The 72,089-nt window shown below is 36.6% G+C and overlaps 1 protein-coding gene across 1 annotated transcript; it reads right to left on the bottom strand.

The window, feature by feature from the left end:
• Positions 1-30,606: 30,606 nt before the first annotated feature.
• LOC114352118 (sodium- and chloride-dependent glycine transporter 1) lies at positions 30,607-57,924 on the bottom strand. Its single transcript, XM_028303588.1, has 12 exons — positions 57,758-57,924; positions 53,529-53,697; positions 50,151-50,429; positions 49,375-49,591; positions 47,707-47,821; positions 47,075-47,254; positions 43,078-43,267; positions 38,594-38,793; positions 37,288-37,419; positions 36,384-36,518; positions 34,189-34,341; positions 30,607-31,489 (listed from the first exon to the last, which is right to left on the bottom strand). The coding sequence occupies exons 1-12, from the start codon at positions 57,785-57,787 to the stop codon at positions 31,340-31,342; spliced, it is 1,950 nt and encodes a 649-aa protein (XP_028159389.1). The 5' UTR covers positions 57,788-57,924; the 3' UTR covers positions 30,607-31,339.
• Positions 57,925-72,089: the final 14,165 nt, after the last annotated feature.

Here is a 72,089-nt window from a genome sequence, read left to right as displayed (position 1 = left end):
GAAACAGTAGACCTGTGGCAAGTAAATATTAACTTATTTGCCATCTCGTCTCTCTCGTCTCGTTTCAGCCGAAAGACGTCCACTGCTGGACAAAGGCCTCCCCAAGGATTTCCACAAAGACCGGTCCTGCGCCGCTCGCATCCAGGGACCTCCCGCGACCTTCACCAGATTGTCAGTCCACCTAGTGGGAGGCCTGCCCACGCTACGTCTTCCGGCTCGTGGTCGCCACTCAAGAACTTTCCTGCCATCAGCTCTACGAGCTATGTGCCTCGCCCACTGCTACTTGATTTTAGTGATTATTTGCCATAGCACCATCGTAATACGTCTTTCCCTTATCTATGATCCATCAGCGTAAACTTCTAGTCTAATGATAATGAGCTCGTCATGTTTGTTCTTTTAATGGACTCTACACTCCAAGTCCAACTCCAAGCTTGGTGTCGGCGGGTTTATTTCAAAACAAAAATGTTAAGGACTTGTACTTTCCATGACATAAGACAATGTCTTGTCAAAAGTCGACGACTTATGTCGGCGGGTTTGGTGTGTAGACTGCGTAATGATAGAGTAGATGGCATTACAATTGTAAATTTCAATGTTCCATACCAATGATGGAACATTGGAATCTCGCAAAAAACGTTTTTATTTTACTCTAATGATTTTCCTGTATCAATCAGTTATGAGATAGTATTCAGCCAACTTCAAGAAAAGTTCTATGTTTGTCTATTTAGGTTTCTTTTTTATATTAATTAATTATTAAAACCATTGTAAATACATAAGCAGGTCATCTGTGCCTTCCCACGCTGTGGTGTTTGCTCAACCTGGTCTGTAATTATTTTAAATCAATAACAATTTGGTGCAGCGTCACGCAAGGGTGCGTGTTGTCGCTCTGAGGTCGGCTTTTTCGAATGAATAGTCCCTTTAAATAATATTTTATATTAATGTAGAAAATAGTGATCGCCATTTTGATTTTGATTTTACTTTTATTTTTTATTGTATTCTGTGAAACATACAGCAATTGATACTCGTAACGAACGAAAAACTAGTTTTGAAACTATAACTGAATGATTTAGATCCAATTTCATAATAAAAATGGTTATACTATTCATTTTGTAACGTTGCGATGCGGCGCAATAACGAGTTTTGAGAGAATATGATTTTTTTTATATAACTTTATAATATTTATTGCGAATTGCTATGATACCAATGTAAAAATATTTCACTACTAAATTGTACGCATAAATAAGAATGCGGTAAGTAGGTACGTTAATAAACACACGAAAATGTATTGAATAGTTATCAAATAATATACATTTGTCAGTCAGTTATTTGGAATGAATTAATGGAATAAATGATTCACAAGTTTATTTATTTTTTAATCTTCGTGAAGTTATCCTTCACGAAGATTAAAATATTTAATAGGTATTTATTAATACCTACTTAATTTTACTGAACAGCTTTAAAAATTACAAATGCCATTTTTCATCCCACGATCAACTTAAATCAACGCAGAACAAGAGCAAAGATTATAAAGTAGGACGAAATGAATTTTGTAGAAAACCGTACAACCAAAACTGTGGTTTGTGGTTGCACTGACCTCGCCCCGCCAGCGATGCAAAATGTGGTTGGTTTGTAAGCAAAAAGTTTACTCCCATCCGACTTTCTCTTTCCTTTGATGCATTATTTTATATTATTTCATCAAAGCACGGAATTAACGCAGACATGAAGCCGGTGGTCTGAGTTTTGCGGGTTAAGAGTTATTTGTAGTTTCTAAAGTTTTGTTTGTAGTTATTGAGAAGGGGTTAGATATTTTATCCAAGTAATGTTTAAAACACCTTTTCATCCATAGGTTTAGCTTAAAGGTATAAATTAGTTTGTTCTAGCTGTGGTTCTAGTGCTTCACACTTGCTGTTTCTATGTTTATTTCGAAACTAGCTTTCCGCCCGCGGCTTCGCCCACATGAAGTTTTGACTGTCACAGAAAAACTTTTTGACACGCGTCCCTAATTCAAAAACCGGGATAAAACTATTATATGTCCTTTCCAGGGACCCAAACTATCTCTATGACGAAATTTTATCAAAATCCGTTCTGTGGTTTAGGCGTGAAAGCGACATAGACAGACAGAAAAACAGAGTTACTTTCGCATTGAAATATTAGTAGGGATGCTGGTAGAAGATTTATAAAAACGGATAAAGAGTTTGTAAATAATTGAGGCATTAAGATAAAATATTTAATGTTGTTTATCATTAAGCGAAATTATTTCATACTTGCACACGTAAACAACGAATATCTCATTAAGTAAATACATGAAGTATCTTTAGTGTTTATTATCGTTTATTTGCATCCATCCATCCACGCATTAAACGCGAAGTGTTATTGTTTATTTACAATTTATCGTTTTAAATCTGTTTACCGTATGATTTATTACTTGGTATTGCAAAAGATTATAAGTGGGGTTGAGGCCTCGTTAATTTTATTCGTGTAATTAAATTCATTGGAGTATTGGATTTTCGCGTATTGGGCCCAATCAAATTGATTGCCTTCATACCCTGGCCCAGTCACGCGTCAACACCAAATTTTATAATCCGTGATTAATTATTGCACGGTAACTTCTCACCACAGTATTTGTAAACATTAAAAATAACTGTGCTTGAACAGCGTGGTTAGCGACGAAACTATTATTGCTGTAACTACTAATTAAAATATTATATGGAAGAATAAGAATAAGTTTCCTTTCTATTCGCGACAAAGTGAACAAACATCCGCACATAGTACCCACTACGACACATCAAGCCAAGGTCTATTTTATGTATGGAATAGGTGCTACTTTACAACAAAAATTCGCAGTCTGATCATACGGACGACTGTACCTTAATAATTCGCAAGACAAGCGAGGAGATACTAACATTTCGGCGCAAAAAATATGTACAAATGTACAAAAGTTCGTGACACCTCAACGCCAGGGAAGATGGATGGCCATAATTTTTTCCCCTTGTAAATAAAATATTACCAGCAAGATAAAGGAAGGAACCCCCACCTTGTTCTAATCCGGCGCTATAAATCTGTGTTCGCGGATCGAGTTAACTGGCACAACAAATGGTGGTGTCTAAAATTTTTTGTATCAACTTTTTTAGTGTCCGCTCTGAGGGCGGGGATTATTTTTTGCTGGAAACTTTTCGCTGCTAATTGATTTGATCGTGGAAGGCTTTTGTTTGACCTTGATAAATGAAAGTGTATTTTATAATATTCAAAATAGTCTCAAGAGTAATCGTGAAATGAAAACGATCGTTTTCGTGTTATTGGTTCGTTAGGTGTATATATTTTTATTGCAACTGCACACTTCACATCTTCCGCACCGTCAATAATGCTCGAGAGTCCAGACGTCTCTAACAATGGATTTCAAAAGATTATAATTATTTTGAAACCTTGACGATAGTGAACAGAGTAAAAAAATCAAACGGCATCTTAGTTTTATGTAAAAGTGCAAAAAAATACAAGAATTATGATTAAAGAAAGAAAGAGAGAGAAAAAGATACATTTATTACAATGGACATCACACAAATACAGGCAATTACATAGACATGACAGTGGCACATAAGAAGAAGGAAAGAAGAAGAAAAAAATTAAATAAAAACAAGAGTAAACTGAGCAGTGCCACCCATTCACCAACAAGATGCCCACTGCAACGGGACCAGCATATGCCGTGGCCCACGGTGACGAAGGCCACAGCGCTGGTTTTCAGTGTGCCCCATGCCGAGTGAGGATCACGGACCATTGGTAAAATAAATAAAATAGGAAGCTGCATAATATTTTCTAAACATACATAAATAGTAATATTAGTGCACAGATAAATACAAAAGGCGGGAAATCGGTAAGGATGAAAGACTACGAAAAGAATACTAATATGACAAACACACACTATATCTTTGGCATTCGCAGGAAATTGCCGCGCTATGTTTGGACAAACTCATCTATTTTTGCAAGTAGGCTTTAAAAAATACTTTTAGTCGTCCCAGTATTAACCCTGCCACTGCTTCACAACACAAGAGATATTGATTGTTCAAACAATTTATTCCTACACCCTTTTCTAAGCAAAGCCGTAGGCAAGCGACTATCCCTATGTTAGACAAGACTCGCCGCGAATAATGGCCAACCCCGGCCCGGCTAGATTGGCTGTCGTTCTGCTTAGTCAGCCGGTACCCACAACTGCATGTTAGATCTAGCCAGGTAACTTTAATTATACCTGTAGTATGGTAAGCAACGATTTTAGGGTATATTGTTCTGAAACAATATTATCTTAGCTTGATTTTCCGCTGTCTGTACTTATTTTTATCTGAATGATAGGTAGCATCTTACGTCGTAATGGTGGGATTGTACATTATGATGTAGATGATGATTAAGATTATGATCTTGTATTACTTTTTTCCACTTTATTATTGTGACTGGATTGAAAACCCAATGCAGATAGTGTGAATCAAAAATATGGTAAGCACAGTAAACAAAATACTCACATTAATATAAAATACTGCTATGCAGGAAATTAAACAAAAGTGGAAACATAACGGGCATCGAAATGAACAGACCAGGGGTGGGCCAACTTTTTCGATAAGGGTCTATAATTACGTCAACGAAATTATAGAACACTAATTGTGAATCCAGCCAACAAAGAGGTACCAATACCATAGCAATCCCAAATAGTAATTTTCACGAACGAAACGAGCTCGAACATACAAAGTCCGCACTTTACCCTGCTTTAGACAATTGAAATTATTTCTTTGTATGGACTGTCGCTGCACACACAACAGCGAAATTTACGAGTACTCTCAAGCACAATGCACGTTATTTATCGTTTCATTCTCGATTGTGTTTTCATCTCGGCACTCGTGATATGGGAGTAGGATTACCCCATCGAACGCATAGATCTTAATGTCTTAATGCCTGATGAATGAAGCCTGCTGTGGCACGTCTTCGCTAATAACAATATTTATTTGTTTAGCATCAACATGGGATCCCGCTAAGCTTTCTTGTACGGAGCTGTCAGTCTCCCTTGTTTGTCGGAATAATATTGTGTTACGGTGACCCAGATACTCGCGACTTCGGTATACGCAACATAATCTATTTTGGTGGGTATTAACAATTTTGATGAAACAAATTAAATTATACTTGGCAGGGCAAATATGATACATGCCGTTTATAGCCATTAGGTAAATAAGGAGACTTATCGAGGACCATATTTGAGCGTTTGAAACTACCTAAAACAAAAATGTTTTTTTGTTAATGTAGGTTCACACATAACTATCAAGGCAAAAGGTAGACGACCCAGAATACGAAATGACACTTAAAACTCAAATCAAACTTAAACATAGCTTAAATACGATCGAAGTTCAATTTATTCGATTTAGAGGTTTGGAATTCTTGAAGTGTTTGGTCATTAAGTAGTATCATTGCATAAAGGTACGGACCAATTATATTATCTTACTACTGGACAATGGTGATATTACGAAGGGAAGGAAGGGAAGGGAAGCGAGAGCTATGGAGATCAAAGTCAGAGAATTATATAACTGTGAATGAGTCCTTTTTACTATCCGTTCGCTTTATGTTTGCCGCTGGCGATATGACGTCACTCGAAGGGAAGCGCCTATAACTTTAAACAAACTATATTTAAAATATTTTTTATAAAAATTGTGTATTTGTGTAAAATAAGACACATTAATTGCGTTTAATCGCTAACTAAATGCGTTTAATCGCGGTTGGGAGAGGGGACGCGCGTTCCACGGACCGGCAAACTTAGCGCGAACGGGTAGTAAACTTTGATCTTATAACACACATCTTAATTTGTGTCAACTCTCTTATTAATAATTCAAAGTCCACAAACCAGTTCGAAGTATACTTATTTCCTAATTTCTTTATGGATCGCGAACTACGCTATGAAAGCACAAGGGACGGTTTAGGGGAGAGCCGACACGCAACTTGCTAGTGTGACCACAATTTATGGCCGTTCTGGGACTCAGAGGTAAAAGTGAGCATTTCCAATTTTTTCAATTAAAATACGAAAGGTGGATTAAAATTTGTCTGTGTTAGAAATGGATGTAGGTTATTCAATTTAGAAAGTACTGTGTGAATATAATAAAAGGTACAAATGTGCGCTACCTAACTTTATCGTCGATAATTCAGAAAATTTCAGAGCATTTTCAATGATTAATCTACGATAAGGTAGGAGATATTTTTTCTTTCCCTCTATAAAATATGAAGTCGACTTTAAGAAGAAACATAGCTTAAACATTTTTTTATTTCACCTACCTAAACTAATAACTTTAGGTAGGTATCTATGTTAATTAATATCCTGATAAACTTAGCCTCAAATTGATGGTCGCCCTACATTAGTTGCGGCAAGGCTTGATTGATCTGGATGACACAGCAGTACGGAAGCCGAGCATACAAATCACAATTATATGCGTACCTACACATTACGCAATTAAGGCTTTATGAAACACCACGTCATGATGAAAGAAACAAAGCAATTCAAGGTTATGTGGCACATTGAGAAATGTTTGTGTAGAGAAACAATTGTTTTGTTAACTTAACTTAGTATTTTTATGCAGAACTAGGCAGGTATTTGACCGCGATCACGCCTGGTGAAGTGTTAAGCAGTCTAGGATGGTATACCTAGTCAACGTCAAAAAGTTCGTGACACGTCTTTGTTTCAATTGGAATAATGATGTGTAATCAACTTATTGATCACTTTCAGCGTTAACTGCCCTGTTAGTGCTTATTCATTTTTGCCTTGAATAAGTCCAGATTATAGAAAGACAGCAGCAGGTAGTGTCATCAAATTTGCTTTTTGGAAATCAATATCCTTTAACATCATAATCACATACAGATAATGATATTTAATTTTGATGTCACATTTTGTAACTGTTAGGTACTCCATTAAATAATAAATCTTAGATTCAAGCAGATGTAAACTTATTAAATTAAATTCCGCGGATTTGCTCGTCTGTAGATAATTATTCTTTGACGTAGTTACATTTTAACAAAAATAATAATTTATTTTGTCTGTCTGGTAGTACGTGACCTTATCACAGCTGCAACTAATTATAATTACATTATTTATCATAAAGCCAAAACTATTACAACGTCAAAGTTATTTTATTTCAAACGGGGGCAATGAAATAACTGTAAAAAGAAAGGGTAGTTACTCGTATTTTAAACGTACTAAGGCTCAGTTGCACCACCTAACTTTAACGGTAACTATGACGATAACCGGTGCATTTTGTATGGAGTTTGACAGATTTTTACGTTTGTTAAGGTTAAAGTAAGATGGTGCAACCCAGCCTAAGTCGTAAATCTGAAGCACGTGGAACTGAAATAGGGACATCTGGGGAGATTGTAAAAGTGTTTTAACTGTGACGAAATTTAATGAAAAAGCTTTGGATTAACTTTTTTTTGTGTAAAAATACACGTTTTTAATTTAAAAACGGACTCTAAATGCGAATTTTCCAGGTTGGTTTCGTTAAAGTATTTTTCAAAGAGTTTTTGTAACACAAATAACTCACAATTCTCGTTAACCCCTTCAGCTAAATTTTGTGTTAGAAGTGGGTTCACCAAAATACTTTGAAATCCAGCTGGAGATCGTACTACCAATTCTGGAATGGAAGCTGTTGGGATAGTGTCATTCTTACAGTATAAGTAACAAGCAGTACAGTTTAATAATATTAGCATTGAGCATAACTATTTCATTAAAGCAAGATGTTTCCACATTCAATTTCAGTAAAAAAACATTCAAAATATTCGGTAAGGGTTAGATCAAACATGCCTCGTCATATAATGCAAATCTAACTTTTCACACAATCATGAGAACTCACAATACTTCAATACTCTCCGCTCCCGCTTCTCCATACAAAACAAACAGTAATTCCAGAGGTGCGTTAATAGTAAAATAAAAAAGCACAATAAAAAGCCGACGACGCTATTATTCTCGCGGCACGCAATATTTTTTGTCAAGTAATAATTCTATTCAGAGGCGTTTATTACAATTTACATAGACGCACAATCGCCCTTACCGCAACGGGTTAGGGTCGACAATATAGAGCACATTCGGTAGGGGGTGTTAAATCGGTCAGTTGTCACGTGACTTTTGACGTGCCGTGCGTGATATTTGAGATATACAATTATCGGAAACAATTGGTTTTTAAACGAACCCCGTGACGATGGAAATGCAGTAACTGTTAGATTCAAACTGTATGACACACACTATCCAACAGAAAAATATGGAGGATTTTTGGGCAACAAGAAAAACGTTGTCCATGACTTTTTAACTCGTTTTCAATCAAATAAACTATGTAGTTTGAATCTCACAAGACATATAAATACTTTAACTGTCTTCAAATAAACAAGTTGCATCAAACTCGTTCACGTAAATCGAGAAAATGTGATATGAGTGCACTCAATCGTCGTAGCTCGTAGCATAAGCTGTAGCAGGTGGTCGTAGTCCGTAGCGCCTCGTAGCATCAGTAGTCGTAACATTTCGAAGTACTAAAATTCAAATGTACTTCCACAGTACATTTAAATTTGCTTTGAAATTCAATGCTTCTCTCTTCGCTTGCTTGATTTGCACCAATAATAATATTTGCTGTTACAAGTTGGTGGGTATGAAATGTAGAGTCTAAGGCTGAGTTGCACCAGCTTACTTTAACTTTGACAAACGTCAAAAATCTGTCAAACTCCATACAAAAAGCACCGGTCATTGTTATTGTTACGGTTAAAATAAGGTGGTGCAAGTCAGCCTCCTCCTCAGCTTTCTACTTTTTATGTAAGCGTATTTTCGTATGGTATGATAGATAAACGATGTTTTTGTAAAGCTAAAATGTGTTATGTAATAACACCATTCGCAGCAACAATCCGTAAACGAACTAAAGTCGCTGACATAGCCCGACGGATCAGCAAGCTGAAGTGGCAGTGGGCAGGGCACATAGTACGCAGAACTGACGGCCGATGGGGCAGCAAGGTTCTGGAACGGAGGCCACGTACCGGAAAACGCAGCGTGGGACGTCCACCCACAAGGTGGACCGACGACCTGATAAAGGTAGCAGGAAGGCGCTGGATGCAGGCCGCTACCAACCGTGCGATGTGGAAGTCATTGGGGGAGGCCTATGTTCAGCAGTGGACGTCCTGTGGCTGAAATGATGATGATGATGAATAACACCATTTATTTTCGAATCTCATCCGGAAGGCATGCTGGGTTTGTGACCAATGGGTCTAGAGTTCTAGACAAAGTGCTCATTATAATCGCAAACCAGTCGAAAAATGGTCGTAAGGCCTTTTTTGTATGGAGTTTTGACGGATTCGATTTTTGATTCAATCAAAAAGTGCAATTTGTCTAGTGGGTTGGTAGTTCTATTAAGCCACTATGAGCGATTCAGAACATGCTTCTATCTTTTATGTTATTACGAAAACAGAGCTTTCTCATTGGTCAATAACCTTATAATAAATCTAAACAGAGACAAAATATAACACAATCTACACATCGTAACAGACCAGTCTTTAAAGAAGTTTGCCGAACATCCCAGCCGTGTGTATCGCATCATACTGCGATAACCCCAGTAATGTGCTTTGATATTAAACCGCCCCTTTTAATACCTCACACAGATGCTGTTCCTTTTTTGATTGGATTCTTTATTCGCTCGCTTATTACAGCAGTCAGTAATGGCCTATATAAACAAAAAATGTCACTAAAATATTATTTGAGTTGAGGTCTCGTTAAAAGCTTAATTGGTTTTGTTTTTGTGAAATTGAGTTAGGATTTTACAGTTACATTTATTGGAATTGAAAAGAGACACGTTTTTTACTGAACTGACACGATAGATTGTTAAATTAATTTCAATTTATTGTAACGAACAGCTTTGCAAGTTTGTGCATTGTTTTTTTAAAACTCAACGTCATCATAGTACAAAAATATAAGAATAAGAACTTAATAAAACTTAGCCTGGATACATTTGGATTCACTTACAAAAATTAAGATTAGTGTGTGAAGGTAAAATTATTAATACCTAAACCACAGCCTAAACTAAGTAAAATTGTTTGCCTGTGTCTTAAGTATTTTTATTAAAAGTAGGTAGGTAGTGCATACTAAACAAATATGTCTAAAATGTAAAATATGTCTGTAATTAATCAAACTCTTAAATGGTTTATTAATTAAAAATTTGTTGTAATTAATTTCAGATCTTTATTGTCTGTTTGTATTTGTTATTTTGTCTTTATTATTTGTATATGTCATTGTTTATGGAATAAATGACTATGAGTATGGCTATCAAAAGTTATACTTAACTCCAAAACATAAATCTCTCGTACTCAAAGCAACCAGACTCAAAAATAAATCATATCAAGAAGTAGCAAATCCCTTATCATCACGCGAAGGCTTGATGTCAGACGTCACTTGTCACTCAGAATTATCTCCCTCGAGCTGACCTCCCATCTGATAAATGAGTCCGTGACTCCTCCGACTGAGTTACGTGTGAGGGCTTTGCAGCAGGGATGTTATGGATATCCGTAACCGTAACCGAAACTTTCGGATATCTGAAATAAAAAAATATCCGTAACCGTAACCATAACCGATATTAAAGTTTCGGATGTAGGCAGTTTAAATTGTTTTTTGTAAAGCATTGTATGTAAATTTTGATTTTTTTATTACTTTTTATTCGATGTGTGCGGCCATGAATGAACCTTGTTGGATAACTATTGCAAATGGCATTCTAAAGCATAGATATCCGTAACCGTAACCGAAACTTTCTGATAAATACGAAATAAAAATATATCCGTAACCGTAACCGAAACCGGTATAATATTATTCCTATATCCGTAACCGTATCCATGACCGAAACTACATACATATCCATAACATCCCTACTCTGCAGTGCCATTATTTATATGCTTGCCTTCTATTTACGTGTTGAATATTTTATTGCAGGAGAAATTACACGCAATTATTACACTTTCCGCTTCAAAGCTTTAGTGAGACGTGTATTAGAAATATTTTTTTATTTAGGTGCATATAAATAAATTAGTGTAACATTTTCCACCTCTAAGAGCTAAATAACATGATGCACCGCAAAAAATTTCGCCACAGATATTTCTATGTAAAAACGACACAGCAACACCGCTCCGGCGTAACACCACGGCATCGCCGCCGCAACGCATCATGTTTTGGCTCTTATTGTTACATTTTCCGCTTCAAAATTACTTAAATGAGACAAATATTGATTGCACATACACACATTGTATACACTTTCCACTTTTTTAGGTACATTTATATAGACTACATTTAGTTCTATAGACTATAATCCGGGTATTTTTAAGGCGAGAGTGAATAGGCACTTACAGGGCAGATATGTACCATCCTAGACTGCATCCCACTTAACACCAGGTACGACTGTGGTTAAATACCTGCCTTATTATGCATAAAAAATATTTTTTTACTGCCATAAACTTATCTTTCTTGAAAATGAGGTGTTAAGTCTAGTTATAGTTAACATTCTAGGTATAGTTGTTGCGTGAGCTTTACATGTGTGTTCGTTTTTTTAAAGTTTTGATAGACATTAAACTATCGTTATGTGCATGTACACGTACACACACAAGTAAAGCACACTCGCCTTCGGGAGTTGCAAGATCTATTATAACTAACTAAGCTCTACGAAACAGGTGCTCGCAAAGGACGGAGCAAACCTTTGATCGCTTCAATCAGACTCCGATTTAGCCCGGATTGGATTACGCCACTACACTGTTAGTTTAGGCATTTGGAACGACGTCTTTATTCATTAGTGTGTAGGGTGTGTATTCTAATGATTACAAAAGGATTTAATCATAGAGAAACTTAAATAATAGGAAATAAGAAGTTTTGGCAAAACGATAATCGCACGTCTTCGTTAGAGTGAAAATCGTTTGAATATTTTTCATAGATGCTATGCTTCTATTGGTCAATAGCCTGGTAGCCTGTAAACACTAGTTCCTGAGATTAGCGCGTTCAAACAAACTTTGAATAGAAGTATAAAAATGACTAGCTGTAGCCGTGATTGCGTACGTGTGTACATTTTTCATTGATGCTATGCTCAATTATTATGGCCTGTATGTACCTAACACAAAAATATTTTTTCAAATCAGACCTTTTCAAGGCGAGAGTGAATAGGCACTTACAGGGCAGATATGTACCATCCTAGACTGCATCCCACCTAACATCAGGTGCAATTGAGGTCAAATACCTGCCTTGTTGTTTTGCATTAAAAAAAACCAATAGTTCCTGAGATTAGCGCATTCAAACAAACAAACTCTCCAGCTTTATATTATTAGTATAGATAAACTTGCTCCATCTTCTGCCGCTTCATCAAAGCGATGCACGCGCTTCAAAGCAAGTCGTTTATCACGGACGCGCTTCGGGACAGCTATGCGGTACGACACTCCGTCCAATACACTCCGGATTATTATATACGTTGCAAGGAAAGTCGACGCAAAATGTTTTCGGTTTTTGTGTGAAACAACTAAATTACGTCACCCAAGTGAATAAGTTGTTTATGAGTTTAATATAATAGTTACTCTGTACTCTTGTTAGTTGCAACAACTGAAGTTATAGCCCGTGCTGTAATAGGTTATGAGCCTTCTACACTTGTGATATTGGCTAAAGAGACTAATGCCATGTATTCATTAGGCAACATTTGTTTACAAACTGTTCATAAACAATGTTTCATAATGTTTCATCATCTCTCGCCGCAGATCGTTTACAGTTGGTTCTGTAAGGTATCATGAAGTTCCATGTGGCCTTTGCGTTTTGTTGACACTTTCGCATTTATGTTATTAGTAGTGGTAATTTATTAAGTATCTGTAGGGTACGTACATTGCATGTTCATTTTATTAAACTAGGATAACGGTGTTGACTGTCCAATTAGTCTGTATATTTATTGAACTATCTTAAGAAAAAATATGTATTGTTCAATTGTTTGTTTTCCTAAATAAATTAAAAAAAAATAAAAAAAAAAATCTCTGTAAACAGTTTATAAACTGTCCATAAAGCATAGGTGATGAAACATTGTTTATGATACATGTTGCCGTGCTCCCCGCTATGAGTGGAGAGCAAATGTGGACGGCCAAATTTCAGAAACCTGTGTTAATGTTAGACTTGTTTCACACTAGTCATAAACAGTTTATCAACAAATGTTGCCTAATGAATACATGGTTTTAGGCTGAGGAGTATGAAGTTTGACAGATTTTGACGTTTGTCAAAGTTAAAGTAAGATGGTGCAACCCATCCTAACTTATGAGCTTAAAATCTTATATCTACTCCTATATGCTCAATTGTGTCCCATTTAGCTGGAACACAGATTTTTTTATGTGGCAGCTGGATTGATTAACAGCCTACAGTGATTAACCAAACAAACATCAAATACATAAATTGTAATGTGCGTCCAATTTGAAATTCATATTCAAATTTTTTATTGCAAACTTTGTTTGTTTACAAACTTTTTAGTCAAAAGATGTATATACAGCTTGTTGTTTTCGTATAATATCGTAAGTAATAAATATCTAAAATTATTTAAAGCGCAAGGTGCCGGTTGGCAAAAATCAGAAAGATTATTCCCTCGGGAAATCGCTGTATTTTAAAATTTTCACTTTCATTTTTCTTTTGTAATAATAACGTATTCTGCAAAAACAAACTACACAAAAAGTTGTTTATGATAACACTAGCACTATAGAATACGGATTCGCTACTCATAAAATATATTCTTCTCAACTTCGAATATTATTTCCCCGTAATTCGTACAGTACCTATTTATTAACAAAAACCATCGAATTCCAAGAAAAAAGCAACAGTATCAAAACAATAACATCTTTGATACAATATTACCTACTTACTACGAGTATATTTATTTCAAAAAGGTTGTTATTACCTTGAAAGAACATTAAAACTTTTTAGATCTTTCACAATTGATTGCTCGGTTGACAATTTTCATTTTTCACTGCAAGTAAATAATATTGATGGCGGGAGTGCCCAACGAATCTATGCTCCTATTCTGTAAAATGATCGTTATATTTCTGACTCCTTCTTCTTAGTAGTGACAGAGAGAGACAGATAGAATCGAAAATGGGAAGTTTGGTAGCATAGGACCTCAGAGGAGGAAGAGGAAGTTTCTCCAGCTGTCATCGTGTCAGTTCTGTCCATTTATCACTGGGAGAATGAAAGCTATGGATTTTTGAGATTTAGAAATTTTATAGCTCTTATTTTTGTTACGAGTTTACTTTGATGGATGTAATTTATGATGCTCGGGAGAATGGGATGCGGCTTGTCAGTCAGAAACGATTGTAAAAGTATATAAATAGATTCACTTTGTTTACAGTCGTTTGCGCAAGAGTATCTAATCCTTATCGCCTTGTAACAAAAGTACAAAACCCAACTTTTGGCAACATAATAATATTATTATACACTATTGTTATTCTGTGCCTATACTTACTACTTGATCACACAAAGTACATAGTTGTAGTAAATAAAACATATAATTATAGCAGCAGCACAACCAATTTACTTCGATGGTACCTACCTATGCTGGTAGCTACTCAATCTGACTCACTTAAGTATAATGCAATATATTCCATAAGTAACTCAGTTTAATCTTTGTTGCGTTACAGATATTACGTTACAGGATTATACAAAAAGGCGTTTATAACTATAAAGACAACCACATTAAAATTTACTACGGCCTCTAGTCCTTTTCTTTCTCATTTTTAGATAACTCTAAGACAACCTTAACAGTCTTTATCTTTCATTTTAAGACCTGTACTTTAAAATTGAACAAAGTCAATTAGTATTATCAGCGAGTGCAACTGGTGAAACTTATTGGATTAAAGGTTCTTTCTTTGGATGCATCTTTAATTAAACTTTAAGCCGACGGATCGTGGAGGAATCTATTGGGAGCAAAAACATGCAGCTGCTTTTTGAGATGGAGAAGGTACTTTCAATAGTAAAAATGCTATCAAGATGTAAAAAATATGGAAAGAAAGAAGGAAATGTATTTTAGTTTTCATTAAATTAGGGAAGAATAGATATTTGAAGTCAAGTTCCACAAAATGACTAGGAACAATTCTGTACCCCCAGTGAAAACGGAGTTAAGTCGAAAATGGTGATTTTTGGGAAATCGCATTTGAAGTTAAAAAAAATCCTGCTTCGTCGCTATTAGAGATAACTTGGTGAAATATTTTTTAGGTGAACGGTAATGTTAGATATAATTAGGCAGTGTGCCAGTTTGGGAAATATAGCATGTAGTTTTTTCGTAATTAAATAAAAACCCAGTTATATCGCCATGCACGGCAACTTAACATTCGTGTAAAGTGATGTAATGGGACATAAATCANCTATGCGTCGTAGAAACATACCGATTAGATACAAAAATAGCTAATTTTTCAGAGATTCACATTATGTTATAAAGTCAATTTTGATCTAAGTCGAGTTAGATCCCTTTTCACTGGGGGTACAGAATTCAGGGCACAGTTTTCAGTAAGTTCCTATCTCAGGAACGAGAGAATATTCTTAAGAAGTAAATAACATTATTATATTACTTCAATTAAGACCAAATAAATAAAAATCCTAGATCAGATTAGATTCGATTACATCTAATAACAACAACATATTGGAATAATAATTTTAACTGGATATGACGACTATGTATTTTTTGTTTATGTGACAGGAGGCAAACGAGCAGACGGATCACCTGAATGGTAAGTTATTACCGTCGCCCATAGACATCCGTCCTTACGGATAACATGCCCAGCCGGTTGCCATCAAACACTTCGTGATAGTATTGTATTTATTTTCGAAAAGAAGAAGATAAATAAATAAATAAATAATGTATTGCCACATCCATTTTTCGTAGCTCTTCGCACATCGGACAGTAGCGCAAGCTCTTGGATAAAGTCAGCCTTCTGGACTCATTTAACTTGTTACTCGTTGCCCATTCATTTCGTGGCTTTCAGATCCCCCAGTTATGATCAAGCCTCGACTTATTTGGCTTAATTGGCCTTTGTTAATTAATTAAGGTTTCCATCTTTTCTTGCGACAGGCTAAGGCAGGCATAAGCTTTGCGAGAAAATTGTTTGTGAATTATAATTTATCAATTTGTATCTTATTTAGATTGCGGGTAAATTATCACACATAATTTAAAACATTACTTAAAACAACGTAAAATTAACTTTTACAAGAGTAAAAACTTAAAGGTGAGTATACTATGCAATGTAACATTCTTACGAATGGTACAATACAGGTAAAATGAACAAGGTTTGGTTTGTGAAAGGGTGAACACTAGAACATTATAAAGAGCGGCTCGTTGTTTTGTTACAAGTAAATGTCTATACTCACCTTTAGAATAAAGCATATAATTTTTAATACTCTGGTACCTACATTATAGCGTACATATACATCCTGCCAATATTCTACCATATTAAATGCGAAATTTATTTTATTTTAATAAAAAGTTATTATGTGACTATTTTGGTAGCGCATTTTCTTACATAACTTTTCAATTCCTATCATTGGAGGTCCGAAAATATTTCTCATACAATTTGATACCATAATGATCATTCTTCATAAAAAATTTAAAACCTACTGATTTAAAAACATAATCATTGATATTCATAATATCACTAATCATACACTTAGTTTTTACTAATATTTGTTTTCATATATTTATTTATACTAATGATCGAAACTCATAATCATTCGAATAAATAACTATAATATTCATAAATGTGATGTATCCTAATATTTGTTTTCATAAATTTATTACTCATAAGTGTATTTATCCATATTATTGAAAATCATGATGTCTATATTCGTATTAAATCGTATTTTAACATTAAATTAATTTGAAATGGTCCAAAACAGGCAATATTTTGTGCCACAAAACTAACGTGACAGAAACGAATCGCTGCAAAACCGACTCCACGTAGTCTTGTCTGCCCTACCCCTAGAGTGTAATTTAAAAGCCGGAGGCGCGGAGGGAGGGCAGCCCTCGCCCGCTGTAACGAGGCTCAGGCGCCCGGGTGAGCTGGAGCGGCTGAGGCTGGTCGCCGAGGCGCCGAAGGCGCCGATGGCGATCCAAAAAGCCGAAGCTGCGGAAGCAAGCGTGGGTGCCTGAGCCTCGTTACGCAAGGGCGGAAGGGCTGCACATCCCGCAGCGCCGGAGACGAGGAGATACCAATGCATGCTGCATGCTTGCTTTCATGCTGCATGCTCTGCATGCTTATCTACTCTATTAAATTATATATGATTTTTTTAAAGATACGAGTATGTCTGTTATAAAGTAAATTATTCTGAACAACAACATTATGAGTTGAAGTATGTTCTTAGTAACAACATTATTAATTAAAACAATATGATCAATGAATGTTATGAAGAAAAAAGATCTGAAAATAAAAATTATGTATTTTAAATGTTTCTTGGTAGTAACAGTATTGATAAAAAAATTATGATTACTAACTGTTATGAGCTCCGATGGTAGTAATAAAAATGTATGAATAAAAAAAGTATGAAAAATAAAATTATGAAGAGAGATTATTATGAACACAAATCGGTAGTAAGACAAAGAATAGGATTTAGAATTTTATGTGAGCCAATATAGTACCGACTATTTTACATATTTGTTGGATTTTAGAATGGCTCAATTTCCTTTATGATTTCATATAAAGACTCATTAATATTAGACTGATGGACCCAATAAAACCTACGGTGGAACACTGAACGTTGGAATACAACTCTCTTTAGTATTTTTTCCTTTAATGAGACTTTTTACGACTCCAATCAATGTTAACTCAATTTATTGCCTAAAAATATTACTCTTCATAGCTTAAACAGTTATTTTCATAACCGAATTTTGAAATTTATGTGCAATTTATGTTTGAAATATAACTTCACGAACGCTGTAAAACGCGATAATATGGTTTTAACGCAGTTAATTCTTTATGATGATGAAATTTCAGGATTAACGACATATTAGATATAATGTTGATTGTGTTACAATTCAAATGGATATTGAATACGGGTGATAAGATCACAAAACTTTTGACAATTTATTCAATTTTTAAAATAAGGTTCCACTTTTATGTGTGTGATTCATAATTATTTTATGTGTGAATGACCTCCAGTCTGCAGCATAACATAATAAGCAAAAAGTTAATAATAATATTCTTTTTTTATGCTTTGCCAAAATGCACTATGAAAGAGCCATGCGAAACACAATAGCAGTATAAAGCCAAATACGAATATTCTGACGCAAATTTTTACAACCACACGATAGAAAATGTGCTAACACTGTTATTTTGTTTCACTAGAAACACTACTACCTACTAAGGTACCTACTGAATATGTTGCCTCCACGGTATACGATGTTATCAATTTTGCACCTATTCATGCAGAGAATTAGATTTAATATCGCACATCTTCATCATTCTTCACTCTAAACTACAGCTGAAATAAATGACCCGTAGCTTATCTGGTCTGTAGTAATTAAATAAAACAAGGTGCCGACCGATTTATGGATCCCTGGGGTGCCATCCTGGTGGTTTATGCTGCCCATTTTCTGTAACCCTATTCACAAACGTATTTCAAACACAATAGAGTTCAGTTCTAAAAAATACTGTTACATTGGCCTCTGTCTTGATATTAAGCTTAGCACTGTGTATTTTGTGTCCAACAAATAGAAATAAATGGAGAAATTTGTTTAAAGTGAAGGCGGTATATTAATCGTTAACAAAGCGGAGTCTTTCTTGTTTTTTTTTCATTCGTTAAAACGGGATTTTCATAAGCGACATGATTCTTACAATTTATTTTCCTCAGATTAACTAGAGCTATTGCTGTAATTATCATCTTAGGCTGAGTTGCACCACCTAACTTTAACAGTAACTAAAACGATAACCGATGTTTTTTGTATGGAGTTTGACAGATTTTTTACGGTTGTCAAAGTTAAGGTAAGTAATTGTAATAGAGAGATTATGCTAGAAATTATAAGTCTAAAGTACCTACCTACTGTCCACTGAAGAACAATATCTAAGAAGTGTTTTACAAAATAAAACACTCATTTTCTGATCACAGGATTATTTTAATTTTTCCAACGAAATATAAAATAAATACCCATTTAAGTGGCTTTTAGAGTAGGCGCACACCGTTGATTTTTATTTGGCCGATAGTTGGGCCCGATTTTATTTTGTATGAAGAATCGGCCAAATCGAATCGGCGTAGTGTGCGCACTCCCATACATGCCCATACTGATCAACTGCCCGACTAAACTATCGGCCGACGAAAAATCAACGGTGTGCGCCTATTCTTATAACTACATATTAGTCTAGCTATCAATTTACTCGCTGAAAGTGTTCTAGGTGGTCTGAATAAGTATTACTATAGTTTACCTACAACAGTTTTCAATTACGTGCCAAGTAATGACGTGTTTGTGACACGATATTTTATCAATGGTGTCACGTGTTTGCTTTCCCATGCCTGATGGTGTAAAAATTGGATAAATTGATAACTGCCTTGTTATGCACAAAAAAAACTAAAGTGGAATGTTAGAAATAAATTGATTTGATACCAGTAAAAAATCTTTAAAAAACGCGTAAATCAATTTTATTATTAACCTTTAACCGACGAGGTGCGGTCTCACAGACCGCTCCGGTTTTTGAAATTTCTGGATTGCAATGTTCTACTTACTCCCGTGTTCCGAGCGTCTCAGTACCTTCGAGTTTAGTTGCCCAAACGCCATTACAGGTAGTGGTTACATCGACGAGGGCAGTTTTAATAAGATATTTAGATTTAAAGTTCAACAGCGGTCTGTGGGACCGCACGTCGCAGACTACGTGACATTTTTGTACCATACTGAAATTGGCGTTTTTGTTTTAGACGACTAATTTTTCGTAAAAATGATGGATCCTGGGGCACCACAACCTAGGAAAAGACATTTCCTAATGATATATTGATATTTGAACATAATATTATGTAAAAGATGGTAGTCTGTAAAAAAATACCGCGAAACGGGTGGTAAAGCAAACAGTGACATGTATTCTAGGCTCTGACATGCCAAATCAGCCTGATGTCATTGCACCAGCTGCAAAAAAGACGTACATTTTAGTCCACCTAAATTGAAAACGAAATCATCTTACAGGTGCTACCTATGCATTCCGAAAATGCTTGTCATGTGGTAAAAAAAATGTCCTGATTTTGCCTGATGTTTACCCTACGTCAATTTTTTTGTGCATGTAATTTACGTGTCATTTATTTTTATTTTATTCATTATGTTCACTATATTTAGGAAGGAGTATAGTTTTTCTTGCTTTGATTAAAATTTACAAGTTATATAGGTATTATTGAGCTCTAGTGTAATTTCAATGAAGTTAAGGGTCAAAAAAGTTTAAGCCATATTTAAATAAAAAATATACATTGATTCCTCGCAAATTATACGTATGTTTATTTGTAATACTATAATGTTCTCAAAAAATATAAAACCAATATACTTTTATACAAAAAAACATTACTTTTTGAGTAAACAGTATAGCGGTCCCACAGACCGCACGTCGCAGACGGCGTGACAAAAAAATCACGTCGTCGGTTAAAGGTTAAACAAGAATCTAGATAAAAGAGAAAATTGTTTCGTATTGTTTCAATACGAATAATTTTAGTAACAAAAAACAATACATTCACCAAACAAAAATGCTCGACTTTATCGACTTGTAATTTTAATGCTAAAAATGAAACACCGATTTTACTTACACAAAAAATTACGTGCAACTTAGGCGACGTTTTGTAACAAATTGACTTCAATATCAGTAACTACTGCCTTTAGCGTGTACCATAATATAGGTTAGATATAAAAAACCCATCCTAACAGGTTGTTTATTATTACATCATTTATGTTTTGAAGTCGCTATGAAAATGATGAGATGCCTGATGATGATGAATAATAAGTAATTATTTCAACCCTCTCCAACTTTAGAAGATTATAAATACAAAGTAGACCTACTGCATTTCTTCCGTAAACGTTTTGGCGTACGCTCTACATTTTGGCCTGGCATTTTGCCTACAATTCAGAGCTATCTTCTAACGTGGTTGCTTGAGTGTCTGTGAAAACGAAAGTGCATATAATATTGATGATCATGGCGAGCGGAATGCTCGTTCGCTGTTAAGATTAAAAGGATAATTTTCAGTTTAATGCCTTTTACAATGTTTAGTTTGTTTTATTGTTTTGTAGTACAATTTCATCAGTTATAGACATCCCTCAGACTAGTACAGACTTTTTGTCAGCCGATATTTGGTAGAGCTGTTAATCAGTTCGTTCATTCGTTTCAGCCGAACGTCCACTGCTGGACGAAGGCCTCCCCCAAAGATTTCTACAAAGACCGGTCCTGCGCCGCTCGCATCCAGGCACCTCCCGCGACCTTCACCAGATCGTCGGTCCACCTAGTGTTAATCAGTATGAACAAGTATTATTAAAAGTAGGTATACTCATTACACCGCTTTGGTATCGACCGATTCCTCATACAAATTATATGCCTTCCAAATAACCGGGCGATAAAAAGTCTGTTCAGGCGCTCAAAGTTCGTTTGGAAGGTTTATCTTTACCTACATCTTTTTATGTAAAAACAAGTATAAAATTCGCACGTACTTCCAAAAAGGCAATACGAACAGTGTTGAACAAAATCCGCTCAACCTGTCCCAAAACTTATTGGCGTACAACTGAATGGATTGAATCTATCGGATTAACTACATTTTGATTAAACTTTAGCACTGAACGTAGTCCGATATAGAGTTCGGATTCATTGGCTAAATACATCGCAGCTGCCTTTGCCAGATTTGTACAAATGGCCATCTCTATTTCAGGTCCGGAATTAATGATTGCATTGTAGTAGTTAAGCACGCAAGGCTTTAAATGATTGAGGAAATTAATTATTTACACAAAAATAAAATGATGGATTAGCAAGCTGAAGTGGCAATGGGCAGAGCACATAGTACGCAGAACTGACGGCCGATGGGGCAGCAAGATTCTGGAATGGAGGCCGCGTACCGGAAAACGCAGCGTGGGACGTCCACCTACAAGGTGGACCGACGACATCGTAAAGGTAGCAGGGAAGCGCTGGATGCAGGCCGCTACCAATCGATCAACATGGAAAGCATTGGGGGAAGCCTATGTTCAGCAGTGGACGTCCTATGGCTGAAATGATGATGATGATGATGATGATGATGATGAAGAAGAAAATGACGTTACCTATACTGCACTGCCTTGCAAAACTAAATACCTACAAAACTTTCATGTAGTAGTTTGATATTAAAATTAAAAAACGTTGTACAGCAATTTTTTTCAGCTTTCTTAGTCACGTTGAGTTGAGACCCGTGTGTCTCTATTTTAGTTGAAATGGAACGTGGAAGTTAAAAAAATGGTTAGTGCGGTAGTCCTCATTAAAGTAAAAAACTCACATTTGGAAATTGAGATGCTATGCTCGTAGATGCTAAACCAAAATAGATTTTATTCAGCCTTATTTTTTAAGTTTAAGTAAAAACTCCAATATAATGACGGCCGTTTGGTGTAGTGGTTCAGAACGGACTTCTATGCCGAGAGGTCCCGGGTTCGATTCCCGGCCGGGCAGAAATTGAAATGATGAATTTTAATTTCTGTGACGGGTCTGGGTGTTTTCTGTGTATAATATGTATGTATTTACAAAAAAAAAAAAAGTATATAAGTATGTTTATCCCGTCGTCTAGTACCCATAGTACAAGCTTTGCTTAGTTTGGGACTAGAGGCGCAGTGTAAAATGTCCAAGGATATTTATTTATTTATATTTATTTATAAAATTCTCCAGCGTCAAATTGTTAAACGAATTCTTTCTACAAAGTAAAAAAACCAAGTAAAGGCTATAAGAAATTTACAAGAAAGGCAGTACGTGGCAGCTAGTTTTACAAAGACGTTGAATAAGTTTTCAGCAGGTGCGAGAAATAAACATAGTGCAAGAATGTAGAGTAACCCTAGTTTTTATTATATTCAGAAGTTATATAAAATTCATGCTGCATAATGTTACTGTAGTGCCTTAAAGCTGCAGTGAAGATCGCGTCGGCGATTGTAATCACTGCGTGTGCATAGACCAATGACAGGACGCGTTGATATCAACTCATCACTACAAATCATAATATACGACACTAGCGGCCGCCCGCGACTTCGTACGCGTGGATCACGTTTTACCCCCTTAGGGGTGGAGTTTCGTAAAATCCTTTCTTAGCGGATGCCTACGTCATAACATCTACCTGCATGTCTTTTAGCCCGATCCGTCCAGTGGTTTGGGATGTGCGTTGATAGATCACTATGTCAGTCAGTCCACTGACTGACTGACAGCTATATTTATTTAGATATAGGTAAGCCAGACAAAGATGCGTGTCGTGATAAAATCTTATCGATGATTTTAGGCGACAAACGTATGGGCTAAAATGGCGCAATAAATGCTTATCGCGGCGCGCACCGATCGCCATCGCCATCGTGCACGCAGGCTGCTTGCGTTGGTTTGGCGAACCTTTACTTTGACTTCGCGTCATGTTCATGTAAAAGGAGTGATCCTAGTGTTTTCTTCTGCACTAAGCAATAAGGTAGGCGTTAACTTGTTCCAAACTCAGGATTGTTTATTTTTTAATCTTTCTCAGCTCACCTTACTGGTTCTGTAATTTTGCAAATTGTACTCGTGATTTTGTTCTCGCGAATAGATTGGCACAAATATTCCACGAAGTTCATATTGCCAATATAACTATCAAATTGGTTTTGTTAATTGGTATTTCAGTATTTAATAAGCCATTTGAGCTTTGCTTTGACTCACGGTGTTAAATTTCAAAACGCAATAAATGAGTATAAACGAGTATAAAGCTAATATAAAGGCATCTTATTTAGTTGTAATAGTGCTATTGCTATATGCTAAATTATAGGTAGTCTGGTGTACCGTGTAGTCTATACCAAAAAATGTATTGTAAATTGCAATCCCATCAAAAACAATACTTGTCAAAAAAAACAAGTCTCGCAACTCAGTTGTTCTACGGTAAAAAGTTGTGAGATCCATGTAATACCAAGTTCAGGCCAGGAAATCTTTAACGTTTTACATAAATTATTGACTTGGCCATCGCACTAAATAATTTAATTTACACGTGTTTTCATGCGATGGCCAAGTCAATATATTTATGTAAAACGTTAAGAGCGTTTACGCCGTTTGGCGCAAAAACAGTACTTTTTCAACTCGTTACAATCATTAACCAGTAATACTACAAATATATTATAGGCATAAATAGTTAGGCAATTTCGTCGTCTNAGAGAAGCTATTTTGTGGAAGTGAGAGATCAGACAATGCAAGAAAGAGGCCTACCGAGTGAGTAAGCGAGAGAGCCTGATGGTTTTCGCTACGGTATTGCCTTTTTGGCGAAAATTTCATTTTCATTTTCTTAATTACGAAACAGATTAATTAGTTGATTTGAACTAATTGACATGATGTTGCTAACATTAATTCTGACTCTCTTTGACGTCGCTAACATTGAACGATTATTTTTTTGTTGAATAGGTATTATCAAAAGGGTGGTTTCATGCGAATTTGAAGAAAATATTTCATCCCCAAGGGTTTGCGTATAAAATGTTTGCGTATAAAAAAGTTCATCTCCAATTGGAAAATTGGATCAGTTGGCAATATTTTTAATTTTTAGTTTTTTTTTTGTGTTCACGCATTTGAAGTCGGTTTTATTTTTATAAAAAGTTAATTATTCTGATTAATTTCATTGCGGGTCTTGTCATTAGACCCGTTTAACTTTCCCCGGGGACAAACTTGACCTTCACTGATTAGGTTTTTATTGGTGGTCAAGCTGTAGATCCTGGTTACACAGGAGTTTCAACGGTGGGAACGGGAGGTGGGAATAGGCTCATTCTCCCATATTTTTAAAAGTCAATGAGATGGTATCAGTGGTAAAAAACAAACTTATTTTGTCTATACGACAATTATTATAGACCAATTCCAAAGAAACTGTCGTCAAGTTTTGTATTTTGGACCTCTGCTTATTATAAAATCGTCGCAATTATAACATGAGAGCGTGAGAAAGAACGTGAATCGTCAGGAATCATTGATTCAAAGTAATATTGAATAGTAAAGTTTATTTAGATTCAGCAGTTACAAGAATGAAATTAATTCTTATAATATTTTAAAAACACATTAAACTATTTTAGTGCCCGTATTCACAAAAGATGCTTGCTTAAGTGAAGTAGCAAATCGAACGCACAGCGTTGAATAGATCTATGTGATTGGTTAACACCCTGTGCGTTCACGCGCACTTTGAGACTTCATAGTAATTTTTGTGAATACAGGCGTGAGTTTACTTCAACTTTTAAATCTTTCCCCTGAGTACCTCCCTGACAAGTTGAGTGAAGATAATAAAAAGATTGGACAAGGATCCCAGAGGATGCTTCGAGTCGTTCTGTTGTATTAAATCCACATTAATTTGGTCCAATTTAAGAAAGATTAAGCTGGATTTGAGTGAGTCTAGCAACGGAATTACGGATCTTGGCGATAACCTCAAAATGATTTCATTGGAAAAATAAACAAATAATAATAGGAACCGTGGGACTAAGATTTTTGAAAGAGAAAAGTAAGAACTGGCTGGTAAAAAAATGTTGCCGACAAAACCGACTTTTATTGATTTTATTTTTCCTTTTTTTTATTTTCATTTGTTTTTGGAACCTAGGATTAAAGCTCATGTTGTTTTATATTGAAAAAAAAAAACGCTATGTTACGTTATTTAGCATTAAAGTTTGATTATTTTGTAAGTGTAGATACCTACGATTGATGAAAAATATTTTATAGTGATCACAAAAACAATAAGGTAACTATCACCTACCTTTGTGTGTCTCGGCAAACTACGCGTACGCCTGCTCGATGGATCGAGGCTTCAGAAACAGTCGTCCAGTAGTGAAACGCCATTGGCTGAAATGATGATATCTTTGTGACTATATAGAAATAAATATTACAGTTTTACGAAACATTTGATTTCTTAAATAATGAGTCAAAATATTATTTCTTTGTGTTATTGGTTACTCAAATACTGGTCAAATACGTAGAAGGTAGATGTGAAAAATCTAATAATCAATATGAATGAATTACCTGTTTGCGCCATTTTTTTTAGCTATAGACGAATCTTTGTGATTAATGAAAAAATCATTGCAGCAGTTGTAGTCAAAGTAATTTTTATCAAGAGAAACACATGAAACATTATCTTAGGATTTTTTTTCAAGCCTTGTCAAGTTTGGGAGGCCATCTTGTTCTACCATTAATCTTAATGGCAGTAAACGTGTTTTGAACTCCTTGGACCAATAAATAAAAACTCTAATCCACTCAAAATCCCATTCCGAGGTTAATCTCGCAAGTCAAAGATTAACTCAATTACAATTCCATCGTAAAACAGATTTTCTGAATCCAACGGTTCAACAAAAATACTGATGACAGGATGACAGGACGATAAAATGTTGCCGACGTTAAAAATAAAGTTATAGTGTCTTACGTCTCTAAACCGTCCCACCCGTGACATTGACAGGGGGCGCCACGTTGGAAGACACTGAAATGTTCCGATCTTTGCCATTTGACGTTTCAAAATTGTTCAGCTATATCAGTGGGTCTAGACAAAGTGCAAATTATAATCGCAAACCAGTCGAAAAGTGGTCGAAAAGCCCCTTTTTTGTATGGAGTTTTGACGGATTCGATTTTCGATTCGATCAAAAAGTGCGTTTTGTCTAGGGAGGCAGATATCATAATTATGCTCATGCTCAAATAGGACTATTTTTATTTTTTGCGTCCATTTTAGGAAAGTACGTTTATTAAAAAATAAATAATTTTAAGCACCAAATAGATCACTATTTTTCATTTTTTTTATCTACCTACTTGGCAGTTAATCGTGTTCCTATGTAAATCACATATTGAAAAAAAAAATGAAATCCACTCAAAATCCCATTCCAAGATTAATTGTCTCGACGGTCAAAGATTAACTAAATTTCAGCTCGATTGTCTAGCGCAGGGCGCGGGCGCAGTTATTGCAATCGTAAAACAGGTTTTAACGGAGCAAGTTCAGCGGTACGTACCCGCGACAGACTTATTGGAGCGGGCTGCTGAACCCAACTAAGGATGCGGCTCAAACTACAAGAACAGGCAAGTTTATGCCAGAAGGAAAAATGTTGCCAATATTAAAAATAAAGTATTAGGCTTCAAAGTAATTTGCCTAAGTTGGAATTGTTTTTTTAAGACCTGCGCATTAAAGTTAAGAATTGAGGATGCGTTACCAGTTATAACACAAAAAAAAACACTGGTCCGGTTTGCCAATCAATAAATCAATTTGTCCCTTTGATCATTATCTTTGCCAAACCATATGACCAGCGAGCGATGGGGCAGCAAGGTACTGTGGAGGCCGCGTACCGGAAAACGCAGCGTAGGACGTCTACCCAAGGTGGACCGACGAATATCATAAAGGTAGCAGGAAGGCGCTGGACGCAGGCCGCTACCAACCGGGCTGCATGGAAAGCATTGGGGGAGGCCTATGTTCAGTAGTGGACGTCCTATGGCTGAGATAATGATGATGACCAGCGAGGGGAGTCTAAGCTAAATCTTCCGTTCGCCTCATTTACATTTGTGTGGAGCGTGATCCTGCACTAGAGATTAAATGGCTTGTCAATGAAGACAAAAGTTGGCCTGATGATGATTATTATTATTTTAAAACTGAAAGTTAATCTACCTTTTCTTCAGCTATCCTCTTCTTCCTTGCACCACAGTCGAGTGCGTTTGACTGTCGCCACTTCGAAAGCGCACTGTTCTCGGAGTTTTCTTTATTTATACTTTATAGAACTTCTCAACTTCCTATATTTGAGTGACTTGTCGTGTACTCTCGGGGCCGGATTCTTATATTGTATCGACTAGTTGTGAATGATTTTGGAAACTTTTGCTGCTGAATTTTTGGCTGTCGATGTTTAAGTTATAGATCCAGTATTCTTGTAGGAAATTTAACTTATCTACTCGCATATAAAAGTAAGAATTTGTGAGGTTGTGCGTACGAGTATTTCAGTAGTTTTGAAGAAAAGAAGTTTGAGAAAGTACGAAATATGTACATTCTGAACAGATACAATATTTTTCAAGTTGAGCAATAAGACACAAAGTAATGAGTAAAACTATAAATTGTGATTGTGCAAGAATAATTATGACCAGCAGTGGACATCCCATGGCTAAAATGATGATGATGAAGGGTCCACTTTTATTAAAATCCAATGAAGTTCTACTGAAAGTAAAATTTGAAATGGTAAGAAGCATGTAAAAGGTGCAAAATTTATGAAGTGAATAGCTGTCGTCAACCACACTTCTTGTATCGGAGAACATTTCGAAAGAGCAAAGTAATTAACCTATTTACAGATACTGAAGTACTCGTGTCCGCGTATCTAGGGCACGAAGACACAGTGGAAATGTGTTCAGTATACAAAGTCCGTGCAGAAATAATTTTAGGGATCTTCTTAAACAAATCATCGCCATTTTTACTGAAAAATAGCACCTCCAGCACCTGTTATAACTCCTTAAGATATAACAGTCAAACGTACATTCGGGACCATACTCAATTGTAAGTCACATCTTTGTTTCTTGATGTTCAATCGTAATAAACGATATTTTCCATGCTATACAAGAGTTAAATAAACAGATTAAATACTAATTTATATGTTTTATATGTCATTACAAACGATAGCATATAAGGTATCTCTGGTAGGCCTTATGTAGTTATTTATGTATTGTACTACTTTGCAACAAAAATGATTTAAAGACATCTTTACACATGCTATCACCTGTACACAGATAATGTTGTTTCAATCACAATCTCTTCGTCGAATTTCTGTAATTTTGTCGCTATAACTGAAATTATATGCCTTGATCATACGTACCGAGCAAACACACACAGGGCGAGACAGTGCTCTCGGCCGAGTACTCGGTGTGTATGAACATTACGCCGAGTGCTCGGCCGAGCGCTCGAGTATGTGACTCGCTCACCCAACTGTCTCGACCGAGTAAACATTTTACTGTCTCGCCCGTTTACTCGGTACGTGTGATCAAGGCTTGTATTAGTGAAGATTCTGTATCCGATTCTGCTGTATGACTACAGGGTCAAATAACTTGAGTAGACTTGTCAACGTCTAGTAGCTCGTTCAAGCATGTGTAGCAATGTACTTGTATAGGAATTTCCAAACATGATACATTTTTGATTAGATACTTACTTATCTAATGATTCATGCTGATTTTGTGCTCATAAAATAATGACAAAACTGTTATAAAATTTTCTCTTTTTTCATGTAATAATAATCCCATCAAAAACAATACTTGTCAAAAAAACCAAGTCTCGCAACTCAGTTGTTCTACGGTAAAAAGTTGTGAGATCCATGTAATACCAAGTCCAGGCCAGGAAATCTTTAACGTTTTACATAAATTATTGACTTGGCCATCGCACTAAATAATTTAATTTACACGTGTTTTCATGCGATGGCCAAGTCAATATATTTATGTAAAACGTTAAAGATTTCCTGGCCTGGACTTGGTATTACATGGATCTCACAACTTTTTACCGTAGAACAACTGAGTTGCGAGACTTGGTTTTTTTGACAAGTATTGTTTTTGATGGGATCTCATTTCTTTTTGTATTTTGTAGACAGCAGTTATGTATCTAGAAAACTGGACCGAAATTGAAAAATTTTACTCGACTTGGCGGTTGCACTACCGTGCCCCCAAATATTTTAGTTTTTCCTTGATTCATACACCAAACACTACTTATATTCCAAATTTGAAGCTTCTAGGTCTGCTAGAAGTGCCTTAGAATTTTGATGATCGGTGAGTCAGTGAGTGAGTCAGTGAGTCAGTGAGTCAGTCAGTGAGTGACAAAATTAAGTAACTTTGACCCGTTATAATTCTTAAACTACTGGTTCAAATTGAATGAAATTTTAAATATACCGTGTCTTTACAATGCCTGCATAGCTAATGAAAATTCAGCCTTCTAGTTTTATCCACAACGAAGTTACAGGCGGTCGAAAATGGCCTGAATTGCTTCGAGAAAAGGATGGTACGGCCGTGCCGCTTTTTTGCTCGACTTGGTGGGGGCACTGCCGTGCCCCCAGATTTATTTTTACTTAACAATTTCAATTACTTTATCCGGCATATATTCTTTGGTTAACTGAAAGTTAATTAATAATCAAATCTTTATATATATAAAAGAAAGTCGTGTTAGTTACTCCACTTATAACTCAAGAACGGCTGAACCGATTTAGCTGAAAATTGTTAGGGAGGTAGTTTAGAGCCAGGAGAAGGACATAGGATACTTTTCATCCCGTTCGAAATTAAAAAAAAAAAGTCTGCTTATTTATTGCCATTAAGGCGGAACAAAGTTCGCCGGGTCAGCTAGTAGGTAATAAAGACACAATAAAGGTTTTGAATTTAGATATGACATAAACACATAATGTGTGATACAAGTAGGTAGAAGTCGAAAGACAAACGATTTAAGATTGTATCATTTATATTTTATATCATTATCACTATTTAATAGGTACATAGATACAGCTCGTAATCAAAATATTAATCTTAAGAATATTATCAGATTTACGCTTAGTTAAAAAAATACCTGACTATTATAATAATTATTATTAGTAATGTCTAAAGTCCATAATCATAATTATTTATTGTCGTCCTCCCGATACGGGATTCATAAGTTTTGATATGACTAAGTTTACTTTTAAGTACAATATTAAAGTATATCGCCCGTTTTCACAAACATTACTATGAGGTCTCACAGTGTGAGGACACACAAATCAATCACAGAGCTCTATTCAACGCTGTGCGTTCGATTTGCTGCATCACTTAAGCAAGCATCGTTTGTGATTACGGGCGTATCTATAGCATAGGTATAAGTTGTAAAATTCTGTAAATAAATACGGATATAATTTTTATAAAGAATTTCTATTGGTTAGCTGTGATGCATATTGTCATGTCGCAATTGTTTTCTTTTCGAGGTCAAAGAAGTAACAATATTGTTCTTACAAAAAAGTAAAAAAAAATCTAATTACTTTCTACACATCAATTTGTCATATAAGTAAGTAGCAATTCATATACTACGATTAATGTTTTTTTTTTGTTATTTAGGTTCTTTAATAAATTGTAGCCTGACATTAATTTTGCTAGTCAATTATTGTCAAACATAATTACGTATAATAATTAATAATATTAATAAATAATCTAATAATTATTCTTACTTAGTTTATCTAGCTACCATATTATCATTAACATAATCTAAGTTGTTTTGTGAACTGTCGAGACCAGATTCTAAGGATTCAGATCCAGAATTATTGAGTAGTTTTTTGTTTGCCGGCTTCCAGTCCTCCGTTGTAGTGAAAAGTTCCTTTCCTCTCTGGAATAAACAATTTAAAAATTAGAAAAAATTGTATATGAATGAGATTATATTTATCATTTTAAAGACTAAAACTTTTTTCTTATCTCTGACATGTGTTTTGTGTACGCCAATATTATTATTATGTTTATGTATCTAGGTGTATGTATATTATATTAATATGTATTCTTGTTATTTATTTTATCTAATGCTATGTAAGTATATTAATTAAACGTCATATTTATTGCACCGCCTTAGTCTCTCTACTCGACCTGTGGTTGACTGGCAGATAATGCCACCTGGCATTAAGTCCGCCACTGTACAATTGTATGTGCAAAAGCGTAAATGAATAAAAAAAATATTATAGGTATAGCCCATAACCACAGAATAAGTAATAGTACAGGTATAGTTCCAAAATACTGGACTGTCCTGTCGATGACATTGACAGTGGGGCGCCACCGTCAATACCGGATCGCTGGTTCAGATTTTTGCCATGTTGGAAACCATATAGTTGAACGATGGTAGCGCCCCCCTGTCATTGAGTTTGGCGGGACAGTTCAGCGTGGGTCATCTATACCATAACTCAGTCAGTATGGGAGCGGTACGGGAGGGTGTCTTTTGTTACGTCAAATGTCAGCGAAACTTCAGATTTGTATGCTCTGTCACGTCATTATTATGTCAAAATTACTCTTCCCGTGCCATTCCCATACTTCCAGGCACTGAATGAGTCTTGAGTACTGTTTTATGGAAAAAGTTTTGACTATTATCTAAAAAAAATTGCAAATTCGTAAAATAAATAAATATTTAGTATCATCATCATCTCAGCCATAGGACGTCCACTGAACATAGGCCTCCCCCAATATTTAGTGTACACATTAATAATTTTCCTGTAAACCTCTATAGGGCACATAGCTCGTAGAAACGATGGCCGTTGGGGCAGGAAAGTTCTCGAGTGGAGACCACGGGCTGAAAGACGTAGCGTGGGCAGGTCTCCTACTAGGTGGACCGACGATCTGGTAAAGGTCGCGGGAAGAGCCTGGATGCGGGCAGCGCAGGACCGTTCATTGTGGAAAACCTTGGGGGAGGCCTTTGTCCAGCAGTGGACGTCATTTGGCTGAAACGAACGAACGAACGATACCTCTATTGGGTATATTATAAATTCCTGTGTTAACTGGGCTTACCATAATAGTCCAGCGGTCGATGGGGATCGAAATATAATCTAATCGACAGTCTGACTGACCACTGAGCCACCAAGGAGTTGCTAGCCATTGGGCTACATATTACTATTAATAACGCCTCCATTGTTGTGATTTAATAATAGCATTTATTTTTTAAGAGAATGTTCGTTTTAAACGATAGTAATCAGTACAATAAATAGCTCGTGTACGGCTCATGACAGACAATGGTGACTGAGTTTGGCGGCGCTTCTTCTCAGCATTTGACAAATGTTTGTCTTGAAGCGCTGATAGGGCAAAAAAAAAGAGATATGGCTCCTTAAGAGCATTTGACGATCTGTAAGTTCTAATTTAAATAGTCTACTCTATACAAACAAAGATAATAATTATTGATTTAGATTGTTTTGAATTTATGTAATTCTCCAAAAATATTTTTTTTACATAATTACATACTTTGTGGCACCTTGTGTGTGAAAGAGATGCGTGATATAGGTTTCAGGAAACCCTTATTTTAGGTTACCAGTGCTCCACCCCCAGGTCGATTACGTAGCTTCAGTGGTTGTGCTAAATAATATAAATAATTTAAGACTAGAGAAGATCGTTTGTCCCATTGTTTTCTTAATTTCATCGCAATAACGGAACTCCTCAGTACCCCACCATTGACCAAACCACCTGAACGTCATTCGTTGACGCGAGTGGTCCTCGACTCAAGCGCTCTTGACCAACAAATGGTACTCAAAAATCAAGATAATACCAAGTGACCCTTACAGTGGTATTGTGTACCACTCTCGGTCCCATTTTCCCATTGCTGGATCCAATTATTCAGATTTGATCCGTCTGAGGGGATTTTTGTTTAACTCCAATGAAGGCTCGTGAATATTATTATATCAAAGATTCGGCTTCCGGTTTTAGATAAAGTAACTGTGTATTATTTTTCCTAATCCTACATTTAATAATTTTCTTTTGAAATAAATAAATTGGATTTTTATAATTAATAACAAACATTTAATTAAAAAATAGACCGACGTCGATGAGGAAAAGATACTGGCTGCACTTTCTCAGTGAGTTTCTAAAATACTTCAAGGTTGAAGCAAGAAAATTGAAAACTACCTAGTACATTACAGTAAAGTTTAAAATTATTTTATTCGGGTATGATTATTGCAATTCAAAGCTCGAATTAGAATTTATGTAATTTTTTGGGTTCGTTCGTTCGTTCGTTTCAGCCAAATGACAAAGGCCTCCTCCAAGGCTTTCCACAATGCACGGTCCTGCGCTGCCCGCATCCAGGCTCTTCCCGCGACCTTTACGAGATCGTCGGTCCACCTAGTAGGAGGCCTGCCCACGCTACGTCTTCCAGCCCGTGGTCGCCACTCGAGTTTTTGGGTAATTTATTTTAATTTTTTGTCAAAAAACACAGCATTTAACAGGTGATTTACCACAGTTTTGTATTAAAAGTGACCTTATTCTGTGCATGTGAGCGTATGTGTCTATGTCTTATTAAAGTAAGGTTCGATTACAAGTAAAGGTCATAATAATAACACTTACATATCCATGGTAAAAGGCCCAGCCCACTCCCACTGGGAAGAAGATCAAGGTCGATATGCCCACTACCCAGCCAAGCAGGTCAGCAAACAGTGGGAACACGTAGTCGTCCACCGCTGGTGTCGTCCAGTTGATGAGAATGAAGATCAGAATTGCCTGTGTAAAAAAATAACTAATTAGTGAAGACAAGTCTTTGCGTTTACCTGAACGCGACCAATCGGATGATTTTCTTGACTCTCCAAAAAGGCCTAAAACCAGTTTCTAGTGAAGAATTAAGCTACCTACCCTATTTTCTTCAGATTTTTGTGATAGCTAGTAGTATCCCATTCTCATTACTTTTTGAACTCCCCTCGTATAAGTCTAAAACAAACCACAGACCTCAAACTGCTGTAGCCGTAAACTGCAAGTGACACAACACTAGTGATTTCCATTATAAGCCCCCGTGACCATTTTTTGAGTAAGACTTTAAGAGAAGGGGAAATGGCTGAATATCAGCGCTTTAGGAATAGGTACTCATTATCAGTTCCTTCCAACTTTTACCTGTATCATTTCTTAATCTGTTATATAAGTACCATTTTGTAGTTTTAAAGCAATACCTTACGTTTATTATTGCAGATATCTATGGAATTGATTCCACAAATCTAAGGTTTATACTAAAAGTTACAGTCTCACAATAAACCTAGCAACAAAATAAACAAGACTGAACAAATAACAAAAGCATCTGTGCTTTTATGAAGTGAAAATTGCCAAGTAAAAGTACGGCGAATATCTGGAATGCTACGTCTGTTAAAACTACAAAATAATGCAGTGAAATTTTCAGTTTTCAGACTTTCTTTTCATTTATTTTTCTCACAAAACTTTCAGCTGTCTTCAAAAACAAAACTAGAGATAAGGTCGCCTAAAATGTGCCATAGGCCACAGTTCCAGCTACCCATTTCCACTTTTTCTTTCGCTCTCATCAAAATGTTAATTCTTTGCGATAGAACAAGACGACATGACCGAAAATGGATAGCTGGAACTAAATCCCACTGTGCGTTATAATGTTTTGTAATATTTTTAAAATAATTTTTAGTTTGTTTGGCGTCAAAGAGAGTCAAAGAGTTTCTTATTCTACACCACAAGTTTTAAAGGGTAAGCTGTAAATTATACCGTCTCCGCTACTATAAATTCTGTGCTACCAAGATCTACAGCTTGATTACCTCTAAAATCCAGCCAGATAAAATGGGACAGCTTCGTGGAAAATACAGGTATAAATATTTAATGTTACTACTAGTTACTGCTACTGACATATTAAATTTTATATGACGTCAATTGATACCGATTTTGGCGATATGTGATTGATGATCTTTAATTATTCCACGCAATACAATACAAGATAAATATGATCAGTTTTTATCTATTTACATCAATCTTATACATTTTTGTCGCGATATGACCTAAATTGCTTACAAATTAATACTACCTATAATAATAATAATAATAAATATCTTTGGACAATCTCACACAGCGCCATCTAGCCCCAAAGTAAGCAATTAATATGCTTGTGTTATGGGTGCTAGCTTAACGGATATACTACTTATATACTTTTTTTTTTATAATTACATACATATTATACATAGTAACACCCAGACCCGTCACAGAAATTAAAATTCATCATTTCAATTTTTGCCCCGCCGGGAATCGAACCCGGGACCTCTCGGCATAGTAGTCCGTTCTGAACCACTACACCAAACGGCCGTCAAAATATATAATATCTCAGCCGTAGTAGAGTCACTGTACTCGTAATCATCATCATTTTAGCATCTTCCTGTGAAAATTTCTAGGTCACCTGTCCACCTCCATTCTAATCATCACTATAAAGTATACTAGAACGTGAACTTCTAAGATCACCATTCTTTGTACTTCTTCTTTGGTGCTCAAAACATAAAAAGTAAAATCAAGGCCAGCAAGGTTCTGGAGTGAAATGTACCGGAAAGCGCAGCGTAAGACGTCCACCTACAAGGCGGACTGACGACGTCACAAATGTGTAGAATGGATGCTGCCTAGACAGGCGACCTCACAAAGGTAAAAGGAACGCGTTGTTGGATGGATGCTACCAAGACCGGTCATTATGGAAATCATTGGGGGAGGCTTATGTTCAGCTGTGGACGTCCTATGACTGACATTTAATGATGGTGATGAAAATAAATCATACTTACCACACTGGCAATAGGCAAGATGACGGTCCACACCGCCTTCCAGTAGAAACGCAGGAAAGGGTTGAATTTCATTTTCATGTCGGCCAAATCGTCCATGGCCCGGTTGATTCCGTAGCTCCACGATACTGCAGTGCACTATTTGTCAGAGGATCGGTAATTAATATGGATCCGGCGGACAATCCGAAATGCAGGCACGGCCGCGGATTTGCTATAGTTAAAGGTTGGGGTTTGATCTGAACTGAAGTATATTTTGGTGCAGATAACTTACAAAGGGAAAACGATAAACCAAGAAAAAGTTATAAAGAAACACCAACAAAAAAGTTATAAATGTATTTTTATTCGGGAAGAAATACTGAGTTCTCATCTGGTGAGATCCAAATCAAGAGCTTCCCGTTGTGTATAAAAAAATATGCAAAGTAATTAAACGCCCCATTAAAACGCAACATTAAAACATTCATAATTTTATTCATGTTTTAACTGTACCAAAATATGCGTTAATAAAAATTCAATATTAAGTGTTTGTAAATAATATGCATTTTGGTCAAAGATAAATTAACAAGAGCGTTGGGTAGGTTCGAGGCCGATAAAAAAGAGTTGTAGGTATTTGATTCTAAATTCCATTGTTTTCAGTGCTCTATATTTATGAAAACTTTTTATTTTTTAAACAAATATTAACATTTCTACAACATTTTTATAGTGAAATATTGACATAACAATAGCAATAAAAGGGAGTCAATGCTTTCGATGTTTTCTGAATCTTTGAAGAAATGTTTTCCATTTTGTAAATCAATTCTGACTCAACTATTCAATTTTTCCAACTTTTTTTGGGATCGAATTATTTAAAATTACAAGACGACGTATTTTTACGTACATAATAAGTAAATAATGAAGAAATCTGTGTTACCTGTGCAACTCCAATGAGCAGAATAGCCCACGAAGCGGTATTCCACTCCAGTAGAGTGAACAAGTATATCCCACCGCTGAAGCACATGGGAATACCGAGAATAAAGCAGCAGAAACAAGTGAACGCTGTGACCTGTAAAGAAAAGTTTCCATTAGCTATCTAATTTTAAAGACTTACAGCTTACGGTTGTAAATAAAACATGCTCTTGACAAAAACTAAAATGAGCAACAACACGATAAGAAAAACAATTGAACATCAGCTAGCTGTTCATGTCGAAGACAAAACAAGTAAACATCAGAAAACAAGTAAATTCACAATGAATGAAGACCGTTCGTTGATTGCAATTAAAACTTATTTTAAAAACTTATGAATGGTAAACTAACTTATGAAAATAGTAGCTAAAGAAACTTGCCACACTTATCACAGGTATAATAGGTAGGTATAGGTACATGAACGGCCAATGTAAGTGTTTATTGTGTAAAAAATGCCTCATTTCCTATTAATCACTTTGTCCATAACATATTACAGTACCTTTAATGAACATAGGGTAGGTATCAATACTTTTAATATTTATTAGGTTTTTGATGAGTTTACTAATGCCTGTGTGTCGATAATGCTGATAACATTTTTGTTATTACTCAGGTGGGTACGTGAATCATGTTTTTAACGTACCCAATAGAAAGACACGCTTCAGTTTAGACAAAAGCTAGCATTAGTAGCAGCCGTTAGGGGAAAAAGTTCTTGATTATGATGTGGCATTCAGATGTGAACAGACCTCCCACTAAATGGCCTGACGAATTAGGGAAGGAATGTACTTAGATGGGGGCAGCGCAGGACCGGTTGTTCTAGAAATCCTTGTGAGAGGCCTTTGTCCAGCAGAAACTGTCATTTGGCTGAAACGAATCCAAACAGCACGGGACTTACAGCTTGACCTTCAATGAAACCCTACCAATGAAGGTTGAGTAGTCCCGGGGGATAATCTTTTCTTAAAGGTTTTAAACCTTTGTTTGTCACCTGTCATCCGCTTTGCAATGGAGGGAAGTCGAATCTTAATTTCGAACTCCTCCTATGTTCTTCTGATTAATTTCGTTGCGGGTCCAATGACAGTTTAACTTTCCCCCGGGACAAACTTGACATTCATTGGTTGGGTTTTTGTGGCGGTCAAGCTGTAGATCCTGGCTACACAGGAGTTGCAGTGGTGGGAACAAGAGGTGGGAATATCCCGTAGTCCCGGGGGATATCTATCTGTCTTGGAATTCTTCCCGATAATCGAAGGAGCAGTAAAAATCCAATTTATAATCCTCACCCTCCAATAATTCTTCCGTAGATGCGGCCACTGGTCAACAATGGCTGTGTTTATGGCCTCAATGCCAGCGAACTGGCATCCAATACCGAGGATAAACAGCATGATGAAGAAGAGAATGGACCACATCTGGGGTATTGGCATCTGCAGCAGCGCTTCGGGGTACACGATGAATGCCAGACCTGGACCTTGTTGAGCCACGTCTGGGGACAAAAATGATAGATTTATACATATAAAATATAAAAAAGCCTGTCAAATTCCTTTAAAGAGGCCGTTTTGTATAAATAAATGAAACACGTGATATGAAAGTAAACATTTAATTTTGAACAATTGTCTTAAAATTTTCAAGCAGTGGACGTAGTTTGGCCGAAACAAAAACGAACAAAACAGCTTTTGTCTTTTTGGATGGTCTAGAAAAGATCACTTCTTAGCAATAAAGCCGCCGAAATTGTGCCGTTTCGGTTTGGTGTTTATTTTATGTGTCTGTTTTGGTATAAAGCATATAGGGTAAACCGACAGTCATTGGACGCTGCCAGTCATTGGACAAAACAACCCTTGAATTTTCTTAAAATAAATATTCCTTTAAAAAAAACGCCTTTTTATCTCCATCAGTCGGAATCTCTCAGTTGTAGAAATATAAATGCTATTTTTAATTCAGTAAATAACTGTCCAATGACTGGCAGTTTACCCTATTCTACGAGTATTCATCTACATTAGTAAGTACGCGATATAAATTAAAATCCATTAATTTGTGCAAAAAATCTGAAAAAGACCGAAAACATGCAATCCCCTGGCACCAGACCAATATAACTTTCCTAGTAGCAGCTATCTAAAATCCTTAAATGCCGATACTAAAACCAGATAACGAATACACCGAACGTTAAACTTTTATTTATGAAGTGAGATGAATTCGGTACAAATTGATCGGCGCATAACTACGATTCCCATATGATTTGTACTGCAGTACGTCTGTTTGAATTCCGCTAGCGAGATAATGGATTGATTGAACAATAAATATTACAGCGGCGGTGTTCGCAAACGTTATGAGATTGGCTGCCGTGTGCGAAAGAATCGAATAATCCCGGTATTAATCGGGATATCGAATGATCACGATATTGCGATCCGAGTGTATATTTTTTATGAAGGCATTAGATAGGCCTTTGATATTGCTGGAATTTTAGGCAAGTAAGCATAGTTGTATCAAATAACGGCTAATACGTTAATGTAATATTCGCGTGTGAAAGATGAGCATCTTCTGATTTTCTTCACTAAGTTTAAGATCACAATCTTTAGAAGTTCTTTTTATATAACTAACAGGAATTTAGTAAAACTTGGAGGAGGAACATAAATTATTAGGTATGCATGAAAAATTTTGTGGATTAGGTAGGTGTATTAATTGTTGCTGTGATACCCAAAGGCTTATAAAAGTGAAGTCCATCGCCTAATGGTATTTTTTAAAAGACATCAAAGTCTTCGCAAGAAACTTTTTTTTTTTTCAGGACAAGGCAGGTATTTGACCGCAATCGTACCTGGTGTTAAGGAAGATGCAGTCTAGGATGGTACATATCTGCCCTGTAAGTGCCTATTCACTCTCGCCTTGAAAACTATGTGCGTGTAAGTTTAATTAATTATTGTATCAAGCAGCTTAACATAATTATATTAATTGTTGTATCAGCAGCTTAATTATCCAATATCAAATCGATTGCAGTGGTATGTGCTGGTCTCATTACCGTCGAATAGATGACCAATTAAGTAAGCCGCAACTTGGCAAGCGCGGCAAAATAATATCATCAGCGTAAATAAGTGGGAAGATGATATGCCATCTTGTCACTTGTTCTTTTTTATCGTAACGAGTATCATAGACATAGGCAGGCTACATAGCTCTTAAAACTGATGGCTATTAAGGAGAAAATTTGTAGAGTGGTGACCACGCACTAGAGGATGTAGGCAGGCCTCCCACTCTTTGGACGGGCGATCTGGTCATGGTCGAGGGAAGGGAGGGAAGGTTTGTGGAAATCGGTGGGTAAAGCCTTCATCCAACAATAGACGTCCTTTGGTTGAAGCGAATGCACTCTTTCATGTAAAAACACTAATGTATTCCGTGCTTTTAAGCGATTTTGTGAAAAATGTATTGGCAGGTAGCTAATAGCTTAAAAAATAGGTCTAGGATCTTTTCTTCAAGGTTACCAAACCTTTGTTTGTCACCTGTCATCCGCTTTGCAATGGAGGGAAGTCGAACCTTGACTTCGAACTCCTCTTGCGGGTCCAATGACAGTTCAACTTTGCCCTGGGACAAACTTGACCTTCACTGGTTGGGTTTTTATTGGCGTTCAAGCTGTAGATCCTGGCTACACAGGAGTTGCAGCGGTGGGAACGAGGGGTGAGAATAGTCCCATATGTATTTTGATAAAAATACTTATTACCTATAGTCACGTGTACGATCGACTCTCTATATCAGAGTCTGGAGTTTATCACAATTATTTACTGTCATAGATAATCGTTGATCCGTGATAGGGCATAATGAAGCCTCCAGTGTCGAGTTATTATGTTGGAATATTGGTAATCTTCCTGATATTCGTATCAAACGCGACTGGAGATAGACAGATCAGAAAATTTATTTCATACAGTATCATAGGCAGACAGTGAGTGATGTATAAATAAACATCTATAAGCAATGAAGATAGTTTCATAGACTGTCGAGTAACTTATTTATTAGTAATCTGTCGTTCTGTTTTCTTCGTTCGTTCGTTCGTTTCAGCCAAATGACGTCCACTGCTGGACAAAGGCCTCCCCCAAGGTTTTCCACAATGAACGGTCCTGCGCTGCCCGCATCCAGGCTCTTCCCGCGACCTTTACCAGATCGTCGGTCCACCTAGTAGGAGGCCTGCCCACGCTTCGTCCTCTAGTCCGTGGTCGCCACTCGAGAACTTTTCTGCCCTAACGGCCATAGTCTCTACGAGCTATATTTATTTATTTAAACTATACCACACATAGAAACAATGCACTGTGGCGGACTTAATGCCGGATGGCATTCTCTGCCAGTCAACCACGGGTCATGCAGAAAGAGTAAGGCGGTGCAAAAAATTTACATTTAGGATAATATGCCCCGCCCATTGCCACTTGATTTTAGCAATTCTGCGAGCTATGTCGGTTACTTAGTTCTCCTGTGAATTTCATTATTTCTGATTCGATCACGCAGAGAAACTCCGGGCATAGCCGGCTCTGTTTTCTTACACAACATTATGTATGGTAGGCATAAGTAGCCTACATTTTGTTGTATATTTTCCCACACACATAGTTTCCCAAACAAAGCGAGAAAGAATCGCAACAGCAAACCTTTGGGGCGCATTTACACAAACCGAGTGGGCATTGCAAACATGTTTGAACGTGGTAGTTTATTCAGCAGCGCGAACAACACCACGTTTAGGGTCGATTTACATCTTTCATGATATTGGTAAGATCTACAGAATTAATATTTTGAGACAGAAAATTTGGTTTGGGAATGATTTCTAGTTCAAGAGACGACAGTGTCGAAGTGAATATAGATCCGCAACGTCTAACACCCGGTGAAAGTCTGTGCCGAAATACGCGTGTGTCTTGATTCCAGCTTAGGCATCCTCTTACTTTGTGGACTTACGATCTGGAGTGTCGCGGGAACATCTGGATGGGAGTAACGTAAGACGTTGTGGAAAGTTTTGGGGGAGGCATTTGATAGAATCGAATTAGGCTATCCTCAAAGATAACCAATATAACCAAAAATACATAAAACCATTCGTGTTAATTAAACCATTTGTAACTCAAGAGCGGCTAGACAAATTTTGGTATGTAGGTAGCTGACACCCCGGATTAACATCGGCTACTCAAAAAAGGAGGTTAATGATTTCGCAGGTCGCGACGTATTATGTACCATCTCGGTACGAAGTTCGCCGGGCAGTTATAGCTTTTGGCCTAGTGTGGACCGGCCCTTCCCCAGCAGCCGAGTGCGCCCGCGGCTGTGTGCTCTTACTCCGTAGATTAATCAACTCGACTGGACCAAGCCGCTGTTCGTTAATAAGCGATCGAGTTCCTTGTTGCACGCCTATTGTACTCAAACACATCACTGGCATGGATTTGCTTGCGTAAATTTGTGCATGTGCAAGGAAATGTGTATTAATTTGGTCGCTACAATTAAGCCTGGTTAATTAAAAGGTATATTAAAGACAATAACTATCGAAGTTCTTGCAGTTCTTACTCGAGGTGTGATTTTGAAACGCGTGTGACGTTTGTTAACAAAAGTCAAAAGTCTCTAAAATTCCAGACAAAAACACTGGTGGTGGTGTAACTGAGGCTAAGCCTTATGTGCTGCCCACTTTACTTAACATGGCGTTCTAAAAATGAGAAAGATGACTAATATGTTAACGATGAAAACAATGATGATGATAATGACGATAAAAATGGTGATTTTGATGATGATGTCAATGATGAAAAGGAAGAAGAAAAAGACTTACCATCAACACTAACTCCCATCTGCTGCGCTTGGAACCCAAGCACAGAAAAGACCGCGAAGCCAGCATATATCGACGTCCCGAAGTTAGCGAATGACACAAACACCGCGTCAAAATGGCAGTTGTTGGTGAATTTGTTGTATGAAGCCAGCGTGATGAGGGAGCCGCAGGCCACTCCAAACGAGTAGAAGATCTGGAGACAAGAATAAGCATTTAAAAAGATTGACGGATTGGCCAATTTAGTCGACAATAGCACAACGGTGTAGGTCAAATTGTCCGATCCGAGATCCGGGTAACGCTCGTTTGAATCCCGCCACCGCTGGACTATATTGTGGTCAAACCATACGCATATGCACTCAAGCTTATTAATGTAATAATATACGTAGCGTGTACAGCGACAACCCAGGATAGACTGTCCTGGTGCCTCAGAACAAGAAGAGCTGATCCCAATATTGGTAAAAAGGGTTAGAGCATAGAAAAAGAAGATACGTAACGTGTAGAGTGTGATTAGTTAGGCCCAGAACAGACGGTGAAACGCAACTGCAACGAAACTGCAACTTTGTGATGATTCTGATGAATGGAATTGAAACTGAAAGTAAATTGAAACTGAGAGTTTCAAACTGGTTGCGTCATGTATTGTGTGGTCTCTCAACGGACGCTATGGCAGAAACTTAGATGCAACTCAAAAGTAACTAGCAGTTGCAGTTTCGTTGCAGTTGCGTTTCACCGTCTGTTTTGTGCCTTAGAGTCTAGTAGCGTCTAGAATTATAATCATGGCTATACTTTTTACAACGCGAGCCATGATGGTCTCGTGTTGCCAACATTTTACATGTAAATGTTTTTGGTGCGATAATTAAGCTCGTCCCATAATTAAGGGCCTATCGTCGTCATTTGTTTTATAATTTGCGTCACCAATCGTCATCATGCACTTTTCCACGAATTAATCTTATTCTGTTCAATCAGAATCAGTAATGTAATGGAAAATGATATGGAATATTAATTTTGTGCCCAATTTACTGTCAGTTAATTTCTGAGACTTGTGAGTGAAGGCTCAACATTTTTATGCAGGTTTAATGAACACAATGACTGATAACCAAATACTGATAGCACCCGTATATTGCTTGCTGTAATTATTTCATATATTGAATTCATTTTTCGTGCAGCAACGTGATTAATCACAAAGTATTTTTTAAACATGAACATAATAATATTGAAAATGTAATTTGGGTTTAACAATTAGCGATGTTGTTTAACATAGTAAATATCCTACATGAACCACCACTTCAACTCATTTCATCTTGTTGACTACATTTCTACGAATAATATTATAAACACACATTCTGGGAAACATCTATTTGTTTCTATGTAGATTAATTTACTTTAGAACAACTTAACTTATTCTTATGAATGAATTTTATTTAAAACTTGTTGCTTTTTGCTTATCATGAACCAATGATTGGAACAAAATTGAGCAGATAATTTTTATTTTTAGTCCGTTTAATGATTCTTTAGAAACATCTCCAACTTAATCTGCCTTTGAAGTTTCACCAAAGAATATTTTCACGGTTAATTTATTTCCAATAAAAACTTCCAAGAAGTTAGCAATAAATGGTGTATCATAAACTTGTAGATTCTAATGGGGCAGATAAACGCACTGATCTGAGATAATTTTATTAATCACTTCAGAAGACTGCTATAACAGTACAGAAACTGTGGCAGTAGTGTCACTCTATCCAATAACAAATATGACAATTTTCTCTACAACGTTTTTGGCTGATTTTATGGTATTAATTTATGGGAAATTAGAGTAAAATCTTAATATCTTACTTATAATATTATAAATGCGAGTTTGGATGTCTGGATGTTTGTTACTCTTTCACGCAAAAACTACTGAACGGATTTTGATGAAACTTTACAGTATTATTGTTTAAAGCCCAGAATAACATATAGGCTATAATTTATGACGATCTGTGACAAACGAAATTTAACGCGGGTGAAGTCGCGGGAAAAGCTATATTAGACAAAATATTAGAATAGACCTTTACTTTATTTTGAACATCATCGCTCACAACATAGTTCTCGTTTATAGATAATTTGTATAGTCACGTATGTATCTTCCAAAGTAATTTTCTAAACTCAAGCAGGAAAAAGTTCTAGTTAAATATTATTTACTCTTGCATCGCAAAGGGACTTCATAAAATGTAAGCCGTATGAGCTTATCACTCATGTACGTACATACTTGTATTTCAAATATTAAACAAGTTAGAGCCAAATCACACGATGCATTGGGGCGCTGCACCGCAAAAATTTCGCCGTATCGCACGACGCGGCCACACCCCTCGTGTGCCCGCTACAGATAAATTTCTATGTAAGATGACGCAGCGACACGACGTGTGCTTTGGCTCTAAGTACCTACTTCTGGTACGGTTTATTTACTTTTGTATCAAGGTTCTCTCTTGTGCTCATACTTAAATGGATAGATGTGGGAAACTACTGCTCTTCTACGTACACTGCGGTGCTTATTTATTTAGACACGATCGGAGACAAGATTGTTTCGGCGGGTCAATCTATCTCGATAGATTGATGGCTGTTTTACGGATGTTCCAAGTTAATTAAGTTACGTCTTTATTTTTAAAAGATTTATGGTTTGGCCAGAATTAAAACTTTATTTGGAGAGAAGCTCTAGCTCAAAATAAGGACTAAAGAGAATTTTTACTTATGAAGGGCAAACGTTACATACCTAAAAAATAGAAAAATATTTTTTTTTAACCATTGGATTGTTTTTATCCAATTCGCAAGTTCTTACACGTTATTAAGAACAGTCAGAGTCAAAAACTACGTGACACTCAAGTAGCCAAAAAGTTCGCAACACGTGTCGTCTTTGTTACAATTTTATTGGAATAACGTTGTATTATCAACTTTTTGACTACTTTGGATGTCACGAATTATTTAACGCTGACTGAAATATGCCTTATGTATTTAGTGCTAAGTACGATGATTTTTAATTCGAAATTATTTTGTATTTTCATAAAAAGCAGCGACTTTTACGAGTAAAACCAACCGGCAAGGCCCAGAACATACGATGAAACGCAACTGCAACGAAACTGCAACTGCTAGTTACTTTTGAGTTGCATCTAAGTTTCTGCCATAGCGTCCGTTGAGATACCACACATGATGCGACCAGTTTGAAACTTTCAGTTTCAGTTTCATTCATCAGAATTATCAGAAAGTTGAAGTTTCGTTGCAGTTGCGTTTCACCGTCTGTTCTGGGCCTAACAACTCGCGCAGTAGCTGCAACAAACAGACTAAGAAACTTTTATCGCAATAATCTAGGTCTTCCTCTCCGTTGGGATTCTCTAATCAAATGTACGCTTTCAATATTTTCCAAAGATGCAAGATTCAAGATAAAAACAACCTCATTCTCGTGGAATAATCAAAGATCTAGACTTTTTCAAAATAACTTTATAATAGGCAGATTCATTCAAGTGTGCAAGATAGCTCAGTCTGAAGATCTTTGTCAAAGATGATTCAAGAACTTTATTGATTTTTGATTTGTTATCAGACAAAACTGCATTATTGTTTTTTTATCGCGACATCGAGATTTGTAAATAGGTAGGATAATAATCTGATTTCTTAAAACACATGGTGTACTATGCTTTTTTCGATTAGTTGAAATTAGATCCCAGTTTTATAAGAACCAAACGGCAAACTTGCGAATGAGCTGCTTCTACAATAACGGGTGTTAAAAACATATCAGAAAGCCGCAAGTACCAAGAATTTTCCACTTGACGATTGTATTTTTCAGGAGTAATGAGGAAACTTTTGGTTATGGAAATAGTTCAATCATCTGTGGTTGTGCCTTTAAATAAATAAATGAATACCTATTTAAAGTAAGGGAAATAAAAAAAATGTCGCGGAAAATATTAATACAATTCTACTACACTGAGCCCACATCATATGAGCCTATCTCGCACTAAGCTGATTTTAGAACTTAGCCTACCTGTGAAGCAGCGTCACCCCACACTTGGGCACTGAGCAGCGTCTCCCAAGTCGGGGACAGGTAGAACAGGATCCCTTCCGAAGCCCCCTCCAGCGTCACTCCTCGGATGAGCAGCGCTGTCAGCATAACGTATGGAAACAACGCAGTAAAGTACACCACTTTCCCCGCGGATTTCACACCCTGTGAACAAAAAGGGATGATCCTCATTTGTTTAAAAAGATATTGCCACACAAGAGGTGATATTCATTTTTTTAAAACTGTTCGATATTGTTGTAGAGGTGATCGCCATTTGTTTCAATGGTTCCATAATGATGACTACACAAGAGGTGATCTTCAATTGTTTAAAACGGTTCGATATTGCTTGACAAGAGGTGATCGTAATTTTTTAAATATTGGTTTCATTTATGGTTCTGATTGCTATTGAAACTACTTTCTGAGGTCTATTACGAGATTTTTAGGATACTGGCACGTCGTGACAGAAACAAAGAAAGGATTTTGTTTTCAGTTCAAGTGTTTTCAGTTTAAGTTCACTTATTTATTTCGCTACTTGTGCCGTATAATAGACAAAGACACAAGTAGGCCTACCTACTTTGACAAGTGTACCTACATAACTTTTAGAAATAAATACTCACTTTGATGACGCAGAAGAACGCAATCAGCCACGAAAGGAACAGTGTGCCAACCAAGTGCCACTGAATAGTTCCCCAGTTGGACCAGGTAGCGTCACCCTTGCCAAGGACGCGTTCGCTGCAAGAAAGTCCATCATCGTCATCAGTAGCCTAATTCACGTATTTTGACAGTCAAGATCTCGCTGACGTTCAGAAGTCGTCCCATTGAAAAACAGTTCTAAATCCGTATTCACAAGGGTCCTTTTTAATAGAACGATTACTCGATAAGATCGCAACTCAGCGATTTATTGTCATTGAAGTTTTGTTACGTCGTCCCATTGAAAAACCGTTCTAAATCCGTATTCACAAGGGTCATTTTGATAGAACGATTACTCGATAGATCGCAATTCAGTATTTTGTTGTCGTTGAAGTTTTGTTACGTGAATAAGGCTACAGGTCATTTTAGTCTCTATTGCAGGCGCACGATTGAATGAGGATTTGCTCTAGATTGCCCACGCTAGTAAGGCTGGGGAAACCGGGTTTTCGCTTAAAGTCCCCGGGTCACCTTTTACGACATCTACGGGAAGAGTGGGGTGGTCTTAATATTCTACTCTGCTAGAACCACACCCCCGTTTTACATACGACCTAGTTGTACGTATGTGCGATGGCGGTCCTACTGTTTTCTACTGATCGCCATCGTCATCGCACACGCAGGGTGCACGCTTTGGTTTGGCCGAACCTAAGCCTAAGCGCAGACCACCAACTTTTAGTTGGCCGATAGTTAGGCCCGATTCTAATTTGTATGAAGAATCGGCCGATAACAAATCGGTGTAACGCGCGCACTTTCATACATCTCCATACTGATCAACAGCCCGATCCAACTATCGGCCAACTAAAAATCGGTAGTCTGCGCCTAAGCTAAGTGCTATAGTACTTAGCTAATACCCTCGTCCTTATATAGCCAATCAAAACTCTGTAGATATCATTTTTATTATTTTATTTTATTTTATTTATTACGGTATATCATTACGGAAATATGCGTCATCGCAAGATTTTAAACGAAATATGTCATAATCCAGTCTCAACTGATAACCAAATACCCACACCTCCTGTATTTGCAACCGTATTAAGTTATAAACTGCGCGTGTCCGTTTGGGCGTATACCTCTTATCATTTGTCTTAAATTCCACTGAATACCTACGAGATATGAACTGATAAATTGAATTTTCATTAAAACGTTCGTGCCTGATAATGGAAAGGTTAGTGCTATCAGTATTAGCTAAGAAATTGAAATCGAGATAAAACTGGAGTGCAATGCGAAATGGGTATTATTTTATAAGATCTTCTTTCTGTTTGACAGTATCATTACAATCTTAATTCCACTTTACAAACTGTCAACATACCGATTTTTGTACAACTTAGTAACAGAAGATACTTTGCCGATATGTTCACTAATATTCATGAGCTTATAATTTAAGTAATTCTTAACTCTATAAAAACAGCAAGTCTTTAATGGCGTCCGTTATTAACCCCTGACCTGCGAAAAAGAGGTGTGATATCGCGAACGCGAAAATGTAAGTACATAAAAATTGTTTTGGGTGAACTCAATACAAAGAAAACAAAACATAAAAGATTTTTACATAATGAAACTGTTGAGTTTAGTTATTTAAGTATCAAAAAATTGTTACTTACTTGAAATACTGTTCCGACGCCAGAATCCTAGTGACGTTTGTGTACCACGGGATCTCGACATTCCCTTCGAGGCAGTGCGTCGCGTTGAAAGGCTGGGACCCAGTTTGGAGGCAAATCTGCCCGATTGCGGTACAATTCCCTCTGTAGTACGTCTCGACGTGGTAACCGGTGAGGTTCTGCGCCCTGCAGTCCCTGTCGTATGCTCCGCTGTAGCAATCTAGAGATAAATATTTAGTAGGATATTTTATTGATTTATTTATATTCAATAAGGTTTCCACAACATTCAATCAATGAGGGTTTTCGCGATTGAAAAATCCGCCAGATGGCATACGTAGACGCGAGGTCCAAATGCTGCGTGGTTGGTGGATTTTGACATATCTGTCAATGTCATGTCAAAAATAACCAATCATGCAGCATTTGGACCTCGCGTATTGCCATCTGGCGGATTTTTCAATCGCGAAAACCCTCATTCGCAGGAAAAATGACACATAAGCCAAATTAGAAACACATTGGAGTATTAAAACATGCTAATAACTTAACAAATACAAAAAATAACAAATTTAATTTATGATAGAGTCAATTTAAAATCCAATGAAAAGGGATGAGAAAAATACTACCTTTCAAGCAAAACAAAAAAGATTTGATAAGTAGGGCTCAATATAGCATGGGGTTAGGGAGTGTGTGCCAAATCCATATAGGTACATCTGGTAAATGAGAGACTCATCCTGATGGATTAGATACAAAATGAGCTTATAATAATGAATAATGATACTTACATAAATCATTGAAGTCGTTTTCACACGATCCCCAATCCAGGCTCCCAGCGATGGACACGATGGTATAATACAAAGTCCACGCTATGATGATCATGTAGTATATCGAGATGATGGTGATGACAACCAGGGTGCAGTATCCAAGTCCACTGAAGAAGGGAGCAATGGACTGGAAGGCCTTTAACGGTCCCAGTCCACTGTACTGTCCGATGTATAATTCCAAGTAGAAAATTGGAAGACCGATCAGGAATATCATCAATAAAAACACCAGGATGAAAGCACCTGAAACAAAATTTCATAGTAGAGTAATAACTCTAACTATCCTTAAAATAATGAATGAGAATGCTCAAAAACTTCTTCGTTTATTCTTATTCAATTCAGTTTATACTAAAAAAAATATTTCATGTGACGGCACTTTTTTGTATTTATAAACCTAACTAAGCATAATAATCCACTATTCAATTTGCAAGTGAGAGGAATTGGCGATCAAGATGTAGATCCTGGCTACACAGGAGTTGTAGCGATGGGAACGAGAGGTGGGAATAGTCCCGTACCTAAGTGAGAGGAAAAATTCACTAGACGCTTGACAATTTTATTAATATTGAGTACATCATCAAGGCCATAAGTATTATATCTTAAGCCCCACATCGAATATCATCTGATAATGTTATTTTAATATTAAGAAGATTATCTATGAGGAAAATTCGATTTGATAATACGCCTTTTAGTATCAAACGGTTTCTTTTCATTATGAATTTGAAAGGTTTTTGCCGGAATACCACCAAATCTGTTGCTAGTGAAGTTTATCTATTAATAATATTGTACAATATCATTAGGTATTATTCATTCATTTTTGATAATAAAAATACAATTTTGTTTAATACGCAAGAGATAGGTTCACAAGGCAGTTTACAATGGACCACCAGCAACAAACATTATCATAATCGCAATGCTTTCACGTTCCTTACTGAGTCAAAGTCAAAGTCAAAATTTCTTTATTTGTATAGATAGACTATTCAAATAGTAACTGACAAATCGCCTCTACGTGTTTCATAATCTTTTTACCCTACCAGCGCTCCGTGACCAACATTTGGCAAGTGCTGAGAAGAAGCGCCGCCGCGCCGCAACAAACTCAGTCACCACTGTCTGCCGGTTCATAATCAAAACTGCATAATCAAACTGCACTGTTAAACAAAGCAAATGCAGTACCTAGCCAAAAACGGTCAGTTTTTTTAGTTGTGTTTAAAGACAAGTGAACACCAGCCTAAAAAGTATAGTTTAAATTTGTCATGTCTGACCTTCTTTATGGTTGCTTAGCAACATGCGATTTCATTGTTATGACATAGTCATGTAAATAAACATTCGATATTTATCAAGTATATTATTTTATGTAATAAATTGGCGACAGGATGCCGAATTCAAATAAAAACTACACCAGAGTGCGAGCTGCACTACGAGGAACCCTTACACGAACAGAAAATTACTTGAACGTACAGGAAAATTTATGTAACGAAGAGATTGAATCACGACTACAGTCATTGGAAAATACATTACAAAAATTTCTAGAAACACAAGAAGAAATAGAATCTCAAGTGGACGAAGAATTGTTAGAACAGGAAATTCAACAAATGNTTAAAGAAATTCTTCCATTACTGTTACGGTCGAAAGTTTACACTGATTACTGATCACAAACCATTAACTTCGATTTTTCACCCGAACCAAACCTTGCCAGCCCTCAGCACCATGAGATTGTTTCATTATGCACATTTTTTATCTGGATTCGATTACAATATTGAATACCGAACTTCAAAGAATAACTCCAATGCAGATTACCTATCCAGATTTCCTGTAGAAAATGTTAAAGAAAATTCAATAGACCAGCATTGTGCGTACCAAATACAGCAAATTAACACACTGGAGATAGGGCCGCAAGTCATCGCTCGAGAAACTGCTAAAGATAATGAACTTAAGCCTATACTAGAAGCGCTAAAGTCAGGACGATCTCTGAAACATTATGGGTACAATGATAATGAACTTACTCTACAAAATGATTGCATTTTAAAAGGAAGTAGGGTATTTATTCCAAAAAACTTACACATGCAGATACTAAACGAATTACATGCGGGCCATATTGGTATTCTGAAAATGAAGTTACTAGCTCGTAGTTATGTTTATTGGAAGAACATAGACAAAGACATAGAAAATAAGGTCAAATCTTGCAGAGCATGTCGTTTAGAACAGAATCAACCAACTCGAGCTCCTATTCATCACTGGGAAGAACCAAACGGTCCATGGCAAAGAGTTCATATTGACTTCGCAGGTCCATCAAATGGACACTATCTATTCATTATCGTTGACGCATTTTCAAAATGGGTTGAAATTATCCCAACAAAAACCACTACAAGTTCATGGTGCATAAAAAAATTAAATGAATTATTTGTTACTTTCGGAATGCCTCATATATTAGTTTCAGACAACGGCCGCCAATTCACATCAACAGAATTTGAAAATTTTATGACAGAATGCGGAATAACGCACCGAAAAACCGCACCATACCACCCAGCGACCAACGGCCAAGCTGAAAGGTTCGTACAGACCATCAAGAGAGCACTGCGTGCAATGACGGGGGAGAGAGGCGACTTAATGGATAAACTCTTAGTGATTAAATACCGACTGAGGCGTACCCCTGGCGCTAGTGGACACTCAGCTTACGAGCTCATGTTTGGCCGAGAAGTAAGGACTAGACTTCATACTATGCTCAAAACCCCATCAACCTCTCCATCGAGAACTAATGACACATTGGCCTCACATACAAGACATTTTGTTTGTGGAGACAGAGTGCAGGCTAGACTTTACGGAAGCTCCGCTCAGAAGTGGACATTTGCCACAGTGGTACAGCGCCTGGGCAAGCTGCACTATGTCGTGCGTACGGACGGCGGTCTGACCTGGACACGCCATCTAGACCAGCTGCTGCCGGCGCCACTGGTGCCAGCAGTGCTGCAGCCAGGAATCGCGGCGGAAGCGTGTCATATCTGACCTTCTTTATGGTTGCTTAGCAACATGCGATTTCATTGTTATGACATATGACATAAATAAACATTCGATATTTATCAAGTATATTATTTTATGTAATAAAATTCTTTGATTATTTCGCTTTCTTTTTTGTACTTCGCTCCTTAAAGCAATACGTAGCAGAAGCAAAAGTTATCGCAACTAACCTCCTCCACTTCTTAACACAGGTAATCTTCAAACGTTTCCAGCCCCACAGCATATCCTAAGCAGGCGAGTATAAACTGGGTTTCCCCACTTGGCTCGCTCAGGCGTGTATAGAGGATAAAGTTTTTACCACCTAGGGAGGGAAATAAAGGCTATACCACTTACCTCCTCCACTCCTATAACACAGGTACGGGAATCTCCAAACATTTCCCAGCCCCACAGCATACCCTAGACAAGCGAGTATGAACTCCAGTGGGCTTCCCCACTTGGCTCGCTCGGGCGTTTCGCCATCTTGTTTTTCTGTTCCGACTGGCGTACTGCCATTTTTGTCTGGCTGCAACAAAACATGTTTTTATTATACAAAATGTAAGTAAAACAAATTATGAATCATCTACCTTATCAATATAGAGAGTGATGGAAGTTAATGGAATCAAAATTCAATCATTATGTTGCCACGGAGTGACACGGTGATTTAATAACATGGTGGTTTGAATGTGTATACTCTACAATGTAGAATATACTCTGAAGTAGGTTATACCACAGAATAATAAATTCCTGTTGGAATAATTTTACTTTATTCAAGAAATGTTATCATCATTTCTACCAAATATTCCTAAACCCAAATTGGATTCATTTGTATGAATGGTCACGTACAAGAAAACTACCAAAGCTAAGTAACTACTGATAGTACAAACTAAAGCACATCAATAACTGTAGCATCTTATGCAGTTCTAATAAGTGTTATTTTCCAACAAAATGTAGAGTCTGTTGAGCTATTGACTATAGTGAGATTACCTGCGAATCCACCGAATCGAAAATTCCCAGAAGCATCTGATTAAATCAGATTTGGAGTAAACCTTTAATTCCATTAGCTCCAGCACACATCAAGCCAATAGCAGTCAAATATACAGGGTGATAAATCCATCTATTACATAAAGTTGTTTTGATGGAACAGAATAACATTTTTATTTTCGTTTGAAATCTAAATTGCAAAAACAGCAGATATTTTTACAGTAAACTAATGTATGAAAATCCGGATGTGAATAATAAAATATCAACTTTATAAAATGACATCAAAAGGGAGATGAAAAACTTGGAGAGCTGTACTGATTTCACTGATTTATTTAAAAACCAATTAACTTTGGTAGCAACACGAATTTAATGTGTAACGATAACACCAATATTATTTTAACTCAATATTTGTTTTTGTAAAATAATCCAGGCTTTTCAAGGCGAGAGTGAATAGGCACTTACAGGGCAGATAATTATATTCCATCTTAGACTGCATCCCAGTTAACACCAGATGCGATTACGGTCAAATACCTGCCTTATCATGTTTAAAAAAAACTGTTTTCGGTTTCAGACCAAGGCAAATCTTTATTTTTATAATTGACATCCAGTTAGTTGACTTACCAAGCTAATCTTTGCGGCATCTTAAAATAAATGGTAGTAGTAAGCCTAGCCGCCAACTACAGGCCTTTCGTCGGCCGATTATTGAGTCGGGCTGTTAATCAGCAGTATGGAAATGTATGAATGAAAGTGTGCACATAACACCGATTTGGTATCGGCTGATTCTTCATACAAATTAAAATCGATCTCAACTATCGTCCAACTAAAAGTTGGTGGTCTGCGCCTAAGCTAAAATGTTATTTATTTTTACAACAAAAATGTGTACTCAACATATTATCCCATACACAAGTCCCAATAACTAATTAACAAGTTTCAAAATCAGGGAGCTCTTAGAACTTAATCCCTTCAAACAAGAAAATAATGCTAATTTAAATGTAAATTCGGGTCTATGAAGACCACAATGGAGCCGGCAAGTTTCGTTCGATTCCCTATTCAAATAATATTATGCACAAGTTCGTCTTCCGAGTAGAGCTAAGTTCTTACCCACATACTTTATGTTTATGACTTGGAACATGGATTTTATGGAGCTGCTTTGATACAAGTTTTTTAGGATTAATACACAAATCTATACTTTATACTAAAGATTTTGTTTGTTTGTCTATGAAAGTTAAGCATCATGTTCAACCCTTCAGCAGAGCTAATAAAAGGTCTACAGCTCCATTGTTTAAAAAAAATCAGTTCATACTTTGATTACCAACTGGTCCACGACATTAAAAATTCGAAAGAATTTTGTTTCCCAGCGGGTCCGTGAGAATATTTGGTACAATTAAGCACTAAAATCTTTATAAATTTTTGACGCACTGGCTAGCAATGAAGTTTAATGTCAACTCATGGTTAAGTTACAGGATGCTCAAACACTAGCATTTCACAGGTGTAGGCTACATCCCATCCCAACTAATATTATAAATGCGAAAGTAACTCTGTCTGTCTGTCTGTCTGTCTGTCTGTCTGTCTGTCTGTCTGTCTGTCTGTCTGTCTGTCTGTTACGCTTTCCCGCTTAAACCTCGCAACCGATTTTGATGAAATTTGGCATAGAGATAGTTTGAGTCCCGGGAAAGAACATAGGATAGTTTTTATCCCGGTTTTTGAAACAGGGACGCGCGCGATAAAGTTTTTCTGTGACAGACAAAATTCCACGCGGGCGAAGCCGCGGGCGGAAAGCTAGTATTCCATAAAATAGCCACCATACCATTTAATTTAGAAATAGATTTAATAACTTAAAATCAAAATAAAAAAAAACTTACTCAAATTATAATGAGCTACTCAACGTATTCCCTGTTCTTGCATAGTCTTAAACACCGCTAGACAGAGTTGGATAAAACTTTGCTCTGATTTCTATGAACATATGTGGGGCAATGCACCTGTGTCCGACTCCGAGGTCTAGGTAAAGTTTTAAATTGCTTCTGAACACACCACAACTGTTAGTGAGAATATAACTACCTGCAGATTGCTTAGTTTCGAAGGGTAACATCTGGCGAGTACTTCGGATGCTGTAATGTTTAAGCATTTTGGTAATAGTAAACTGTTTGGTGGTCGAGTTTGTATGCTGTCTTAGCTTAGAAGTAGGATTCTAAAGTGCTCGATGCTCGGTAATGCGTTTACTACATACAGGATGACTTTGCTTGCAGGGTGTTTTAAATTACAGGCGTGGATAATGTTTTTCACTCATAGAAAAATACGCACGCACGTCGCAATAGTTATAACTGCAATGTAAAAAGTCAAAAAGGCGCGCGAAAATTATACTTTAAAGTAATATTATATGGTTCAATAGAGCATTATTAGGCACCATCTTCCACCCTGTATAAATAATAAAACTTATAAGAAAGAGATCAATTGAATACTGACCATCTACTTATCTTACCTATTAGTCAGCAGTCTCTATCTCATATATCGCAATATGTAGAGTGGGATTTTTCACAGAAAAGGTACCTATTTCTTTTGTAGCTTTTAAAACAAATAATTTAACATGTTTTTAAGTGAGTTAACTGCACCAAGAACCTATGCAAATTCTTGGAGAAGGCTTTTGTCCAGCAGTGGACGTCTAGTAGTTGAAAAGAAGCTCTTCTAATAGTAAAGATTGTTTATTAACCTAAAGTAATTTTCGTGTTTTATCGCGTCACGCTATGATAATAGATAGGACGAAATCTGTACTGTTATTGTGAAAATGCGATTTAGATCGAAATCTTCGTAGCTATCACAGTTATCGATAGTAATATAAATTTATTGATAAAAATGTCATAAAATCGAGTTAGTACATCAATTACGTTTGTTCGTACATTTCTATACATTATTTAAACATGTTTTACATTGTTTGTGTTTTTCGTTTCTTCTTTATTTACTGACTTGCCATTTGAAATAATCGAAATATTTTTTGTTTGTAATTAAACTCATTTATTTCTGCAAATAGGTTTTAAAAAAGCACTTTCAATTTTTTATTTTTTGTTTACATATCATCATAAGGTCTATTGCTAGGTCTAGGTTTGTTTACTGTTGTTTACTGGGTATGATTTAGTTATTAAATTTTTAGCGTTTAGAGTCGCATCTCAAACTAATTTGAAAATTATAAATAACTTGAAAAAATCGAACTGCCTAAGGCGGGAATTGAACCCACATCGTGGGTTTTTCAAGTTATTTATAATTTTCAAAATGGGTATGATTTTTTTCAAATATTGAATGATGTAGTTTTAATTTTACTAAAATCTTCCCAGAATCCTTTCAGATATTATGTATGTATTTCCAATCAGATTTATTTCTTAAACACGTTCTATACCTACCTAAAAAAGCGACAAGTAACGTTTACTGACTGCCCAAGAAGTATTCGTTCGTTTCAGCCGAATGAGTCCACTGCTGGACAAAGGCCTCCCCCAAGGATTTCCACAAAGACCGGTCCTGCGCCGCCCGCATCCAGGCACTTCCCGCGACCTTCACCAGATCGCTGGTCCAGAAGCCCGAGAAGTGAATTAATTAAATAAAAACTTAGGTACCTTGCTCATAGCGTTATCTGTACCAGCCATTCTTGAAAACTAATTTTGGAGAAGTCGCGAAAAACTTTTGTATGCTTGATCGATGTCATATGCACTATAAAAACACGCACTTCATTCACAAGCCGTTCGTATACTAACAGCAACTGGCCACCACAGCACTGAACGAAAACTGAAACCAAATTGATTGGGTGACGTTATCAATAGACTTATATTATCAGCTTATCAATAAAAATACAATCGTTAATCTAACAAGATATAAAGTGAAAAAAGATTCGCTTATACATTGTGATACGGTTGTTAATTGATTGCGAATTATACCTACTTCTTTGTAGTAGATAAATTAAAGAGGTGAATATAATTGTTCGTTTTTAATAAGGTGAAAATACCTAAAATAATGTTTCTTTGATTGTCACTTGTTAAGAATATTTTAGTAGTTAAGCTAGTAAAAGGCTGAATTAAAGTGTGTCTGTACTTATAAAAAGACTTTCTGACCGGAAACACAGTTGTATTCAAAAGCATGATTTAGTTTTGAACTTGCAAGTACCTATCTACTGCTTCGTTCGTTCGTTTCAGCCGAAAGATGTCCACTGCTGGACCAAGGATTTCCACAAAAACCGGTGCTGCGCCGCTCGCATCCAGGCACCTCCCGCTACCCTCACCAGATCGTTAGTCCACCTAGTGGGAGGCCTGCCCACGCTGCGTCTTCCGTCTACTACTTAACTCGAAATAAATGAGACTGATAAAATTCTTGCTAAGATACAATTTCTCAAAAGTAACTATTTAGATTTTAGACTAAATTTTATGTTATTTGATTGCAAATTATTATCATCATCATCATCATTTCAGCCACAGGACGTCCACTGCTGAACATAGGCCTCCCCCAATGCTTTCCATGTTGATCGATTGGTAGCGGCCTGCGTCCAGCGCTTCCCTGCTACCTTTACGATGTCGTCGGTCCACCTTGTAGGTGGACGTCCCACGCTGCGTTTTCCGGTACGCGGCCTCCATTCCAGAACCTTTCTGCCCCATCGGCCGTCAGTTCTGCGTACTATGTGCCCTGCCCATTGCCACTTCAGCTTGCAAATTATTATAAGATCACTAATATCTCTTGTTTCAGACGATTTTTATTATTATTGCAGTTGGCAATAGCCACTATCATTACGAAAATAGAGTCGTAAAAGAATAATTATAGTGATAATTTTCACTTATATCATTATTTTATTGAGTTGTTAGTGATGCTACGTAGCTCCACAGTCATACGACTATACTTATCTAAATCATTATCCAAAAATATACTTCGTCATTGATAAAATGTTAATAAACTCGTAGCTAGCATTATTACAAGATAGGCTATCTCGCCCATTAAGCTTTTTTTTATTAATTTTATACAAAACACCAAAGGATAAAGTGTTTATACTCAGATACCAGTAAATGCAGGGGAATTTTTGGATATTATAACTTGTCGATCGATTTCCTTTTCAGGTTATCGTCATGTACTTTTTTTAACAAACACTTTCGCACATTGACCGAGGTCAGGGCAAGTTAGTAAAAGAGAGATAGAAAGCGTGAGAGAAAAAGATAAATTAGCGGCCATGATGTATCAAACACACTTTTTGCTTCTTTGATGTCTGACTTTCAGCATTTTCAGGTGTTCAAAGTTTCGATAAAAATAATAAGGATATGTCCATAGCTGAATATAATACGAGTTAAATATAAAATGGGAATATAAACTGAAACTATGGCCATTATGGAAATCATTGGGGGAGGCCTAATGTTCAGGAGTGGACGTCCTATGGCTGAAATGATGATGATGATGACAAACCAAATCTAGTTTTTAACTCTCCTTAGCTTAATTGTAGCAAGGACACTGTCCTGTGATGATAAGACGATGATATTATATAAAAGTTAAAGTATATTTCGTGTTTATAATATAAAAATAGCTTTTACTTATTAATATCTCAATCCCAACCTCCAGACGAAAGTATCTGTGTTCGTCATATCTTTTCTACACAAACTTATTTTACCCGGTGGTTAAAAAGTAATAAACTCTGGAAAGATGTAAAACATATAAACCGAGACGCGTAATCTTTTATCCCTGGCCTGCAATATCACGGTGTCATCTTGCTTTAAAGTAACAAAATAGCGCTCTATTTTTCAGTACCTCTTAGGAGTATTCCACAGTGAACACAACATTCTTATTCAAAAACTAGCGGCCGCCCGCGACTTCGTACGCGTGGAGTTTCGTAAAATCCTTTCTTAGCGGATGCCTACGTCATAACATCTACCTGCATGTCAAATTTCAGCCCGATCCGTACAGTGGTTTGAGCTGTGTGTTGATAGATCACTATATCAGTCAGTCAGTCAGTCAACGCCACTCTTGTGGCGTAGTGACACTGTGTTTTTTTTTAACACTAGAAAGGCCGNGTGTTTAATTTATTTAAGGCAACATACAGTCATGTACAATCAATAGTACTATAGTAAAGATGAATATGATTAAAGACCAAATTAGTGCCTATTTATAGCTATTACAATATTGGTTACAAATGAGCCACTCTTAGGACTAAAATTTTAACAACAAGCCAAAACCTAGTTCACAGACAACGGCATATCGAGCCAACCACTATGGAATCTTATGTAGTTGTAATAGTTACTTTTTGCAACTGAAATATACAGGGTGTCCCAAAAACAATGGATAACCCTGTAGCCATCGATAGGCCTTGCCATGGTCTCCCTAACGTCCAATTTTGACCCCAGTAAAAATATCACCGTTTTCAAGATTTTTAAGTTTTTGTTAATTTTTAGAAAATTGCCACCTGCGATTACTTTTTGTCATGCCATTTCTACAAATGAGGATACTTTTCAATCTAGTTTTTTTCCTTATCACAAGGGATAGTTGGGCTATCAAAAGAAATGATTAAAGTTCAACAAACTAGTTTGAAAGTATGAAAATTTTAAGAAATTGCAGAGAAGAAGGAAAAATTAATTCATTGTCTTGCACTTTTGATCAGCCGTCGTGTAAAAAAAATGTAGGAAGACCATCGTGCCCATTACCTTAAAAACTTCCTTGGTTAATTAAGATTCTAAAAAGGTATCACAAGCCTATGTATTCTGTATTATTTTTATCTTATGGCTACTTGAATAGCAACTAGTATGAAAACTGNCAGTATGGAGCAGAATCAGGGCAATAAAAAAATAGCGCAATATTTTTTTGCAATTTCTTACAAAACTTGCGCACAAAAAGCAAATCTAGTATGAAAATAATCAAACTTCTATTGCTCGTAACTCAGTTCAGACTGAGTTTAGAGGTATACATGCCATAGTAAGTTTGGTTTATTACACTATTTTGTAATCAAAAAACAAAATTTGGTCGATGGCCGCGCGAAAAAAAAAAGACGCCACTTTCCATACAAAATCTGGCATTGCCATTTCTTCTAATTTCTAATACATGGAGGTGAAGTATGGGGAGGCAGCTACTGAAACGCTTGACTTTAACAAACGCATCGTGTAGAAAATAACTCCATTTTTTTGCCGAGGGCGGCAAAATGCTCATAGCGCGAGCACTCTAGGGATAATAATCAAAGGTTTTCAAATATTTATCTTTTTATTTGACTTAAAATTACGTTTACGTGACAATAGATAGCAAAAGTAGCTATAGAAAATGTATTTTAACAATAAAAATAATATTTTAAATCAGATTTAGTACGTACGCCACGTACGGTCGAGTTCTCTCCGAAAAGCGGGACCAAGCCTGTCCCGCGCGGGACATTTAAATTTGATTTAAAAATCGGGACGTCCCGCCAAAATCGGGACGTCTGGCAACGCTGCGCCCTCTACATAGTATTATTAGTATAGTATTTAATTTTCCAATTTAATAGGCATCCACTACGTAACAGTTTAGCAGAAGAGATTGCTTATAATCATGTAAATCTTANGTTACACAAATGTCATTACCTCGTCCCCCTCAGGAAATGGCGAAATTTTTTTGTATGGAAATAAACGCGCGCTGCTACTCCTGTTATTTCTGCTCTCTGGACTCAATCATGGTGCCCCAACAATATTGGTGTTATTTGAAACCCCAATAAATATCCTTAAAGAAAAACACATTAATTTATTTTCTAAATAAATGATTATCATATACCATTTAAATGTGACTTGACAAGAGACCTCACTTTGGGCTCACCTCTGGGATCAATTAGACCAAATTTTATGGTTATAAAACCAAATAATGATCACACGTGTCCTCTTTAACAGATGGATAGCGATTAATCCCAACTTAACAGTTTTATAGCCATAAAAGTTGGCTCAAGCGTAATAGCCTATTTTTTGAAGAAGTGACTCTGGAACCTTCTAAAGACACATTTTTGGGGTAAAAACCTTTCCTTTAATGAAATGACGTTTAGAACTAGGCTTTTAAATGGTTCCAATATTAGTGGGAAGTGGGGATGCATACGTTTGAAAGTGCTTGTTGCGAGAGGAGCGATTTATTTGATGTTGAGTGTATAAAGTTCGTCTATCAACAGGCTGTCATAAAATACGATCATACTATTTTGGGAGGACTTTGGTGAGTCGGCGTCTCCCATGCCGGAATGAAACTCCGTAGTCGTTTTGACAAAGAACTGCGTGTATTGACGCACAGAATCAGGCGTGGCAATGATAATAAAGTAGCACACACAATTAACACTACATGAACTATGTACATTTCACATTATTGTAACACAAATTATAATCGCGATGCGCGCGGTAAAAAGTTGAGGCCTCTGTCTGACAAGTGAAAAGTTTTTTTTGCCAAAACCACAGATTAAAAAGCACTTATCTATGCCTAGAGTAAATGTGCGTTCGGAAATCACTTATTTCCGAACGCCACATCANAAATTAGGAGATCCGTAAACGAACTAAAGTCGCTGACAGCTCGTCGGATCAGCAAGCTGAAGTGGCAATGGGCAGGGCACAGTAGTTTGCAGAACTGAGGCAGCAGGGTTAAAGTGGAGGCTACGTACCGGAAAGCGCATCGTAGGACGTCCACCTACAAAGTGGACCGACGACCTCATAAAGGTAAGCAGGAAGGTGCTGGATGCAGGCCGCTACCAAGCGGTCATTATGAAAATCATTGGGGTACAGGCCTATGTTCAGCAGTGGACGTCCTATGGCTGAAATGATGATGATAAAATGTTGCTTTATTAAAATTCCTACGCTAAAAACTATCCATTTGTATTTAATGCCACTATGCAGTCCTAGTTTCACTATTACGAGAAAAACTCATTTTTGCAGTTTTCATACTTGTTGCTATTCAAGTAGCCATAAGATAAAAATAATACAGAATACATAGGCTTGTGATACCTTTTTAGAATCTCAATTAACCAAGGAAGTTTTTAAGGTAATGGGCACGATGGTCTTCCTACATTTTTTTTACACGATGGCTGATCAAAAGTGCAAGACAATGAATTAATTTTTCCTTCTTCTCTGCAATTTCTTAAAATTTTCATACTTTTAAACTAGTTTGTTGAACTTTAATCTTTTCTTTTGATAGCCCAACTATCCCTTTTGATAAGGAAAAAAACTAGATTGAAAAGTATCCTCATTTGTAGAAATGGCATGAGAAAAAGTAATCGCAGGTGGCAATTTTCTAAAAATGCACAAAAACTCAAAAATCTTGAAAACGGTGATATTTTTACTGGGGTCAAAATTGGACGTTAGGGAGACCATGGCGAGGCCTATTGATGGTTACAGGGTTATCCATTGTTTTTGGGACACCCTGTATGTAAATATAGGTCCGACATGCCGTCAGTCGGAAACAAAATAAAATAAAACAGAAAAATAAATGAGGAACACAAAGATAGTGACAGATTGGAAAGCTATTCACTAGCCAAACTATTAAAAAGGACGGATTTGAGCTTTGATAATGTTACATTAAACAAATCAATTTCTGTGAAGTTTTTATTATAAACGTTAGTGGAACGATACACGAATGAGTTAAGAGTATAATTTTTACGATATCGCGGGGTAACGAAAAGTGGTTTACTACGTGTTGGTTTGTTGTCGACACGAAAAGAAGAAGTCAGTCAGTCAGTCACCTTGGAGTTATTTATATGTATATTTAGATTGTTTTATTGATTACCACTGTACGGTTTGGAACATTACAATGTATTTTGGTTGCAAATCGTTCTTATAAAAAATACAAAATACTACCGATACAAAATTATTAAATTACACAGCCAATACATCCGTACTTTATCAAGAGAAAGGAGAATATTGAACAATTTACCTCTTCTGTAATTTATTACGTCTGTTTCGTCATTACAGGAAAATAATGTTGTATTCCATTATCTACATTAACCGTGACAGGATTTGACAGTTTAGTTTAATGTTGCATGCCAAATGTATACAATTACAGTGCCATATCGATGTACAGGAAGGATTATAATAAACTGAATCGACTTTTTCAATGCAAAGTCTGTGCAATATTGAACACTAGCTTTTGCCCGCGGCTTCACCCGCGTGAAATTTAGTTTGACACGTATCGTTATAAATTATATCCTATGTGTTATTCTGGGTTATAAACAATAATACTGTAAAGTTTCATCAAAATCCGTTCTGTAGTTATTGCGTGAAAGAGTAACAAACATCCAGACATGCAGACATCCAAACTTTCGCATTTATAATATTCGTTTCGTTTCAGGCAAATAATGTCCACTGCTGGACAAAGGCCTACCCCAAGGTTTTCCATAATGAACGGTCCTGCGCTGCCCGCATCCAGGCTCTTCCCGCGACCTTTACCAGATCCTCGGTCCACCTAGTAGGAGGCCTGCCCACGCTACGTCTTCCAGTAATTTATAAAATAAGTAGGATTAAAATCAAAGTCAAATATATATGTCTCCTATGTGTATAACACCTTAGCCCGGCGGCGGGGCGTAATGCAAAAATATACCCGACCATTATCATGAAAAAAAGGCATAGTGGAACCTCTGTTAAGACAAATTGGAATAGATCCTTTGCGAATTACAAATAATTCTCTACACAGGCTAATGGGGATGGATAAAAGATGTTTTCATTTACATAATGAGGGGCATTTTGCCTTCTTATTTTCATTTTTCCCAATGACTTTCCTTTGTCGTCTACAGGACTGGGTCCCCACTCGCGTTCAATGGGTTTTCAGCATCCTGGCGACGGGATAATCGCAAGAATTGCTCACTAATTTTCAACAATGGTTTCGCTTTGCTCTCATTTCGCTATTTTGTTCTTTTCTTCTGATGATGTAAGCGAGAGAAAGGCTATGCTCGATCTTAACCTCAAGGTTGATGATAAATTCGTACTTTGGCTTTTGATTAACTCTGTGAAATATGTATAACATGCACAATGCACATATTCAGCAGAACTTTTTCAGTTTCTTTTGCCACTTCTTTTCGTTTTCATGTGAATAATAATCCCAATAACACGTAAACACGATTCATTGTTTAAATACCTACAATAGATGCTCTTTTATAACTATCTTCTATGCACTGCTCTTTTTTTCTGCACTGGAAGGCGTTTGATGACATGCCCATGACACTGGACCGCAAAGAAAGAAGGGTGGTTAGAAAATCTTCTATATTATATATCTTCAAAAGTACCCGACTTTCATGAAATAAAAACTAAATTAATGTCCACATTTTGACCCAATAATAAAATATACTAGGTGTGGACTTAAAAAGTATTAAACTCTACACAATGGAAATTATGTATTATTTACAGACTTACTTATCACTGAAAAGCACTGTAAATGATCACTTTTCCACTGTATTCAGTAGGTACTTAGAATACTCGCTGCAGTAGCAACTAGTATGCAAATCTCTTACACCGGTACATTCCAGTTCCTCCGATTGGAACTCCGAAATGTCCGCACATTCCGGATCAGAGAGAGTTAGAAGCAAATAGTTTTATTTGAGAACACCGAAACACTTAACAATGGGAGCGAAACAAGAGGGAAAAGGGATCCGTATGATGAGGGATATTGTTCGGACTTTGTAGTTAATATAATATTCGGCATAGTTTTGTGAAACAGACGGATATATTTTTCAGAAAGTTTACAACACGTGATTGGAAAAGTAATATTGTTATGTATTTTTAAATAAAACGAGATAATTCGACCAATTAAAAAGTATGTTATAAAGTTATTATTTAAAGTGGAAGTTCACTGCCATTTTCTGAGATGGAAAAGTGACCAATATGAAAAAACGTCATTATAATATTTTAACATGACTCATGAGAAAAAGCTGGAGATTAAAATCATCAGACTTCTGAAGCTTTGACAATTTCTAATCACAAAAGTGACTCGTTCAGTTATTTAAATACAAACTAAAGAAGTTTGTAAAAATAATAAAATCAAACAGTAAATGAATAAATCTATCAGCAAAAAGCGAAATTTTAAAGTAAAAAGAATCCAAAAACTTGCATTATGAATAAACTGAGAATCTAATAACCAAACATTCACTACGGTCCGCTGCCGCTGGCAAAACCCTAAAATATTCAATCAGCATTCAAGCAGTTTCTCATATTAAACTTTTAGCCGGGCGAAATTAGTCGGTGTACCTTGTGCAGGGAAAATTTTCCAGACAAGTTTCAGTCCGAGCGTCAGGATTCAGTAAATTACTCAAAGAGATTTCTTATCAGAATCATTTTTGGGTTAGATTATGAATGACACTTTGATAGCCCCCCATTCACTCACAATAAATAATTGCAATGAAACATTACTTGTATCTAGCTACTTCCTCTCTCTCTCTATAATATATCTATCTATATCACATTTTGCAAGTTTTTTCTGAGCTACTTATATCTAGCTAAATGAAGTGCCGCGATGCATAATGGGGACAACGCCATCTATTGGTCGCTATCAGAACTAAACCTCTCCTATCTAACGTGGATAAAATAAAATCTTGCTAATGTTAGGGATAACAAAGTTACATAACAAAAACATGTCCATATTACTCGGGAACCCTTTTTGCTTTTAACCGACCGTTACTTCACCATATCCATTGATACTTACCAAAAATAAAAACATACAGAACCGTCGATACGTCCCGAATTTTGCCAGCTAGTTTTGAATAGATCATACCCATCACAGCGGTGCTCGCTACTCCATTTTGGGCTGTTCCACGTTGTTTTAGACGGACTTTTGCCTTTTGCCTTTTTTACCCTGTAGTACCGCAGCTAACAGGTTTATTCAGTTACAGTGGCTTTCCATCTGTGATTGACAATTTTTACGTGAATTGTTGAGCCTACGCACCCCAGATTGGGTATTCGTACGTTTTCATAGTGGAGTGTACTTATGTGGTTAACAATCAGCGGGGTTTAATTAATGTTAATAAATATCCGGCTAGCCTGGTGGATAGTCCAGGGCTCCAACTCCACATGGCTACCTACACTTATTAAAGCAAAATGTGATAATTTGAAGGTATAAGTAGTTGTAACTGATTCATACATTTGTAAGTAATTCGTAGCTGTATTTTATCTTTATTTATTAAAGGGAAAGGTCGCAGAAACTACAAATCTCAAATTTTGCATGAGGGTTCCTTATAGAACGTACGTGCTCACTAAGACGGGATTTTGCAAAATTCAACCCCTAAGGGAACCGGATCCACGCGTACGAAGTCGCGGGTGACAGCTTATGGCCGTTTTGACCATCAATCCCTTATTTTTAAGTGACCTCTATGAAAAAAAAAATCCTGTTAAGTGTTACCATAGGAGTCACTTAAAAATTAGGGATTGATGGTGAAAACGGGCATTAGTTTCCTATAATAAATAAGTGGTATTCTACGCACTGTAACTGTACCTGAAATAAATAAACAATAAGCACGCTTATCTACATTGAACTGATGTAATGTTCTTGTTGGTTTCTTGTAGTCTTATTATTTCTAAAACACAAGCTCTGCTTAGTTTCGGGCTAAGCAATGAAGACTAGCGTATTTGTGCTCACCAGTTACAGTTGGCACAACTAACGAGTAAAGTTCCGCCACTTGCCATTGGCGCCAACTCGCGCCATTTGGTGTGATTGTAAGAACAATATAAATTGAAGAAATGTGTTTGTAATCCTTTACTTGTTATATGAATAATGTACGTATATTGTGTGAATATGGGAACAATTATAAACAAATGTGTTTTTAATCCTGCACTCCTCAATATATTCGATAACTTTTTCCCGCGACTTCGTAAAATTTTATCTGTCACAGAAAAACTTTATCGCGCGCGTCTCTGTTTTAAAAACTTGGATAAAAACTATCCTATGTCCTTTCCCGGTACTCAAACTATCTCTATGCCAAATTTCATCAAAATCTCTTCAGTGGTTTAAGCGTAAAAGCGTAACAGACAGACACGAGCTACTTTCACATTTAATTTTATTACTGGGGATTCTACACCAATAAAGGGTTATTAATGATTTGGCATAATGACATCAGCAGTTGAGCACATGTAGGAAATTAAATAACCTCCCAATTACTGGGAAGTTCAATGGAAAGGAATTGCATAATTAATTAGTACAATTTGTTTCTATGGCCAATAATTGTAATTAACTCCGAGCTTAAAATTTTATACCCTTTAATGTACTGCAATCAATTAAGTTTTAATGCGTATGCTCGTTGTATCTGACTAACTTATTATGCACATGGCTGCGCTCGTGTATATTAAGTCTAGTCAGGTTTTCTACGAAAAGTAATTAAGCAATTCTTCTTTCAGATGTGTATCTTGAAAGCTTTAATATTGACAATTAACATAAGATAATTAAAAAGATATATAAAAAGTGTTATGAATATTTATAGCTAAAACATAATGACGTTTATACTTGTTCTACTAACAAGGTTTTTACATGGTTTCTACGAATTTGATCAAAGAATCCATATAGGATCATTTGCTAATGATTTTTAAGGATGTAACAAAAGTAACACCAAGTGACTCGCTTAGCAGCAGGTAATAAGCTCTGTGTAATTGAAATAAATTAATGATTGTTTGAAAACATTTTGTTTGATTTAATTCTTTACAATTTAGATTGAAAGATATCTTCTTTCCTATTCATCTTTTTACAATATTTAGGTAAAAAAATCCTATTCGTTTTCGTTCGTCAATTAACTCAGTCTTATGGGACTATTTTCACTAATCACTCTAGATAAAAATCCACACTTAACACCTACTTCTAATTTACTCGTTCTCCAGACAAAAGCCATCTATAAGGAAGACTCACTAAGGGTGAGTTGCACCACCTAAGTTTGACCGTAACTTTGTCGATAACCGGTGTATTTTGTATGGAGTTTGACAGATTTTTCACGTTTGTCAAAGTTAAAGTAAGATGGTGCAACCCAGCCTAAGTAACATAAACTCGGTGTTCTCACCTAGGTAGTTGTTATATCACGAAATCTAAGGACCTAGGATGCGAAAATCGGTACACCTACACTGTAAACTCGACAGTAAATTCCAGCTATGCTCACTTAAACGTACGTTTAATTCTAGCTAATCCTTAGCCTTAATTCCAAGTAGAGCTTGCACTTACGAAATCTGTTTACACGGTACATTGTTGACAACCATGCTTGTGCGTACACACCGCCTGTGTGCTGGAAGCACTCCGGTATGTACTTGTAGGTATTCATTAATTAATACTCCCAAGCAAGCTGGATTTAGCTGGAATCTGAAACAGAGGTGTCGATTCTGTAACGTTGTTTACGAATTCCCAATTTTTATTTTGTATAAAACTCCATTTAAATGGACGAGTATTTTATTCTTAAAGACAAGGAGTGACCTAGCATTATGTTTTCTTAAATTCCATAATAAGATGCAGATGGTTTAATCATGGAAAATAAAGCACTTTACGTAGAAATAGTCGTCACATCTTGGTAAACATCTGTTAAGGTTAGTCTATAAATAAACCCTTTTAAAGAATCATTGTGAAAATACTTAATTTTGGGTTTAAAACGTTCTGGTGATAAGCAAAGCTAGCTGTAAATATAAGTTGAATAACTGAAGTTACCCGATTTCAGGTTACTTTATCTGCCAGATATCCCTACCTGCGAAACCAAAAGTGGTACTTTCCTGAAAATTTACTTATGAGCCTTCAAGAGTGTAGTAAACAAACGCTAATAATTTTATGATAGAGTACCTTTAATGTTCTTATGTATATTGATATTATATTCGTGTGTACGCGCAGTGTCGCCACCTGTTTACTGAGTACATCATCGCGAGTAAGAGTAGGTATTAATTAATGAATCTGGGATCCTCTTGCACGTACTCAAGATGTGAGCTTAAGCGATAATACCGTCTTGATTTTAGTAAGAGCCAAAGCACACCGCTCGTGTACAGGCCACAGATATTTCTATGTAAGACGACGCAGCGACACTGTTCTGACGTCGCATCGCCGCCTCAAGGCTGAAAAAGGTGACTGAGTTTCTTCCGCCACTTCTTCTCAGCACCAGCCCATTCGTCCATTTGCAACGACAATGTGACATCTTCAATTAGATTAACATAGGAGATGTCACACTATCGTCGCAAGAGGAATGTTGTCCTGAATTGGTGGTAGGGCAAGCTATATTTGGGATGTGTATGCCCTAGAAAGGGCCTATGTACTGAATAAACTTTAGAATTTGAGTGTGTTTTGGCTCTTAATCCAGTGTTTATAAGCGATGCAATTTCATTGGAGTGGTCAAAACAAGCTTACTCATACAATTGACTTTACACTAGAGACTGGAGAAGATTTCAACTTCAAATCACTAACAATAATACTCAAGTGCGAATTTATATTCAAGAATAGGTCGTAGACTAAGCAAGTCCTTTGATTAGTCTAGGCTTATTTGAATCGAGTCTGGAGTGTAGCACTTAACTTCATTGTTTAGAATCTTTTCGGCATATGCTTTATGGATCTCATTTTCTTCTTCTCAGTTGTTTCGCTCTTGATCTTGGTCACGTTGAGATGTCTACTTCGATTATAAATACGGATACAGCTCTCATACACCACGATCTCCCGCCATATCTCCCTGTTGCTATACTGTCTGGTGTAGTATTAGATAATACATTGTCATGTTTTTTTTTTTTTTTTCAAAATATTTCTATGGTATATTTCATTCCCATAAATGTCAAAATATTATCACATGGGCCGCAGACACCCCGGCGCGCAAGGCATAAGGTATAAATCTTCTCTTTGGTACCTTCCGGTTGCCACGGCACCGTATCCACCGACAATAATTAATTCAATACTTTCCCTTAATTAATATATTATTTTAACGCGTTCAGCCTACGCTCTTGATGATTTAGAGACTCTAATGTTGCATTTAGGGGGTGTGCGTGATTCATATAGAGTTCTAAGGTTTATTGCTAGCCTTCGTGAAATATAGCAAAATACATAATGTTTTCTCGGTAAATATTGTGTTTTCTAGACTTTGGAATATAAACTTCAATTATTCAAAACAAAACTCCAGCTATAAATCCTCGTGATTTTGAACTGACAAATTTTACTCAACGGGGATTCGAATCCACGACCGTAGCTGATGTCTTAATCCGATAAACGAACCTTAGTTCCAGCAGTATCTTCTATCACCCAAAATATCGCTGCATTTCCCAAAATGTGCATAATTTCCATATGAATCCCTACATCATTGTTCTAGTAACAATTGTCATTCTCAACATCACTGATTCAATAATACCCATCAGTTTAAAGTGGTACGTGACGTCATTTGACAGATTTATTGTGTTCTGCTATAACAGTAGCTGTGGTTGTAACATACACAATTAGCAGAATTGTTCTGATTTGAATTATTGTTTTGCTTTAGGCAGGTAATGTTCAAACTTCGCTATTATACGCTGATACAATCTAATCTAATTCAATTTAATAGTAACCATCTTCAATTGTTTTAAGGATTACTCGCACAGGCGCAATCATAGACCAATGACAGGTCGTGTGACCGATGACAGTCCTGCGCCCTGTCATTGGCCTATGAGAGCGCCGTGATCGCGCCGGCGATGGCGATCTGCACGCGTTGGTGATGTGGTTGAAGCTTAAGGCAGGGTACTCACCTGCCATGTAGCACGTAACGTAGCATGTAACGTAACCAACCTTCAAGTGAGTACGGCTCGTCCACGGTCATCGCATATCTGGTCTATTGTACTCGCAGTGATACCGTCACTCGGCGGGTCGCTACGATCTCCCTGCGAACCACGCGCGAGCAGCTCGCAGCGGGCTCGTGCCTATGTAGTCACTTGATACAGTATCTGATACATTGCATGCTACACGGCTAGATGAGTACCCTGCTTAATAGAGTGCCATTAGTTTAAATTTAGATTTAAATCGATTCTTATTAAAATAATATTTCACAGAGAGCGCAGA

The sequence above is a fragment of the Ostrinia furnacalis genome, unplaced genomic scaffold, assembly GCF_004193835.3.
Source record: "Ostrinia furnacalis isolate ACB-3 unplaced genomic scaffold, ASM419383v2 OfSCF1253, whole genome shotgun sequence".
In the NCBI taxonomy this organism is placed as follows: domain Eukaryota; kingdom Metazoa; phylum Arthropoda; class Insecta; order Lepidoptera; family Crambidae; genus Ostrinia; species Ostrinia furnacalis.
This window is presented reverse-complemented; position numbering and strand designations above follow the sequence as displayed.

Excerpts from the sequence above, each read along its gene's own strand:
- LOC114352118 (XM_028303588.1), bottom strand. The coding sequence starts at position 57,787 with ATGGCTGGTACAGATAACGCTATGAGCAAG. Across the intron at positions 38,794-43,077 it reads GATGGGAGTTAGTGTTGATG|ACGTGGCTCAACAAGGTCCA; the intron begins GTAAGTCTTTTT and ends TTTTGTCCCCAG. Across the intron at positions 34,342-36,383 it reads TCTTGCCTATTGCCAGTGTG|GCAATTCTGATCTTCATTCT; the intron begins GTAAGTATGATT and ends TTTTTTACACAG.